This window comes from Hesperophylax consimilis, chromosome 23 (genome assembly GCF_061612785.1).
Source record: "Hesperophylax consimilis isolate HC1 chromosome 23, BYU_Hcon_1.0, whole genome shotgun sequence".
Classification (NCBI taxonomy): Eukaryota; Metazoa; Arthropoda; class Insecta; order Trichoptera; family Limnephilidae; genus Hesperophylax; species Hesperophylax consimilis.
In genome coordinates, this window is record NC_142858.1 from 26181065 (window position 1) to 26253153 (window position 72089).

Consider the following 72089-nt stretch of genomic DNA (forward strand, 5'->3'; position numbering starts at 1 on the left):
AATCCCGGCGTCCCGAAGAAAATTTTATTTGATTTATTTGTGTTATTTTTCAATTTATTAATTAAAAATAATATGCTATATACTTGTGGTACGTTACAGAGTGGGATATTCTTTGAGTATCGCTCTGAAGATCACCATTCAGAATTTAAAACATTGCTAGAAATGGCTTTAGTCATGTTTGGTGACCGTGTCTGAATAGCCATAAATTTCCCCGCATCCTTCTTCCCCATCTTCTTCCCCTCCCAACTATCTTCACCCTCACAATATACCATAGGTCCACTATCTCAGGAGCAGTTAAGACTCTTGTGCGGTATTCACCGAAAAAAGTAATGTTTTAAATCATTTCAAACCAAAATTATTTTACTTTGCTTTTATGTTTATTAATGCTAATATATCTATATTTTACTTGTATTTCTTTAGTTCACATTTTTGACAGATGACTAACGGTGTTCATTCGAATGGTGAATTTCTAATCGTCTCTAATTATTTTTTTGATAGGAAATAATCCCAGGGCAAATATTGTGTTAATACTTTCAGCTTCACAAATGGTTTAATATAATATCCCATGATTTTTTGCTACTTTAAAATGAAATCTCTACGATATGTGAGTAATTACGTACATATGCATGGATGCTATGTATCTACATACCAACATATTATCAAATTATTGGCGAATGCTTCCAGCTACCTAGGTATTTTAATGTACCTTTTCGACAAACATGAATTCAGTAGCCTCAGCTTTAATCACTACAGTTTATCTGTAATACTATATTTTATTCAATGGCGGCACGTGGCCAATCTCATTGGGAGTTCAATCGGAGATTAAAAATAGACAAAAAATAGGTGTTAACAAATATCATAGGTGCTGCGCTCTCATGCAGCTAGCAGATTCCCAAGGTTTGCAGGTCTACCGCTCTGGCGCTACTAGTATGTTTTATATTAAGCAAAGTAATATAATGGAACATCCCGAAGGTGCTGACATTCATAACGCACATATGGGATCTGGGATTTATTTCGAATTCGCTTTTGGGCAGTACGGGTACGTGGATTTTTTAGCAAGGGATTTGAATGGCGCGCTGTTTAAAGCTTGGTGATGACCGGTCAGTCGTTGAGCTGACAGTTTACCTAGGCGTAGTGGGTTCGATTTCTCGGCTGGCTAAGTCCTCCATCACAACACAAGCAATATTTTCCTCTTTCTGCGCTAGTAGTAGGCGATTTTCAAATATTGTCAGGTAATTTTTTTTTTATTAGGCAATTCACCCTAAAAAGAGTGCCATGTGATCAGGTTATTCGTATCCCGGGAATGTTTGTCTTTCTTTTAAAATTACTATAATTAAGAAAATATATTCTTCTATGTGTTATGGATGTTCACTGCAAAAACGCACCTTAGAGAAAAGGCCACTTGTTATATTGCCCTGTTATCTAATTGCACGGTTTTACCCGAAACTGCGTCGCGCGTAGTGTTTTATAAAAAATATAAATGCTTATGACTATCCTATTTGTTCTCATCTAACATCTACTCTCTTGTAGATTTATATATCGATATTAGGGACGTACATAATCTACTTACGAATATATTTTGTAATGCTTGCATTGTAGCTTGTAGCTGAGCGCCTTATTAACTTTTTTTTTAATAAATGACGCAGTGGAGTTCGACGATTACGAGCTATTAATTATTATCATCCGGTAAAACCTTTCGAAACTCCCGTCCAAAAATTGTAAGCCAAGGATTACTTGCAAAAATGTTAGATTCCGACGCGAGAATGACTGATTCAGTGATTCCGTTCCATTATTCGGCATTTGGGGCGACAACGGTACACCATACACTGACAACCGAATGATAAATATAATAATAATTATTATTAAAGGCATCCGCTGACAGACCCGTTGAAACCTCTCCCTCTTCCATGTTCGATGTGGTGTGTAACAAAAAGAGAGCTTCGCTGGAGTTCTTGGTAGAAGGTTGGAGGACCATTTTCGTTACGAGTAGATTGTATAAAAAGAAGCCGGTATAATCCCAGAGGTCAGGCATCGGGAGATGACTACGGGGATTGACGATGTGAGATCAGGGCGATGATTGATGATGCAGTCTGTGATTGAATTGTTGATTTGTGAAGAAAGCAGCGCCATCGCCAATAGAACCATTGAACAAGAATACTCGACACGGTACGTCTTCATTTGGACGCAATCCAGGGTTGCCAGCTGTCACTTACATTGAAGAATATTTTATTTTATTTCTTCCCATGATGGGTAGGCGTGTGTGTACTCGTGTCAAAACAATATCATAATAAATGACGAGTTCAATGCTGACTTCTCTGAATTGGTGAATCATTTGTGCAAATGTGATATTTTAACGTTTTTTGTTTAATTGTAGAAAATGGTAAGAAAAATATTACAATAAAGACAGTTTATTTATTAAGAGTAAATTTTTTAATAACGATTTAAAATGTGCCATTTTCGATTTGTGTTTATTTGCGACAGCCGTCATACGGTACATTAGCGTTTTCTCTGTCATAGGATTGTAGCCAGTTGGAACCGTTCTGAAATGTCCGGTTTTAGATTGTTTTTATAATCAATAATTATTAATGAAAGCATTAAAATAACACATTTGAGACAGCGCCTTGTTCTTTACTTATATTATTTTGGCATCTTAGCCTTTGGAACACCAGACAATTTTTGAGGGAAATAAAAATGGAATCAAAAATGAACTCTAAAGTGTTTCAAGTGTAAGCGATTCTGTAAACAAAAATGTATGCACTTTCTCATGGCATACAAGTTTGAATCGCATATCAAAAAAATCCAGCTAGGGCTCTTTATACTCAACACCTGAAAAGGTATAGCCTACCCGTGGTTTAGGATCAATGCACGCTACTGGCGACTAAATGTAGTCTTTTATATACCGAACAAGAGTCACAACTACTCCCAAATGTCTGGAACCAGTGAGACTAAGACATTCCCAATTGGAGTATTTTGTAAGACTGAAGGTACTGTGAAGAAGAAGAGATGAGAATATAAATGAATACCTTACATGAATTAAATACATCTGTTTTTTTATTTTTTTATTTTCATTTTTTTTATTTTTTTTATTTTTTTATTTACTGTTATTTATTTTTATTTATTTGTTAACATGTAATTGTTGGGTAAAGTGATATAATGTGTATTTATTGGGTTAGCTGGAAGAAATAGGATGTAACCTATAAGTTATACCCTTTGTACTCTCTTTTTGTGCAGTAAATATTTTTTTTAATTTTGAATTTTGAAGAAGAAAAGTGATCAAGTTACATTTTAAGCAAGGTTTCGATTCTGAATTTTGCTCCTTCACCAGAGCGACAGTGAAAGTATCTACCACATTTTGTGTTAAAATTTACTTTATTATTAATTTGTTAAATTGGATTCACAGTACATAATATTTAAATAATGTGAAAACAAGTATTCCTCGCGAAGGCCCTGCTGACATCCGATATAACCCTTAATTTATGAAATATTGTTGAAAGGTCTAGCACGGGATTTTGTTGAATCCTAAAAAACATCAGATTAAATCTCTGATATTGAAAGGGAAATAAATTGATCTGACATTTTTAAACATTTGAACTCATTCCACTGGTGGTGGTAGGTAGGTACCTATATCAAACTCGAAGGTTCACGCCGTAAGATATTAAATTTGTGAAATATTTACAATGTTTGGACAGATTCTTGCATTTTATTCAGTACGTGAATTATAAATCTTTTCAGTGCTTGCTGATAAAAATAATAATTAAATTTATGAAAACTTGGAAAGATAATAAAATGAAGTTTATTTTTCAAATTGGGTTAGCATGCTGCTAAATGTATTTATTTTGAGGAAACTTGTAGTATAAGAAAGGTGAATCTACATCACATCTGGAGTCTATTGTACAGTAAAAAAATAGAAATTTAAATAAAAATCGAAATTATCAGATCGAAAAATATAAGTTTTTTTAGATTCTCTGTGTGATATAGATTAACTTCCCACTTACAAACGGAGAAAAAACGAGTACGACTACTTAACAAGATACTGTTTTTTTTAATTTTTTTTATAGTGAATACCTCACAAGAGTCCCAACTGCTCCCGTCTGGAGCCAGTGAGACTATGGCATCCCCAATTGGGGGATGTTGTGAGGCTGAAGGTAAGTGGGGAAGGGAAAGAGGAAGGTGGGGAAGTACCTGGCTATTCAGATCTAGTCACTAAACATGGCTAAAGCCATTTGGAGCAACGTTTCAATTCTGAATGGTGGTCTTACACCAGGGCGATACTGGTAGTATCTTCCACCACTGTTAAAAATGTGAGAGCATGAACGTTTTCCAATATAATATTAGTTGAGATGTGACCGTTTCCTTTTCTGATTTTTCTGTTTCAGATTTTCGTTTAGAAATCACTAATATTGTCTTCAATATTCTATTCCGAAAAATAAATAATATTAGTCATTCAGAATATATTGGAAAACGTGTTCACGCATGTGCCCTTGTCCGAATAAGTACAATGGACGAGATGCAAAAATAATATTATTTTGAACACGTGTTCCTCATAACAAATTGGTGTTGTACTGATAGTTATAAGCATCTAGTTTAACAAAAATATAATAATTTGACATATAATAATTTAATAAATGAACGATCTTTCATGTCATAAAGTTTTCTTCGTGTAGATACTGCGATTTTCGGACATGGTGTACAAAAATGTGTCTTTTTTAAATTTTTTTGCATTCCTTGTCGACTTAGTAGGTAGTTCCAGACTTCTGTAGTACCTACATACCTCGCAATATTAATATTAATAAACATACCTGTCATAAGTACGTACCGTCATACGAGTTACTATGCATTTTGTGTAACTATGTAACATTTTTTGCCCTAATTTTGTAAACCAGGAATAATTAATCTGTTTTGACTTGAAATATCTTTTGGCGCACCGAGAGGGTAAATCCGACTTGCGTTTCAAGCGTGGCAAGACGGGATGACGCGTTTGCACGGAACGATGCTTCATTCGGCAAGCCTCGTGACTCTTCGGGTCTTTCCGTCAGGCCGCCAAAACTCTGTGCGGTATATTTGCTTCTATTCTCACTTGATCTATTCTAAACTAATAACATCTGCTAGGCGTCCTGTGACGGTTATTTTTTTATAATTATTTTTCTTCTAACCACCCACGAAAACCGTGATGAGACTGTTTTGCATTTCGTCTGTCTGTAAAATTATTTGTTCCGCTTCCGTTTCAAAATGGTGGCTGTTGATGCAGTGAAGATTATTTTTGTTGTGTTTATTTGGTCCCTTTCGATTTTTTCCAATATTAAGGTATCAATCTAACCGAACAAAGTTTAAATAATAATTGTCTTTGAGTTGGTGAATTTCTTATGTCAAATTTTAGTTCCTTACTTGAAATTTAAAAAAAATGTCACATAAAATATAATATGGTTTTAATGTAGGCGCGTATTATTAGGTACTTACTTTTTAACAAAGTTTATAATTTTCTACTGTTCACGAAATAACATTGATTTTTGTTGTACTTTAGGACAAAAAGGTTGATTGTTGCTCGTTAATTTATTGTTTGCATCACCCAAGGGAGGTTATCTTCGCGTTACCTGCGCAAATCAAAGTAAGGAAGCAGCAAGCAGTTCGAGAATTCATAGAATAACACTTGAAGTCGGGGCGTGACGGGGGTCTTAGTCTGACAAAACGTCCCAATATTATATACCTCCCATCCTCAAGTCCCAACTCCCAGACGCGTAACACAACTGTATTGTATTGTATGGTCTGGGACGAGGATTATTACGGTGGAACCAAACTACACCAGGGGTCGGAAACGTCGGTAATTTATAAAAAAGGTTAAAAACACAAAAAATATCGTGGATACCGCTCACTAAAAAATACGAAAATAAAAGGAACTGAATAAAATATTTTTTTTGTTACGACCGTAAACCATCAATATTTCCTTAAATATTAAATTTATTTTATGTTTTGAAGTCTTTTTTAAACGAACCACTGTGTGCCAAAATGTCCTAAATTTATCCGTAGTACTACATATATAAATATTGTTCATGGAAATTACCCTTAAATGCATGATTTATTTATTTTTCTGGAAAAAATATATTTTGTAGATATTTACATGCATATGCAAGGAAATATAAAGAATTTTATTTTTTTGTAATTTTTTAAAGATATTTGATTAAAAAAAATTGTTGCAGGTTTACAACACCATGTATTTAATAAAAAATAATATGAACAATTTACGTATTAAAAAAAAATAAAAAACCTTAATAAAATTCTCAAAACTAATAAGTGTACCGGAAAAATACGAGTTATTACATATAAGTATTGTATTATTGAATCTACTTACCTAAGAAAATCAAAATAATAACAGCAAAACCAAACTGTAATTCTAACCTCCAACCAATTTTCGAGAATCTTCACCTTGTTGAAGAAAAAGTGACATTTGACATTCGCGAAAGAAAAAAAAGGTGATGCCACTCGATAAAATATATTACCGTGAACTTGATAATTCTAAAACGGCATGCATTAAGTATACACCAAAGAGTTAAAGGTGGTTTGAACGGTATGTTGCAGTTTTGCAACAGTATGTATTTAAGGGTTAAGCCAACTAATGACAGTTTTCTGTGGAATCTTGTTCATATTAAGAGGAAGCTACAAGCTAAAAATGTATATATTCTTGGTATACCTTATATTGTAGGCAATAGGCATTAAAATCGCTTGACAAACGGAGTCTAGAAACGTTCGACTTCAAGCACAAAACTGGTATTTATTTTTTTTGTAAATAATTTAATAAGAAAGCAAAAAAATTTAATCAAATGAAACTGTCACAGATAATATTAGCTATAATACTGCATTTTTTTAAAGTTGTTTCATTTACGCGTTCATACATTTCTATAGAGTAGTACAGTACTAGTACAGAGATATTTAGTTAAGTATTCCTCGGGAGTCCCCGACTTTTTCTACCATTAAAAACACTTTCTAAACACTCCTGTTAACAAAGAGAATAAACTTTGAAATTTTCAGCTATGTCGGTCGGCTTTTTTCGACTTTCTGAGCACAAAGATTTTTTTTATATTTTAAGAAGAAGAAGATGTTACAACCATTGTAGCTCACAAAAATTGTGAAATGTGCTAATTTCATGGCGCCTGAGGTTACCGCTCGAGGGTTGTCTGTCTGATGACGAAATGGTCGCGCTAGTTGGTTTAACCTTTATTTTACTGGACACTGTCTTCTTAAATTACTATTTAATTCTGTACAGATTAACATCTATGCATGGCGCCCTACTTTTTATCACAGTTTAGTTGATCTCCTGGGTTTTATGTCACTTTTTTTCTTATTCCTCATACACATTCTACTTGTGTTTGTTACCGAGTCTTGTGTTAAATGGTAGCACACAGGTAATTAACAAGTTTTTTGGTAAACAAAAAAAAATCGATGTATTTCCAAAAAAAGTTCCCTGACCCATGAAATAGAGAAACAATGCCGAGGTTGAGTAGCGAGCAGTTGATGGCGTGAAAATCCGAGCGCCACCACCTTATTGAGACATAACCTCTCGGCCGCAATTACCGGAATACCTTGTGCGAGAAATACGCCGAATCATTTATAAGTGCTTCCCCATCTCCAGTCTCCCAGGGAAGCCGAACTCCGTTCTCCGTTCACACGATGACGATGGCAGCATGATGCATTCACTGCCCCGATGGCGATGGACGGGGGCATTATTTCATTACAGAATTTAGTGTGATGATAAACGCCGTGAGTATAATAGAGACCTGGCGAACGGATTATGAATAAGAGTAAAGTGATCGTGAGTGATTGACCCGAAATCAGCTTCTCCGAATCAAACTCCAGAGTGCAAAGAATATAAGAGTGGTTTGATTTATGGTTTTTACGGTAGCTTTAAATCAGTTTACTGTATGATCTGAGAAAATAAATCATTACTTACTGCATTATTGGACTTCAACATTATGTTCACTGCGTGTCTGTAACATTTCAATACATGTTGATGGCTAAGTAAGAATTAGTGATTGAGGAACACAGAAGACAAAAATCTGTTTATTCTTAATGTTTTATATCACCACGAAAATTGCTTGGAAAACGGTGTCTAGAGATTTAAGTTGTTTGAAACCCATAAGTGGTTTTTATTTATTTGAGAATAATTTTATAAAAACAAAAGTTGATAAAAAAATGTAAAAAATGTGTTTCTTATCTTATATATAAAATTACATTATTAAGTAGTTTTATTTTATGTTTTTTATAAAGTTATTAAAAATTTCATCTTAATAATTATATATACTTAATAGAGGATGATCAATAAGAAATAGAGGCAGTAGAGGGAATGAAATACTTCGGCATTATAATAGACAATCGACTGAAATTTAACTCTAATATTGAATTATTAACTAAGAAAATGGCAAAAGAGGTTAATTTTTTAAGAAGAATAAGGAATAAATTAGATGTAAATACAAGTAAATCAGTTTATAATAGTATAGTAGCATCTCAATTAAATTACTGCTCTAGTGTCCTTTTCTTGTGCAATTAAACACAGATAAATAAATTGGAAATAATTTAAAATAGAGGTATGCGAGCAGTATTGAATTGTAGTAGGTAGGATAATTATTATGCAGAAAAAACTAGGAATATTAAGTGTGAGACAGCGAATAATTCACAATATCTTAATATTTATATTTAAGCTAAAAAATAAGATGCTCCCAAAATACATATTTAAGAATGTTAATTTTAATTTCGAAATACATGGGTACCCCACGAGAAACTGTGGAGATTTTAGACGTCCAAAAACAAATTTGTCGGGAACCCAAAATAATCTCTATTTTAAAGGATTTCAGATTTTTAATTAATTACCGACAAATTTTAAAGAAGCCAAAAGCCTTGCTGCTTTTTGTGGGTTATTTATTTATTTCACGCCTATTAAGGCTTTTATATACATATATATAAAAAAATATTTACGAAATTATACACGAAAATAGTGCAGGAAACGACTATTTAAAACAGTTGCAGAAAAATAAATATAAAGTCAAAATATCACTGAACTTGATCTACACAGCATGCAGGCACAAAACATTAAAAATCCAAAATATTTTTTTCTGTTTCAGTTGACAAAATTATTATGTGTTAGTCAAATTAAATACCTTTATTAAAATATTCCACTACTTGATGAAAAAAACTTCAATAGGGTATGCTTATATATTGAAATTGATGTACTAAATATATCAAAAACATCGCAGTATTATGCCTAAATACGATAAAGAATAAGTTTTAGATGTATTGTAAAGTGTCCTCAATGTAATAGAAATACGAGTAAGTAAAAAAAGGTTTGTACTAGATATGTAATTTTAAACATGTAATTTTAAATTTAAAAAAAAACATACAAAAACGAGATAATAGAAAAAGCTTCAGCATTATTTTTTTTATTTATTTTTAATATTATAAACCTGTAATACAAAGATTGTAAATACTATGGAGATTAAAGATTAGATTCTTCGATAAGATTCCTGAGTACTTTTGTATGGTAAAAAAATCTGAAATACCGAATTCACTGATAGCTTCGCCTGTGAAGCAATTCCTATGAAAGCCTCCATTTTAAAAACTGTTTTTAACAATTGAAATCGACATCTTTCGCAATCATTTTCCTTCATCAGGTTACAAAGTATTACTTAAAACGAATATATGACGTGCCTATAAGTATGTTATTAAGTATGGACATAAGTTTAGACATAAGTGTGGAAATAAGTATAGACATAAGTATGAACATAAGTGTAGACACAAATAAAGACATAAATATCGACATAAGCATAGACATAAGCAAAGACATAAGTATAAACATAAGCATATAGATAAATATAAACATCAGTATAATAAGTACCGACATAAGTAAATTCATAGCATAAGTATAGACATAAGTATAGATATAAGTATAGACACAACTGCAAAAATAACTAGTAGGAGAGGATTGGAGGGAGTGGGTAAATAATTAAGTATTAAAGAGAAAACAGCCTATTTGTAAAAAAAGGATATGGTTGATAATACCATTAATTCACTCCTTACACTAATTCTTTCTTCTAAAATTTTTAAATGATCTAATAAATTGTAAGCCCTGTTACTTATATGCAAAATTTCCAAACCCTTATTTATACCAAAACAATGATTTGTTTCCAAAAGTTGGTTGGCAAATTCAGAACAATAATTTTTATTTAAACTCCTCATCTAAAAATAAGTATTTCATTGTTATCTAATTAAAAATGGACCCACTGAGTAATTTAACAATAAACTATTGAAGGAGAATTATTAATGATGTTAAATTTACTCGGATGAGAACTTACCTTAATGGCTAATGCGTGTTAACAAAATCGATTTTTGTGAGAATTTCTGTCTTGAGGTGCCATATTAATAATTTATTGTCGATCTTTCTGTTAAAATTCTTATGGTTATCAATCAATTGAAGATAACTGGACATCTTAAGCACCTGTTCAACAACCAATGTTAATCTAAAACAGCGTATCCTTTAGCTACACGTTTCGCCTTTCATTACCAATATTACATAGCACCTTTTGGTCCATTGCATATGGGTCGGTTTTTCCTGATGATTTTTCCTAATTGAGTTCAGTTGAATTAAGTTTGGGCTTCCCTGGTGCCTTCAGCAATCCTTTCTACAGCCACATTGCAGAAGTTTCGGTCTTGCTCATTCAGCTGTCAGGAAATATGATACCACGTAGATTCTTCATCTATGGGACAAGTTAAGTTCTCATAATAGTGCGAGCATCTTGTTCATTTCTACTTCTCGTCTCGTATTTTACTGATGAACTTACCATCCCATCCTTATCCTTTACCTCCATTGTACACTCCTACTCCACGAGCCCCACCAAGTGATAAACGTACGTCGCTTCCTGAATATTTTACTGATGAACTTACCATCCTATCCTTATCCTTTACCTCCATTGTCCACTCCTAATCCAGGAGCCCCACCAATTGATAAACTTACGTCGTTTTTGAATATTTTACTGAAGAACTTACAACCCTATTCTTACGATTTACCTCCAATGTCTACTCCTTCTCCAGGAGCCCCACCGAGTGATAAACTTACGTCGCTCTTGAATATTTTACTGATGAACTTACCATTCTATACTTATCCTTTACCTCCAATGTCTACTCCTTCTCCAGGAGCCCCACCGAGTGATAAACTTACGTCGCTCTTGAATATTTTACTGATGAACTTACCATTCTATACTTATCCTTTACCTCCAATGTCCACTCCTACTCTGATGATGTTTACACCATCTGCGAAAAAAATATTACGGAGATAACATACGTCCTTGCAGGCAATTACCACGTTTTAATAATTGTTTTGCTATTGGTGTATGTATACCGCCTTTTTTAAAACAAAACTTTGTCAAATTAGTGGTCGATGAGGAAAAAATTACGGAATCTAAGCTGATTTTGCAAACTACAAAAAATTCGGTTCCTTTATGAACGAAATAATTCGATGTATAAAATCTTTTCAAAAACATTTCATTGCAATGCATGGGTCTAGCGGGTGTTGTACACGAGGATTTTTCGGGATGAAAAAACAATGTTCTGTTTTGGTACCGATTTTCGCTCAGTTTAAGAGGCGGACATTATTTGACATCTGTCTTCTGTTATTGTTTTACCAAGACTAGAGGAATTATGTAGAAATGTGTACGTTTAATTCATTATATATTTAAAATGATTGTGAAAATAAATTACCGTTCGATAATGTGAATTTTGCGAGAAGTTTTGATGATTTATTGACGGAAACCACAAAGGCAAATAACATTTATTTTTTTTTTATTTTTTTTTTTTATAAATTTAATTTAGATTAAATTTGATAATATTATTATTAAGTTCTGCAAGTGTTTTAGTTTTTTATTATTGTGACAGCTGTTTCGGCTTACAAGGCCATTTTCAAACTGATTTTCAAACATTTTCAAATTTAATCTAAATTAAATTTATAAAAAAATTAAATGGAGTTCTACGAATTAAACACAAAAACAATAAATAAAAAAAAAAAAAAGCAAATAACATATATCATGCTTCCATGTGATCGATGGTTATGTTAAAGATGTTAAATACCGTCCTAAAATACTATTCAGAATATTGTTAATTATTATTCTTCTCTAATGGCCACTATCTGTATGAAATCTTTAATGTGAAAATAATGATCGTTTAAAACAAACAATTTTTATATTGTTTTTGTTGTTTGTTTTTGGGGTGTTATGCCGTGTTGCGCTAACTCCTTCTTTAGCCGACGTTTCGGACAGCGTTGCAGTGTCCATCATCAGGGCACACATCTTCGTCACACATCTTCGGATCTACCGGATCTGCCCTTGATGATGGACACTGCAACGCTGTCCGAAACGTCGGCTAAAGAAGGAGTTAGCGCAACACGGCATAACACCCCAAAAACAAACAACAAAAATGCTTTTGGCCGTGAGAATCTAAAAAAAAATTTATATTGGTCCATCCATGGGGTCCGGTTTGAAAAAAAGCATCCTGTAAAAAGCCCGTAATCACCGCTAGAGTTAGAATGTTTCAACATTATGTAGATACATTGTACCTTCCTACCTCATTCCTATGAGTTGTACTCGACGCATCTACACTTGTTAACTTGTTCACTACGTTGAAAATCGCAAGTGTATAATTTGTTTATGCAATTATTGTGCTGCTTATGGCAATAAACTATTACAAACAATAACATTCAGTAAATAAAATTAAATTGTTGTTAAGGTTAACATGAAGACAATAATATGATTGATAAAGTGTGATTTTGATTTTTTTATATGGTTTGAACTTTATAAAAGGGACCGAGTGATTGTTAAAGGAATGAGGTAAAATGGGAGACAGCACAATGGGCCATGGCCTAAGTGCTCACGGGAACAGTATGTAAACCGTATCAACTCTATAAATAAATAAATAAATATGTTAGAATAGAATAACATTATTTTCACATCTAAAAAAGATTGATCATAATAAAAGATTAATCACAGTTAACATAACATTTTGATAGTAAATTTGTGAATCTACATACTCTTCGTCTCTTATATAGTCTGATATTTTGACTATTGTTTCCTCGGTTCAGAGATTATCCTGTAACTCTTTCTTCTCATTTTTAAGCTCTGATATGTTGTCCATGTCCAAGCCATCTAATCGTACCGTTCTTAATCATATTCATAACACTTACATAAGCCTTGTATTATCCCAATTTAAAACATGAATTCAGCACACCTCCACCCAATGACGTAATTTGTACCGACACCAATCAGTCTAATTTCATCCGTTATCTACCAGTTCCATCCCTTTATCGACAAACATCAGGGATTGTATCAGCACTTCAATCAAATGATCAATATGTCCCTAACATGATTCCCAAATCACGATTATTACTTGTCAGTAATAACGCAGATAACAATAAGCAAACAAGGCAGATTATAAAAGTACCCTTGATTCCGGTTTTGTGCCCAATTCTGTTCGCGGATCTGTTCACCCCTTGTTTGCCCAGCGAGTGTGGATCTCTCTTGCTAGCATTACCAGCCCCTCTAGCAATCTCTGCTCCCGTTCCCTGTTTGCCCGACAGATTAAAATGTCGGGCGTGTTCTGGTAAGTGGATAATGCATATAATAATTGTGACATGATTACGATTCATGACCTCAATAAATCACCGCACTTTTTTCGGTTCTTTAAAGCGTGCACAATAGCGTTCTTTAGCACGACAAATAGTTTTGAACAATGAACGTTATTTATTGTAGTTATTATTCATAACGCTCACAATAACCAGTTGTTTCTTTCTGTAATTTAAGGGTTCGATTGGCACTCGAATTTCAACATACTTTCGAGTTGATATTGAGCAGCTGAACAATTAAGTGTGTGTTTATATTTTTTTACTTTCCGCATTGTTAACTAATTGTAAACATTTGAATGAAATATATTTGTACCTACCTAGCAACCTCTTGAAATGATGTGGTTTCATTAATAGGTTAGTATTATATTAAACATTCTAGTAACGTATCTATTAGTAGGTAGCTACTCTTATAAAAAATACTCAATTTTTGGTGTAACAAAGGATAATGGAATAACAACCTCTGCTGTTTGTGGTTGCTTAGGTATGACGGCCTCCGTGTTCGAGGGGTAAGGCTCTTGGCTAGCAAGCCAAAGGTCGCGGGTTCAAGTCCCGGTGTGCGCAAATAAAATTTATTTTATTATTTTGTGTTATTTCACAATTTATTCAATTAAAAATAATAAACAGTATACTTGCGGCATGTTCCAGAGTTCAAGAATTACTCTCAGTATCGCCCTGGTGTAAGACCACCATTCAGAATTGAAACGTTACTAAGGTTACTAATACGAAGGTACTACCTCACCTTCCTCTTCCCCATCACCTTCAGTCTCACAACATACCCCAAGTGGGGATGCCATAGTCTCACTGGCTCCAGACGATTGGGAGTAGTTGTGCTGTATTCACATAAAAAAGGTATAGTTAGATATATACATAGGTAAACGTAATTTTTATAAAAGAAATCAAAGATTATTCATCTTCCTGTGCTTTCTCCAATCGAAGGTTCGCTATCATTAGGACTTCATTAAGTCCTGTTTTGACTCGTTGTCTGTTTGTGTGTTTCGTGTCCAGTCATTCCTGTAAAGTTGGTAGCCGTGTTTAATAGCAACTTTATATTCCGCTAGAGCGCATGAGAGTCGCGACTGTTGTGAGCGGTGTAATCAACATTACGCGACTTCTACTGCTGTAGTTTACACAACTACTAGAATATTGAGCTCAAAACTATAGCACCTTCATCTGCTTCCAATAAATCTTCCCCCAGGATTATTATTTCAAGATATTATAAATTTTCTTTCACAGGTACCTACAATTATTTCAAAAATTTTGGGCATTAGAATAAGCGTAAAATTATAGTGAATCACAGTAATATGAATAATGATTATTTATGATATGACGCTGTTTTCGTGGTAAATCACACCCAAAAATTTAAAGCTAAGAATTATTGCTAGTGAGTTACAACTAAAATTTATAGCTAGGGGCCTACAATTAAGACTTGTAACTAGTGAAATAGGTAAAATTAAATTAAATTACACTTCAATCAAATAAAATTTTCTTGCGCACTCCTGAATTAGAATTCGCAACGTTTGGATCATTCTTAATCATGTAAATATTATAAAAGAAGGGTTTTATGTAAAATATGTATATAACGTAAGTTATTTTAATTTTAATTGTTAATATTTAAGTGTTTGTTCTGATTGGTTAATAAATACAGCACAATTCAGTAAAAACAATAATACATTTTTTTATGGGTTGGTAAATATAATGGTTTAGCATTTGAGTTGTTTAAAAATTAGGTGTTACAAATTGATTTAAATTTTTTCATAAGTTTATAGTAAGCTGCTTAAAATTATATCTTCGGTACTGGAAACAGTTTAAAATCAATATTTTGTAATTTTACTTGGTATTTGAGCACTTGATCAAATGCTTGGTCATACTGAGAGAGGATGGCCTTGCCTTGTACCACACTACATGCTTCATTTGCATTCATTCATCGTATCATACATATTATTGACATGAACCGTATTAGTATTTGGTTCACTTGATCGTGTCTTCTCTTCTAGGGGTTATCTGTTCAGTTCCTCTTCGTATCAATATTTGCCCGGGAGTAGGGCCGCGAGTGGGGCCGCGAGTGGGGCCGCGAGTGGGGCCGCGAGTGGGGCCGCGAGTGGGGCCGCGAGTGGGGCCGCGAGTGGGGCCGCTAGTGGCGCTGTTTACCTGGGGACGCTCGGTACGTATTAGAACGCGCTGCCAAAGGAATCGGCGCCGATCAAATCACTCGTGCTTTTATTAAACGGCTAATTTGGGGGTAGGTAAAAAGGGGTTGGAATTTGGTATCGCTTTGAATAATTGTATAAATATTGCTCGGTTTGCATACAAACGGGATGTCTGCGTTCGAAAACGATTGGCACATAAAATATAGTTTTGAATTCAGTATATTTTTTATATATTGAATTCAAATATATAAAATATATATTGAATGAAAAATATTTTATATTCAGAACATTTTTCTGAGGCAGAGTCGTGTATCGTTGACAAAAACATATATTTGATGGACATCACTATATTTTATGAAGATAAATACCTACTTAAGTAAGGTGAGGCACAATGGGCCGCCGACCTCAAAAGTTGGTATAAAATGGTTTTAATTAAACCAAACATTTATCGAATCTTAGTTAAGTATGGACATTTTAAGAAACAAAAAAATCTTAGTAACGACTTGCATTTTTAGTACAAAAAATATTTTCCAAAAATATAATATAAATTACGCTAATCAAAATGCTTAATTCATTTCACACACTATTTTTCCCACATATCAAAATCCCCTTATCCCCTTGATTATTACCTGAAGACACATTTCAATTTTTTTTATTAATTTTTATAAGCCCTTGCTAAAATCAGTTTGTCAGCACCATATAACGGGAAGTCACAATATAGAAAATAGATACAGAAGAATAACATTTCAAGTGACCACAATAAAAAAATGGCAAAAATACGTAGATAAATATGTATAACACAATCAATTTACTCATAAGCAAAAACACTCAAAGGCAAAAACATACAATTACATGCATACAATCAATGAATACTAATAGTCAGTAACAGCTTTTTCTTTTTAACTAATTTTGAAGGTCATACTTATCAATGCAATATATCATAGAAGACGAATAAAATACTAATAAATCTAAACCAAACATGAAACAGAACAAGAAAAATAAAAAACATAACGGTCACAACTAGGAATTTAATCCAGGATCCATTGTCTTAAACTACTCGACATGTATTTCGTATTTCAAATTCAGAATTAACAATATCGCATTGCAACTAATTCAATAATTAGGTTCAATTCTTAGTTGCGACCTTTTTTATTTTTCTTTGTCTTGTTCTGTCTCGTGTTTCGTTTAGATTTATTAAGATACTAATATATTTATAAACAACATTAATACAGAAAATGTTGTTCCTTCACCATTGATTTTTATTTTTTTAGTTCATTTGTGCAGGTTGATTACTTTTTACATCCATTGGCATATTATTAAATATAGAAGATACAAGATAAGTCAGTGTTCGTTAGCTGAATTTATAATTATTTTTTGTGAAAGATAATAATAACATTTAATCATTACATAATCTACATGGCAGAATCAGTGCATTTCGTAGTGCCTACACAAGTTATAAACACGCTTAAAAATAGGTACTACTACAACAGGTATCTACTAATAAACATTTGTAGCATCGATAAACATTGTAGTATGTACCCTAGTAGGTATAAAATTACTTAATATCATATAATCTTACATTTATTTCCAAGATAATGGACATGCAAAATAAAGCTAGTCTGGTTGCAAAGGTATGTACCATTAGCTTAAAAAATAGGTACTACTACAACAGGTATCTACTAATAAACATTTGTAGCATCGATAAACATTATAGTATGTACCCTAGTAGGTATAAAATTACGTAATATCATATAATGTTACATTTATTTCTAAGATAATGGAAATGCAAAATGAAGCTATTCTGGTTACAAAGGTATGTACCATTAGCTTAAAAAATAGTTACTACCACAACAGATACCTACTAATAAACATTTGCAGCACCGATAAATATAGTACTATGTACCCTAGTAAGTATAACATTCCATAATATCACATAATGTTACATATATTTCCAAGATAATGGACATGCAAAATGAAGCTAGTCTGGTTGCAAAGGTATGTACCATTAGCTTAAAAAATAGGTACTACTACAACAGACACCTACTAATAAACATTTGAAGAACCGATACATATATTACTATGTACCCTAGTAAGCATAACATTCCATAATATCACATAATGTTACATTTATTTCCAAGATAATGGCCATGCAATATGACGCTAGTCTGGTTGCAAAGGTAGGTAACATTAGCTTAAAACTACAACAAATACCTGCTAATAAACATTTTCAGCACCGATACACATAGTATTATGTACTCTAGTAGCAATAACATTACATAATAATACATTTATTTCCAAGATAATGGCCATGTAATGTGAATCTAGTCTGGTTGCGAAGATAGGTAGGTACCATTATAAGGTAGGTCAGGTGTTGCGCGTGCGCACTGCGAGCAATGCGGCCGATATGGGCATAAGCTGTTATCATTAAGCGGCGCATGGATTTATGTCTTAATTACCTTATATCCATAACTTATTCTAATAGATAGATACGCCGAGAAAATCTGCAGTGTTATTATGTGTGTAATGACCTCTGAGCGTATGTTTACATGGGCTGATCACGTGTGGGACTTGGGGCGCGTACAATTGGGGGCTTGTTGCTTTTTGACATTTTTCTGAATTTTTTTGAAGTGAAACTTCTTTACGCGCGTCATGCAATTTCGAGGACCGGAGTAAAACCGACTCATGACCGAAACGAAAATGCGGGTACCCCCACCACCGATTAAAGTTCATTTGATCTAGTCAAAGTTTTGAAGTAACATATAAATGCTTCTTAGCTCATCCCGACAACTGGCGTTGGTGGTGTAATGGTCAGCATAGTTGCCTTCCAAGCAGTTGATCCGAGTTCGATTCTCGGCCATCGCACATTATTTTTTTGTTTTTAACGCCTTTTTCATTCAATATCTTATTTTTTAGTAGGTGTACCGGACGTACCTCCACCGACTTAAATTAATTTTAACAAATCTGAATTTACGCAGAGGCAGTTCCTTTACAAACTCACCTCTGCGCATATTCGAATTTATGCAACAAAATTCTCTCTATAAAATCTGTAATCTTATCTGTTGATTAATAAATAAAACCACGGGGTCAAGCAGTCATCATTATAGACAAAAAACAAAGGCTTGACCCCCCAACACCCTCTTATAAATTAAATACCTATCATCTGTACAAAACATGGAAGATTTGCATGAAATTTTGAAATTGTGCAAACGCAGTTTCCTTTACAAAACTTGCCGTTTGCACAAAATTGAATATTGTGCAAATCTTCCCCTTTTAAATATATGTTTTCTCTCTTAAATATGTAAATTTGCACAAATTAAATATTGTGCAAAGCTGCCTTGTAAAAAATATTTTCTCTCTGTAATATGTGCAAACTCACAAAATATAATTGAATAAAATGACACGGGCAAAGTGGTTTGAAGAACAGTCAGGACCTAGTCAAAATCGTCCCCTTCCAAGTTACGCAACAACGGCGCTCTCTCCTGTGACAAATTCCGGGAACCCAAAAATAATTCTCGGAATTTGTCGCTAACAAAGGGAGAGCTAGGCCCGTTGGTCCTTTAAAAGGCGGACAACTTGTGCAATTCGGCAGAGAGCCAGCAACGATCGGACCATCAACATCTCTCCTGGACTGCCCTGACTGCCTTCTTCAAGCCTCTCCTGCCCTGGACCTTCACTGCAACCTGGCCTTCTTCTTTCTCCCGGCTCCCTGGTGCTCATCAAGAAGAAAACATTTTCACAATAGTCGAAGCGTCCCTAGTCAGGGCGCAGGTTCCCCCCTACCTTCCTTCCCCCTGCCTTATACCTTTCTCCCACATTTTCCCCATTTCTCCCTTTTCCCTATATTTATCCCCACTTTTCCCACATTTTTCCCCAATTTTCCCTATCCTAATTTTCCCCATTTTTACCACATTTTTCCCCATTTTTTCCTTTTCCCCATATTTTTCCCCATTTTTTCCATTTTTTCAACATTCTCCCTACTTTTTCCCGACCTTCCCTTCCAAGGCGTCGAAGCGGCCAGCCGGCCACTCCCGCTATATCGTCTGTGCGGCCGGCGACTACAGTGCCGTCCCGTACATGGTCCTTCGAGCCGCGATCGCCTCTTCACGCCTTCACTCCTTCACGCCTTCCAGTGACGTCCCAAGATGCCGTCCCTGCGGAGTGGCCGCGAGGCTTCAGCCTCCACCCCAGATTCACAACCCGACGTGGAGCTGGTGACAGGCCCTCACCCCGCCGGCCCTGCCAGCCCTCACCCTGCCGGCCCTGCCGGCCCTGACCCTGCCGGACCTGCCGCCCCACGCGCTGCCAGCCCTACCGACACTCACTTTGCCGGCCCTGACAGCGCACCGTCCTCCGATGCAGAGGAGGATTCAACAACAACAGAGGACACGGTCAGGCAGCTCCGGAAGGCGAACCGGACAATGAGCAGGCAGCTCGCTGTGCTGCTCGCAGCCCTCCCCACCGCGACGCAGTACCTGCCAGGGGCGGACCCCCCTGGCACCAACCTGGGCGCCTACCCTGGTGCGGCCCCTGGTGCGCATCCTGCCGCCTACCCTGGTGCGGCCCCTGGTGCGCATCCTGCCGCCTACCCTGGTGCGCATCCTGCCGCCTACCCTGGTGCGGCCCCTGGTGCGCATCCTGCCGCCTACCCTGGTGCGCCTCCTGCCGCCTACCCTGGTGCGGCCCCTGGTGCGCACCCTGCCGCCTACCCTGGTGCGCCTCCTGCCGCCTACCCTGGTGCGGCCCCTGGTGCGCACCCTGCCGCCTACCCTGGTGCGGCCCCTGGTGCGCACCCTGCCGCCTACCCTGGTGCGGCCCCTGGTGCGCATCCTGCCGCCTACCCTGGTGCGGCCCCTGGTGCGCCTCCTGCCGCCTACCCTGGTGCGGCCCCTGGTGCGGCCCCTGGTGCGGCCCCTGGTGCGCACCCTGCCGCCTACCCTGGTGCGGCCCCTGGTGCGCACCCTGCCGCCTACCCTGGTGCGGCCCCTGGTGCGCACCCTGCCACCTACCCTGGTGCGGCCCCTGGTGCGCATCCTGGCGCCTGCCCTGGCGAGCACCCTGGCGCGCCCCCTGGTGTGCACCCTGCCGCCTACCCTGGTGTGCCCCCTGGTGCGCATCCTGCCGCCTACCCTGGCGGGCCCGCTGCTGCGCATCCTGGCGCCTGCCCTGGCGAGCACCCTGGCGCGCCCCCTGGTGTGCACCCTGCCGCCTACCCTGGTGTGCCCCCTGGTGCGCATCCTGCCGCCTACCCTGGCGGGCCCCCTGCTGCGCCCGCTGCTGCGCATCCTGGCACCTGCCCTGGCGAGCACCCTGGCGGACCCCCTGCTGCGCCCGCTGCCGCACATCCTGGTGCCTACCCTGGCGAGCACCCTGGCGGGCCCTCTGCTGCGCCCACTGCTGCGCATCCTGGCGCCTACCCTGGGGGCGGGCCCCCTGCTCCGCCCGCTGCTGCGCATCCTGGCGCCTACCCTGGTGCCTACCCTGGCGAGCACCCTGGCGCACCTCCTGCCGGTTACCCTGGCGCCTCATCTCAGAGCTTCTCGCCGCTGTTTCCCCCGCAGCCGACCGCCGATGAGACTGCCCATCACACCAGCGAGTGGGTCCGACAAGGCGCCGACCCGTTCCTGGCACAGCTGAGCACCCTGCTGGCTGACGCCATCCGCTCCACGCGCGCCCAGGACAGCCCTCGTCCCTCAGTGGAGGAGGACCTTCGGATGACCGCCCTCATTGCCCGGCAGTCCACCGCCAAAGACCTCCCCATATTCTCAGGCGACCCCCTCGAATGGCCGGCCTGGATTGCACAGTACGAGCAATCCACCTCGACCTGCAAGCTCACGCTGAGCGAAAACCTTATACGGTTGCAGCGTGCGCTTAAGGGGAAGGCGAGGGAAAACGTATACTCGCTCCTACTGAACCCGGACCGCGTGCCCGAAATCATTGCGACCCTGGAGGAGCGGTACGGCGGATCGGGTTCGATAGCCAACCTTATGCTGGACAAGGTGAGGAAGCTGCCCTTCCTGTCTGCCGAAGCCACCTTGGAGGAAATTGCTGACTTCTCCGGGACAATCCAGAACCTGGTGGCTTCCCTGCGGGACTTGAGGACGGGAGGCTACCTCACCAACCCCGCCCTGCTGGCCGACATCACTGCTAAGATGCCATGCACATTGAGGATGGCCTGGCTGCTGGAGCTGCGGATGCTGGGGCAAACAACCCAGTCCACCATCCTCCAGCTGGCAGCATTTCTGAGGGGCGTCGCCGGCGTGATCCCGGTCAGCGGGATGGTGGATCCCTTGAGATCCGGCAAAGGGCGCCGGGAGCACGTGCTGGCCAACGCTGTGGCCACACCGCCAGAGGGGAAGGCCAACCGCCCACCACCACCCGTAGTGAGAACAATAAACAAAAACAAAGTGAAAAGTGCGTGCGCTCAGTGCGGTGAGCCACACAGAACTCGGGAGTGCCGCGAGTTTATTTCCAAACCGCTCTCCCTCCGGTGGGAGACAGTCCGCACTAACAATCTGTGCCGCAAGTGCCTGGAGGCGCACCACTCCAGGGACTGCAAGGAGACAGTGTGGTGTGGTGTGGGTGAGTGCCGCTACCCGCATCATCGGCTGCTCCACCGGGAGACGGTCGCGGAGGTGAACCTGTGACGCCAGACAGTGGACAGCCGCGTGCTGCTAAAAATAGTGCCGGTTGTGTTGCGGGGCCCCACGGACGGGGAAGTGTCAACGTTCGCTCTTCTGGATGAGGGATCCACCATCACCCTCATCGACGCTGACACCGCAACGCAGATCGGCGCACGCGGCCCAGTCCACAGTCTGCGGCTGCACGGGGCGAAGGGGATGTGTACCTCCGACGCCCGCTCCCAACGCGTGAAGCTGACGATCCGGGGCGCTGGACTGGAGTCCACCTTCACCATCACCGCCCACACAGTAGCTGACCTGAGCCTGCCGGAGCAGCGCGTTCCTGGAAGACGCGTCACCCCAAAACTCTTGATCGGGCAGGATAATGCCCACCTTATCGTGTCAAGAGAGGTCCGTGAGAATAGCACTACTCGAATAGTGTCACGGACCGCTTTGGGGTGGATCGCCCACGGAGGCTCGAGCCTCAGCAATGACGGGCCAGCTACCACACTGGCCCTCCAGTCGGAGACCGCTGCAGATGCCCGCCTGAGGGAGTTGGTGACATCCAACTTTGCCGTCGACTCCCTCGGCGTCACGTCTGCGGCGAGAGTCAATGCCATGGACACAAAGGCCATGGCATTAATGGCAGAAACCACCCGCCCCCTACCTTCTGGGCGGTGGGAAACTGGCCTCCTGTGGAGACACCCTGACGCCACACTACCCGACAACCGGCAGTGTGCGCTGAAGCGGCTCCAGTCCCTCGAGAAAAAGCTCGCAGCGGACGCAACCCTGGCAGCGGCGTACAATGACAAAATGACGCAGCTTGTCGCCAAAGGCTACGCCAGACGCCTCTCCCCCAATGAGGCGTCGCTCCCTGCCCCACGGAAGTGGTATCTTCCCCACTTCGCCGTCACCAACCCGAACAAGCCAGGGAAGATAAGGGTTGTGTTCGACGCTGCCAGCCGATGCCGAGGGACGTCACTTAACGACCAACTGCTCACTGGCCCTGACCTGCTGTCCTCTCTCCTGGGGAACATCCTCCGATTCCGGGAAGGCGGTATAGCCATCGCCGCCGACATCCAGGAGATGTTCCTGAGGATCCAAATCAGGAAAGAGGACCAGTCTTCGCAACTTTACCTGTGGAGGTCGCCGGACCGGCAACAGCCGGACACCTACCAGCTGGCGTCCATGATGTTTGGGGCTACCTGCTCGCCCAGCAGTGCCCAGTACGTGCGGGACAGGGTGGCCGGTCAGTACGAGCACCAGTACCCGGCCGCCGCAGCAGCCATTCGTTCACGGTTTTACATGGACGATTACCTGGACGCAGTGGACAACCCTGACGAAGCTGCTGCCCTAGTCCGAGACGTAAGGGCCCTCCTTGCAAAGGGAGGGTTCCACCTTACGAACTGGGCCTCAAACAGCCTGGACGCCATCGCCGATGTGCCCCCTGAAGACCGCGCCACCTCCACGGTAGCTATCAGCAGCGGGAGCAGCGAGACCGAGAGGGTCCTGGGACTGGTGTGGGACCCATCTACCGACCGCTTCATCTACACTTTCCTGGAAGCGGCCAGTCTAGAGGAAGCCACACGGCCTACAAAGCGGCAGCTCCTCTCCATCGTGATGAAGATCTTCGACCCGGTGGGCTTCGTCTCCTGCCTCACCATACGGTCGAAGATCCTACTGCAAGCCGTGTGGCGTTCGAGCGTTGGATGGGACGACCACATCACCTAGGAGCACGCTGAACGCTGGAGGGACTGGATGAGCCTGCTCCAGGAAAGCAGCGTCTCCATCCCACGACGGTCGCTCCGACAGAGGTCAAGCAGCGTGACCCTGCACCTCTTCTGCGACGCCTCGGAGCAAGCTTGCTGTGCCGTCGCCTACTTCGTGGAGGAAGTGCAGGGCACCCTAAAAGCCACCTTCATCGCCAGCAAATGTAAGGTGGCACCTCTCAAGCCGCTGTCCATACCCCGCCTTGAGCTGCAGTCCGCACTCATGGCGGCTAGATTGGCCAGAACCATCCGGTTGGAGAGCCAAGCGAGGATAGCTTCAACCATCTTCTGGACGGACTCGACCACAGTGCTGTGCTGGTTACGCACCGATCCGCGCACGTACTCTGCGTTCGTGTCCAACAGGTTGGGCGAAATAGATGAACTCACCTCCATAGCCAATTGGAGGTGGGTTCCCACCAAGCAGAACCCGGCCGACATCGGCACACGGGACTTGGAGCTGCCCGACCTGTCACTCCAAGGAAGATGGTTCAACGGCCCCGCCTTCCTCACCACACCGGAGAGCGACTGGCCAAAGGAGCGCACCCTCACAAAGCCAGACGACCAGACCCTCGAGACCCGGCCCCGACACTACGTCGGGCACATCACCACAGCCGGAGAGGCCCTACCTCTGGTCGAGAGGTTCTCGTCATGGCACCGGCTGATCCGGGCTACAGCGTGGGTGCTACGCTTCATCAGGCGCTGTCGGACGGGCCCCAGCCGACCCCCTGAAGGCTCCTTACGAGCAGACGAGCTGACGGAGGCTGAGCGCAGATGGGTGAGAAGGTCCTAAGAAGACGCCTTCTCCACTGACCTGCACACCATTCGTCGCAGCCAGGCGCTACCTGCCGCCAGTCGTCTCGTCAGTTTGGCCCCCTTCCTCGGACCTGATGACGTTTTGCGGATGGGCTCACGGCTGAGGGAGCTCACTGGAAGCACGAGCGTGGCGAAGACCCCCGTGATCTTGGATGGCTCCGATCCGTACGCCCGACTGCTGATCCGCCACTACCATGAAAAGGCGGACCATCCAAGCACGGAGAAAACTGTGGCCGAGATCCGGTGCAGCTTCTTCATCCTGCGCCTCCGTACCATCAGCAGAAAAATCAGCCATGAATGTCCCACCTGCCGCTTACGACGGAGCAAGCCCTCTCCTCCACTGATGGGGGTTCTCCCGCCGACCCGCCTGGCTCACCACGTCCGCCCCTTTACACACTGCGGACTGGACTACTTCGGGCCAATGGAGGTCACCGTCGGCAGACATCGGGAGAAGCGCTATGGAGCCCTATTTACCTGCCTCTCCACCCGCGCCATCCATCTGGAGCTAGCGGTCTCGCTGTCTGCCGACTCAGCCATTATGGCCCTACAACGGATGACCGCCCGAAGAGGTCAGCCCAAGGTGTTGTACTCAGACAACGGGACAAACTTCCGTGGTGCGGACGCAGAAATTCGAGATGCCACGGCAGCCCTGCAGCAGGATGACAGGATGACGGACGCCATGGCTACCAAGGGCATCGAGTGGCGCTTCATCACCCCCCTAAGTCCCCACATGGGGGGAGCCTGGGAAAGGTTGGTGCGCTCGGTAAAACGAGCCCTGAGCGCCACCTTAAAGGAGAGGGCGCCAAGGGAGGAAACCCTGCGCACAGCATTGGCAGAGGCTGAGTTTGTGGTCAACAATCGGCCACTAACTCATGTCTCTGTCGACCCGCGGGACGAAGAGCCCCTCACCCCGAATCATTTCCTCATGGGGTCTGCCGGGAACCGCCCACATCTGTCACTCTACGACAGCAAGGAGGAGGAGGTATGTCTCCGTCGCCAGTGGCGTATCAGCCAACAGCTCGCCGATATGTTCTGGAGGCGGTGGCTCCGTGAGTACCTCCCCACCCTGGGCGCCCGACAGAAGTGGCACCACCCGACTGACCCCCTCAAAGCTGGAGACTTGGTGGTCATCTTAGACCCCGCGCTGCCACGCAACAGCTGGCCGCGCGGACGTATCGTTGAGGCCATCCCAGCTGCCGACGGCCAAGTGAGGACGGCCCGGGTCCAAACAGCCACAGGAACGTACACCCGCCCTGCTGTCAAACTCGCCCTCATCCTCCCCGCACCAGCACCAGCGCCCGCACCGGCACCAGCACCAGCGCCGCCCTCTACAGCACCCGGACCACGGATGCCGCATGGGAGCCACAACCCCCAGCGGCCCAGGGGAACCGGACGTCGAGGACGCCGCCGACCTACACGTCCGGACCGCTAGGCGCAGCCGTGACTGCACCGGGGGGAGAATTGTACCGGACGTACCTCCACCGACTTAAATTAATTTTAACAAATCTGAATTTACGCAGAGGCAGTTCCTTTACAAACTCACCTCTGCGCATATTCGAATTTATGCAACAAAATTCTCTCTATAAAATCTGTAATCTTATCTGTTGATTAATAAATAAAACCACGGGGTCAAGCAGTCATCATTATAGACAAAAAACAAAGGCTTGACCCCCCAACACCCTCTTATAAATTAAATACCTATCATCTGTACAAAACATGGAAGATTTGCATGAAATTTTGAAATTGTGCAAACGCAGTTTCCTTTACAAAACTTGCCGTTTGCACAAAATTGAATATTGTGCAAATCTTCCCCTTTTAAATATATGTTTTCTCTCTTAAATATGTAAATTTGCACAAATTAAATATTGTGCAAAGCTGCCTTGTAAAAAATATTTTCTCTCTGTAATATGTGCAAACTCACAAAATATAATTGAATAAAATGACACGGGCAAAGTGGTTTGAAGAACAGTCAGGACCTAGTCAAAATCGTCCCCTTCCAAGTTACGCAACAACGGCGCTCTCTCCTGTGACAAATTCCGGGAACCCAAAAATAATTCTCGGAATTTGTCGCTAACAAAGGGAGAGCTAGGCCCGTTGGTCCTTTAAAAGGCGGACAACTTGTGCAATTCGGCAGAGAGCCAGCAACGATCGGACCATCAACATCTCTCCTGGACTGCCCTGACTGCCTTCTTCAAGCCTCTCCTGCCCTGGACCTTCACTGCAACCTGGCCTTCTTCTTTCTCCCGGCTCCCTGGTGCTCATCAAGAAGAAAACATTTTCACAATAGTCGAAGCGTCCCTAGTCAGGGCGCAGGTTCCCCCCTACCTTCCTTCCCCCTGCCTTATACCTTTCTCCCACATTTTCCCCATTTCTCCCTTTTCCCTATATTTATCCCCACTTTTCCCACATTTTCCCCCAATTTTCCCTATCCTAATTTTCCCAATTTTTACCACATTTTTCCCCATTTTTTCCTTTTCCCCATATTTTTCCCCATTTTTTCCATTTTTTCAACATTCTCCCTACTTTTTCCCGACCTTCCCTTCCAAGGCGTCGAAGCGGCCAGCCGGCCACTCCCGCTATATCGTCTGTGCGGCCGGCGACTACAGTGCCGTCCCGTACAGTAGGTCAGAACATTTTTTAAAAGAAAAAAAGTGGGTGTGTCAAGCCTACGCAAGACAGAAGTGAAACTTCTAGTTTCAGCTGATGCTTGGCGTGGCGCAGTTCGCTGGTGTCTGAGAGAGAGGAAAGAAGAGAAGAGAGAGAACGTTCGTGAGCGGCTCCCCCACCTCAACAAGGTTTCACTTCAAAAATGCCACAGCCGAGAATCGAACCTCGCTTAACTGATTGAAAGCCAACCACGCTGAGCACCAACTGTAAGCAAAGCCGCATAAATTGATTATATTATGTAGGTTCTGAAAATATGAGAGCTTGTTATGTTTTATAATGTTACCTACATCACACCCAAAATATAATATATTTTTAAAAATAATGTACAATGTACAGAAATAGAATCCCACACAAGATCGCGTAGTGCGCTCTAGCGAACGGATATTTTATCAGAGGGAGATAGTTTTAATTTTTTTTTCTGTAAATTATTACATATTATCAAAATAAATAAATTAATTAAATAAATGTAATACAATTATCATAATATACGGATTAGATAATAATTTTAATCCAACACAATAACGCAAAGCGCGCTCTAGCGGAGTAATGTTTTATCACAGTGAGATAAGTGTTTTTATTATTTTGCAATATTATTTTCTTTTAAAAAATGTTCTGACCTACTAAAAAATAAGATATTGAATGAAAAAGGCGTTAAAAACAAAAAAATAATGTGCGATGGCCGAGAATCGAACTCGGATCAACTGCTTGGAAGGCAACTATGCTGACCATTACACCACCAACGCCAGTTGTCGGGATGAGCTAAGAAGCATTTATATGTTACTTCAAAACTTTGACTAGATCAAATGAACTTTAATCGGTGGTGGGGGTACCCGCATTTTCGTTTCGGTCATGAGTCGGTTTTACTCCGGTCCTCGAAATTGCATGACGCGCGTAAAGAAGTTTCACTTCAATAATATTGCAAAATAATAAAAACACTTATCTCACTGTGATAAAACATTACTCCGCTAGAGCGCGCTTTGCGTTATTGTGTTGGATTAAAATTATTATCTAATCCGTATATTATGATAATTGTATTACATTTATTTAATTAATTTATTTATTTTGATAATATGTAATAATTTACAGAAAAAAAAATTAAAACTATCTCCCTCTGATAAAATATCCGTTCGCTAGAGCGCACTACGCGATCTTGTGTGGGATTCTATTTCTGTACATTGTACATTATTTTTAAAAATATATTATATTTTGGGTGTGATGTAGGTAACATTATAAAACATAACAAGCTCTCATATTTTCAGAACCTACATAATATAATCAATTTATGCGGCTTTGCTTACAGTTGGTGCTCAGCGTGGTTGGCTTTCAATCAGTTAAGCGAGGTTCGATTCTCGGCTGTGGCATTTTTGAAGTGAAACCTTGTTGAGGTGGGGGAGCCGCTCACGAACGTTCTCTCTCTTCTCTTCTTTCCTCTCTCTCAGACACCAGCGAACTGCGCCACGCCAAGCATCAGCTGAAACTAGAAGTTTCACTTCTGTCTTGCGTAGGCTTGACACACCCACTTTTTTTTGATTTTTTTGTATTTTCGAAATTGTTTTGTGATTTTGTTTTTAATTTGTATTGATTCTAGACGATGGTCTATAAGCAACTACATTAATAATTTACAGTTTCCATGCATGCTCGGATTATTTTTAAATGCATGTATTTCAAACTGGATTTTATTTTCTTGATTAGGTGAATAAATGAATGAATGAATTAATAAATTAATTGATTAATCCATTGGTTACGAGGGGAGCAATATATATAATTGCCTCCCGGACAAAATTAAAAATTAAAAAGTGTAGGTACCTACATTTAAAAAAAAATTGTTCACTTTTATTCTGAATCAACAAAATAATAAAAGTGAATGATATCCTTATGTAATGTATTTATGTGTAATGTATTAGTTATTTCTAGTTAAATAAGTGGAAATGTAATTTTCTTTTATCTAGAATATAAGTAAAAAAAATGAATTGATCAATGAATTAACGAATGCATGAATGAATGAATAACGAATGAATGAATAAATGAATAAATGAATAAATGAATAAATGAATAAATGAATTAATGAATAAATTAATAAATGAATAAATGAATTAACGAATGACTGAATGACTGAATGAATGAATGTTTGAATGAATGAATAAATGTAGAATGAATTATTGAATGAAATAATGAAATGAAAACTTAAAGGTGGAAATTGACCCACTTCCCGATACCCGATCTGTCAAAGAATTAAATGCAAAAATCAGTCATTTTAAATAGATGTAGAATTATGAAAGATTTTTTAAATATTTATACTGAGGGTTCAGTAGGATTTAAAGGTTCAATTAGAAGTTCTACCGAGCCGAACCCTCTGATATGAAAATATCTGGAGTCGTTGAATTATTTTTCCATTTGATCTCTGGCGTGTTGTTTTTGTATTGTTTTGTATTTATTATGCTTATATAATGCACTTGCATAATGTGGATTGACTAGGTGATCATTTGTGGAAAAATGTGTGGAAGGGTTTTGTTTTTCCTGTGGGAAGATTTAACCCAGACACAAAGTCGGAAAAAAAAATATTTTCACATAAAATCATAGGTACAATAAAACATGCGGAAACTTTGACTAGCCAACTAGGAATGGATCCTGTTTTAGGCCAGTCAAATTGACAAGCTTAGTTCATATCATAATTTAGCACTTAATATAAAATAAAAGCCAGATGGTAATAATAAAAAGATGCAATATATAAAAAAAAAAACTTTGTTTTTTTACCGGTTGAATTTTTTGTTTCAGCTACTGCATATTTAAACATCATACAAAAAATTGAAAAAATAAGAAGGCTACTGGAAAAAAATAACTAAATAAATTAATGCTTGAAATCACCAAACAGAAAAAAAACTTACCGTACGCAACTCAGTAAGTAGGCAGATTATAATTATGTACACAATTTGTGTCATAATAATGTGCGTTATATGGTAAAGGTGTGGTTGCTAAGTGTATTTACCAACAGATGTCTGCATCGGGTAGGTAACTACATAAATCCAACATATGTTTTTACACACATAATGTCATAACGTCGCATCGTGTACAATAATGTAGAAACCGGGATACTTAATGTTGACCAATTATGAACGTACCTGCCAAGCGTACGTTATTGCATTCATTGTCCATAAAGAGAATCTGGTATTTGATATAATCCATCGTCTGGCAGTGATGTAATTTAATTACCCGATATTACGCTGCACAGTTACGACTTGAAACTGCATTCAAGGAGGTGGTGGAAAAGTATGAAAAAGATCGCTATAAATCAACCATGGAGGACCCTTTATTAAAATTGCCTCAACTTCGGACTTCAACATTCAAAACGAAATAAAGTTGTCCACAATTTATTTAACAATAGTTTTCCCACGTAATTGGACAGTAATCAGTATAAGTATATTGTGCATTTTTTTAATGCAGGATGTTAAAAGACGTACTTGACTTACTTTAGCCAGTGATTCCTGACATTATTTGGGATTAACATTGTGAATAAAATTTTGTTTTTTTTTTCTTTTCAACTTGAAACATAAAAAAATCAGTAGTTATTCGTCAGTTAGGGTAGGGGAATGTTTGGGAGTTTACGCGACTGTGTGACTAGTAACGATATGTGGAAGAAATTTTTGTTGTTCTTTTGTTTTGGAAAAAAAAACATCAAAAAAAGTCATTGGATAATTTAAAAATTTCAATATTTAAAAATTTCGTTTATAGTTTTCAATAATAATATGTTGATGATGAATTGTTGAGCGCCGTTTTTTTTTTTTAAAATCACTACTTTTTTGCTCAAAATAATCAGGAATCACTGGTTAAAGTAAGGACTTAAGAGTACGTATACATTATTTTTATTTTACGCCTATTAAGGCTTTTACATACATATATAACAATATTTAAGAAATTAAACTAATAAATAGTGCAGGAAATGACTGTTTAAAACACATATATAAAAAAAATATTGTTGAATTTGATCCACACAGTATGTAGGACATGTAGGTAAAAAATATAAATATATAAAATCCAAAATAATTTTTTTCTTTTAGCTGACAAAATACTGTTAACGTGCAAAATACTGTAATACTGTCAATTTAAATAGTTTTATCAAAATATTTCCCTACTTGATGAAAAAACTTCAATAAGGTGTGCTTATATAATGAAATTGATGTACTAAATATATCAACAACATCGGAGTATTTGTTTCCTAGCTTTTGAATCCGTCGCATAGGAGTGTGATATTGGGACGTTGAAATAGAATTGCTACAATAATATGGTAGGTACTGTATTGTAACCGACCTGCTTGGAGTGTGAAAAGAGATTACATATAATAAATCAGGGGTATCAAACATTAATTAATGATTTTATACAAAGAGGTTAAATCGTAAATGATAATTTTATTAAATTTAATGAACAAAGTACGTTTTCGTAATGTAGGTTTTCTCTAGGAATGAATGTAATATGTGGTAAGAATAAGTAATCTTCCAGTCCGAGTGGAAGACCATTATTCAGAATTGAAACGTTGCTTAAAATGGCTTTGACGTATTTGGAGACCAAAACTGAATAGTCAGGTACTTCCCAACCTTTTTTTCCTACATTTTTCTTCCACACCTTTCTCTTCCCCACCTTTTTCTTCTCCACCTTTCTTTTCCCCATCTCCAAGTTAATTTTATTTTTGTGTTGTGAAGTTTGCGAAGTTTGTGTGTGTTTGTGTTGTGTTTGTAAAGTTTGCTTGGCAGTTTTGTGGATCCGTAAAAATAATTTTAAATATACCCATGTATGTGTAATTTTGCAAGGGCAGATAAAAGCAGAGTACGTCCACTTACACTGAAATATGCGTAAACTTACCCCGCCTTTGGGTCAAGTATACGAAATAAACATGCATCTGAACTTTTTAAGACAATTTTTAGACTTAAGACCTAACGAAGTTTTTGTCTTTGTTTGAGATACCTTAATAATCAATCTTATTAATAAACAAAAAAGGTATTAAAATATCATAAGCTTTTTTACCCGGTAATACGTACGGTTACTCCAAGTGACTACAATGCAGCATGGAGAATGCTGAAATACATGTTTGCGTTTCAATCGTAAAAGATCAATGGTTTCGTTGCTTGTGTGCCACGAAGCGCCGTCTTGTTGAAAGTAAACGTTGTCCAGATCAATGCCATCCAATTCCGGCCATAAAAAACCATTAATCATCTCTCGATAGCGCAATCCATTCACCTTAACTGTTGCTCCAGCCTCATTTTCGAAAAAGTAAGGTCCAATGACTCCGCCGGACCATAAACTGCACCAAACAGTCACGCGTTGAGGATAGAGAGGCTTTTCAACAATAACTCTTGGGTTTTTCGAGCCCCAGATGCGACAAGTTTGCTTGTTGACGAAGCCACCGAGGTGGAAATGGGCCTCATCACTCAAGATGATTTGCATTTGATTCACTCAAGTGAATTTTAATAATTTTAGTTCGTTGTTGACGCGTTTGTCGTTTCATTTTTATTAATGGCGTAGTTTCTACTTGTCAAATGTCAAAAAATGACAGTTTTAAAAGTAACATCTACCGAAATAGTGGGCTGTTTAAAATAACACCTTTTATTGGAAAACCCTTTATATAATTTTTTTTTAAATAATTTTAAATAAATCAAATTTAATAATGTTATCATAATCATTAAGTTCTGCAAGTATTTCTGTAATTTTTACAGTTTTTTAATGTGACAGTTGTTTCGGCTTTTGAGGCCATTATCAAACTGTGGAACCCCTTAAAACCCCTTTAAATTTCTATAATTTTCAAAAATGATTCATTAAGAATTGGAATAACCAAAATATTTGGGAATCCAGCAGTGTTTGCACACCTGTTAAAATTAATGACCTAAGGGTTTTCTTAATTGTTGGTACGTGGGTGATTATGTTAAGGAATTATATTTTTGGGTTTTTTGAAAATATTAAGCAGGGGGGAATTGATCATTTTTGTTTGATTATTAATTAGAGTTATGTTTGGATCATTAGTTCTATTATTTTACCTTTATCTAAAAACTCAGCCTGCGTATGACTGTGCTCGAAAAATTCGAAAAGTATCGCTGAAAATTTCAAAGTCAGGAGTGTACAGAGATGTTTAACTGGTAGAAGAATTCGTGGATGCCCGAGTAATACTTAATGCAATATCTCTGCACCGTAATGAGATACAGGGTCGTATTAAAGTCGATGTAATGTAGTTTTTTAACAATAACATTGTCTGAGGCGCCCGAGAAAGATATTAGCAATAGCGAAGCATTGTGGGGGGATCCACAAGTTTGCCATATAGGTATGTGCATACATAATTTTCGTCGCACAATGGATTTCACAGACCTATGATCTATCTACAGTTAGAGGCCGAAAGAAAATGCGTTGAAACTCGAAGTGATACAATAAAAGTTTTTTCTTTCAGTTAAACTCCATTTCATTAAACACGTCAATTTTATTTGTATTCGAACGAATCTACTTTCGCGTTCATTATTAGTTATTATATATTGTGTTTGTATCTCATTCCGAGTGTTTATTTGATGGGTATCACTTAATAACATTAAAGTGCTTGTTAATTAAATACAAATACAAGAGCCCGCATTAACAAAGGTGTTTCATCTCAACAACTCACAATATTAGCGTTGCGGAGAAACTCAATTATTTTCCAAACGCATTTTTTCTTCTTAATTTTTATTCACAGCGTGATTTTTCGGCGTCCGCATTTGAGTTCATTATAAAATCCATTATTTTTGTCCAACTCAACACGGTCGTAAAAATGAATGGGCCAAACTGCATAATAATTAACAGTCCTAGCGGCTGGGAAATTATTTGGCATATTAAAATTTTTGGCAATGAGTAAAACTGAGTTTTGTCCGATAACGTAGAAATAGCGGAGTAATTCTCACGATAAATCGGGACGATATCAATTAAATTTACGGCCGCTGACATCATCGCCAAACCAACTCAAAATACCTGGCTTTTTGGTGTTATAACTAACTAATAGATAACTCAACGCGAGCATAAAACGAATTGGCTTTTTATTTTTCAGCATAATATATTTTTACGGTTTAATTGTAAATGAGGGAATAACACTATTAAATGTCGGTAACCTATTCTAACCGTAAAACCAATTGAAGCTTGAACATCGATGGGTACATAATTTTTAAAAGACACAATTACGCATCTAACCAAACCAATCATAAAAGTAACTGATTTTGTCATTATATCGTCAAGCGCACTTTGTTAGAAATCAAACATACCAATATCAGTTGTCTGTGGTGAGAATATTCCTGCAAAATGAACACAAATTTGATTTGAAATTTTTAAAGTTCTTTTAATCTTTTTAAATATAAATAAATGTTTTTTTATCTTCCTATTTTGTAACAAATAGAGATAATGGTATCTTCACTGGCAACTCCCTTGCTGAGGATTTTATTTTCATATTATTAAAATGTATTAGTATGAATATATTAATGTAGTATTTTACTGAAATAATTATAAATATATTACATCTTGTTTTTTGTTCAGTTGAGTGGTTTCGGTTTCAGTTTGTATTTAGTGTCAGTATATTTTCTATTTCTAATCTTTGTGTGTTTTGTATCCAGCTTTTTATTTGAAATTAAAATTTTATAATATTTTAGTGATTTTCGAATGAGTGGGATGTTATATATATATTGTGCAGCAAATTGGAACTAATGATTGTATGAATTCAGTCAAGCGATAAAGTACCTATAAACTATTTGATTATAAGTAAGTACCTACCTATAATCAGAATATTATTTTATTTTTATTTAATTATAACTATATTCGATACGAGAATTTCTTTTGTTTAAATTTTTTTGCAGATCCGATAATTTATCAAGTTTATAAAAGGTAGTAATAATTAGTCAACAAAAAGAGATAATTATTTTGTAGAGAAAATTGTAATTTTTCTTTTTAAAAGCCAATTCAGCTTCGTGTAGGACTTTCAGATTATTCTAAATACAAATGCAATCTAATATATTTCATATAATATTATAAATCTTTAGCATCTATAGCAGTCAGCAAAAGCAAATCATTCAAGAAATCATGCAAAAGAGCAACAATGTCATATTAATATATTAAATTAAATTGGGCCAAGGTTCGATCCTTGTGGGACACCACTCGTGATATAAACACTAAAAATAATATAATATAACATATAATATAACCTCATCCCATACACACAAGCAATTGCTTATTATGGGAGAACATTGAAAAATAATAAATATTAATCATATCACAATATCTTTTATCTTATTACTAGTGAAATATATATATATATACCTATGTATATCACACATTGTAATTTTTTTTATTGAATAAATATAATTTTAAAAAAAAATTACTACACCATATAAAATAATTTTTATTATCACTGAAAATATAAAGTGATAGAAGTGTGTCGTACGCGTGTCTGTGTTCCCAAAGAAACCTCAAATTTATACACTCAAATTAATCAAAATTTACAAATACCGACATTATTAATAGATTAGATAGGCAACCAATTTCACCAGTCTCTGTGTAAGTTTTTTTTTCAAATCGGAACACATCTCACTTACATGGCTAATTTTTGTTCAGTGGAAATTATTTTTTACCAATAAGGTGAGAACCAAAATTCTCTTAATGTTGTTGATTGTTCCCTGCCCACAATATACACAGTATACCTACAAGGAAGCTGCCAAAATAAGATGGTAATCAATCCATCGTCGCTGCTTACGCCTCGGGCGGAGGGTAGGGCAACTAAGCGCTGAGTATTGAACACCAGTGGCGGTTCGTGGGCATTCTCAATGTTGAGAATGGTGTTTGAGTGGGAGAAAAACGAATATTGCTTATTTATTAAGAATCTTTTCAAATTATCCGTAATCCACTTAAAAATGGGATTGCAGGCCATCAACGAATTAATTGAGAGGTTTCCTGATATATTTTTTAGTAAAATACGAATATATTATCCGGAATTCGAAACACCTGTTTACAGAAAATTTTAACACTAAATTTGAAATTTGAAATAAAAAAATTGCGAAAAAGGTTAATTTCTTAAGTAGGGTAAAAGGAAAATTGGACATTAAAACAAGGATATTGGTCTACAATACCACTGTAGCATCCCATCTGAATTATTGTACGAGTGTAATATTTCTAAGTAACAAAACCCAAATTAAGAGAATGGAAGTAATCCAGAACAGAGGCATGAGGTCAATACTGTGTTGTAGCAGGTACACCAGAATAAAAACCATGCAACGTCAACTCAATCTTTTAAGTGTGTGGCAACGATTAGTTTATAATACCTTAGTGTTTATTTATAAGCTAAAAAATAAAATGTTACCTGACTATATGTCAAAGAATGTTAGAACTAATAGTGCAGTTCATTTATATCCTACGAGAAACTGCAACGATTTTAGGCTTCCTAAAACACATTTATCGGGAACACAAAACAATATTTATTATAAAGGTTTTAAAATGTTCAATGAACTCCCGGTAATTGTTAAGGAAGCTAAAAGTCTTGCAGTTTTTCGTGGATTATGTCTCAATGTTGTGAAATCTAAATTTTAGTATGTAAGTAGTAAATAATATTGTATTAGTCATAGAAAATAATATATTAGGTATAAGATGTAAACTCTTATAACTAAATAAAATATACATAAAAAAAAGAAGAAATCCCAATATTTTTGCATTTGCAGATGATTGATAAGGCAGATGCAGGTGCATGAACACGTGTTCATGAATCTGCATTTAATTTACTGAAGACCGGTTGTTTCAGAGAATTTGAACAATTTTTCAAATCTCAAAGTTAATTTCTTTGAAAGATTTTTGTTATTTTTTTAGTTCTCTCAAGCAAGTAGCCTATATTGATATAATAACAGAACTTGAATAGGACTTTTAGGAATTTTTCATGATACGTTTACCCTGACGGAGAAATCATTGGTTTTGAAACGTGTCGATCCTATTTTATTAAATAGTGGTGTTTACAAAGTTATTAATTTAAGTTAAATATTATAAAAGCTAGGATTTTACGTGCACACTACGCAGTATAAATAAATGTTAGTAAAAAGTGCGCCACGACATAATACATATTTGACTCCGATTATACCTCTCACCCTATTTCGTATGAATTATCTGTCCGTATGTGCGTATTGGGTTCCGCTCCTATGAAATTATTTTATTTTATTGACGGGCGGATTTGTGAATAAAGGGTTTGAGCGGAAAACTGTTCAATATACAGTGATATTATAATTCATTTTCGTCTTTGCTACTGTTTCGGAGTTTACTGCACATACATTACGCTCATTAAAAGAAACCGCCACTGCTGAACACTGAACTATCAACGACTGAACATCCCAATCACAAGCGGCGCGTGAGAAGGACTAAGATTAATCTTCTGTCAGCACTGGCGACAAGGAACGGTGCAGTCATTCCGGCAGGTGCAAGGGTTCACTTCAAAGACCATCATTCAGATTTAAAGCGTTTCATAAAAATTGGCTTTAGGCAAAAAAAAAGATAACTTCAATTTCAATCACTGTTGGTGTAATAATGGTGTTCAGTTTTTTTTTCTTTGCTGCTTTTTACTACCGATCCCCCATTATCTTCGATGAACGAAATCTTTACTTGTAGGTAGCAAATTTTCATTTCATTATCTCTATGGAGAATAAATCTGTTTTCCGAAGCTCCAAATAAATACGAACGGTGAGCTATGACTTCGTGGAGATTGCACCAATATAAGAATGATATAAGAAGTCAAGGACGCCCGATTACGACATGAATAAATACAAATTCTTTACAATAATATTATTACCACCACTCAAAAATCACCCATTTTTTCAGGTAAACTAGAATTCACAACCTCAAAACTCTACTCCAAACCATTCGTAAGCCCGAGAAACGCTGAGTACACGTTAGCCAGCAATTAAATAATAATATAATATTTATCTTTATTTAAGAAAGTTTGTATATTACAACAAAAAATGTATATTATGATGCATATTGAACATTGATTTGTAAGTTATTTTTTAAGTTTATAAAATGAACAAAAAATACAAAATAATATGATGAAGGTAAAAAAGAAAATAAAAGTACAGTTAGTTGAGGTTTCTCAAATACCGCCTCACTAGGCTAGCCTCTGTTGGGGCAGAATTTTTCAAGTTACTTCTTAATACCTTTGAACATACCCATTCTTGTATGTATGTAAGATGTATTCGCTCAATATTGTGTTTATTTTAATAACTGCGATTTTGGGTGAATGCACCGGTAAAGGCCCTATTTTTATTTTTGATCCAAGTTTTAACATTTTTTTGTGAATCACATAGTTAAATGTAAATTAAAATATAAAAATTGTTTTATTATATTATTTTCAAATTTACACAAATTTTAATTGTTTTTACATAACGTGTTAATGACATATCACAAAAGTATGTAGGTAAATGTGTCACAAATTTGAAGGATAACATCACAATCTACAAACGTCGATTCCTGAACAGTCCGAATGAACTTTTTTTTAACCTGTTTTGTCCCTTATTGTATATTTTGCCACAAACCTATTTTTTACCACGAAATCAGTGCTCCAACATCGACGCTTTAGGCCCTTGTTGGACTGGTCGCCTGCCAGCGATGATGGATGGCGCGCCCAGCGTTGCCCGGGAGAGTCTAATTCCCTTCCCATGTTCCCGGCCGGGCGCGGGCTATAGGACCGATATCTCTATCTCGGGCCGGCCCGGCCGCGCGGGTTGATTTCAGATTGCGCGGACGTTTGACGACACCCGGACATCGGAAGGCAAGATAAATAGAGTGTTATTGGTGGGGAACAGGGTCGAAATTAAGAGATCCCTCGATTTATTTGTATTTTATAATATTAACTAGCTGATGTGTACCCGGCGTTGCACTGGGTCTATTTTCAAGATGCTAATAGTATGGATGATCTGCAGTCTCTCGTGTCTAGGATGAACGAAGTATGCGTGAAGAATGAGTTAATGATGAATGTAAGTAAGTCTAAAGTAATGGTGTTTGAAAGAGAAAGTACGAAAACAGTGTGCAATATAACTGTGAATGAGGAATACTTGGAGCAGGTGGATGAATTTGTGTATTTAGGAAGCATGTTTACGAGAGATGGGAAGGCTGACAGAGATATTGAAAGAAGAGTAAATGCAGGTAACTCCATTAATGGAGGACTGAACGCAGTTGGCGCTAACAAAAAATTGTCCAAAGAAGCGAAGTTAGCAGTCCACAATGGAGTGCTGGTACCTACCCTGATGTATGGAAGTTAGGCATGGAACTGGTAAAGAAAGGATGAAAGTAGATTGAATACTGTTGAAATGAGATCCCTGAGGCGTATGTGTGGTAAAACCATGTATGATCGTGTGAGGAATGTGGATATCCACAAAGAGTGCAAGGCTGATGTTAGCGTAATGAGTAAGATCAAGAAAGGGACGCTTAGATGATTTGGGCATGTAGACCGAATAAGCGAAGAAAGGAGTGTAAGGAGAATATACGATGCAAATGTGAATGGTAGCAGAAGTCAGGGACGCCCGAGGAAGACATGGCACGACCAAGTGAATCAGATACTTGAGTCGGGCCATGTCAAGAGTCAGAACAATAGAAGAGTATGTATGAGACGATGTATGAGTGTGAATGAGGCAAGGAGTGTGTGCAAAGACCGAGTTGTTTGGCGGTGCGTCCTCTCTGCCTACCGAAACGGCGTGATGGTTAGTTAGTTAGTTAGTTAGAAATAATATTATTCTAAAGAATGAAAATTTTACTTTTAGAAGTTTTTGTTTCACTTTAAAGTGCACGTCATCCTAGGAAGTTCCAAACTTCCACCCTTCACTACTGTACACCAAATTGTTACTATTAAAACAAAAACATTATATCGGGTCTTATTCGACTGCGTATCTCATTCCAATGTAGAGATAATGTGTTAAGTATTCCTCGGGCGTTCTCGAATTCTTCTACAATTCACTTTTGCCACAAATAAGAATAAACTTTGAAATTTTTAGAGAAGTTAATCCAGTAGTTTTTAGGAGACAAACGAAGAAACATTAATTTTTATATTTACAGATAGTAATTATTAATATAATTGAAGAATTTGTGATGTTTAAAGTATTCTTGAGCAGTATTGACTTTCAAAAGAAGAAATTTATCATTTGAATGTTAGTAAAATTGAAAAATTGCGTCCACTGGACCTAGTTCACTGAAACCAAGCGAGTTGTCCAAGTAACCATATCTTTCACTCTATTAATAATTAAATCTAAGCATCTGTCACACATTGAACAACAGAAATGCACGTTTATGCAATAATGTGCATTACGCAATAATTGGTTTCTCAATAAAATTGAGCTAGAGTCGAGTTTTGTTAAATAAATTTCCACCTTTTGTAAACTATTAATTTTATTTTACTGTCCAAAAGTGAACACGTGTTGTAACAAAATAATTTTTTTTATATGACGCGAAGTAATGCATTGAACTTACTCTATTTTTTTTAACCCTTTAGTTGACGAAAAAGAGGAAAAAACATATAAATTCTTAAACGTTAGTTTGCGTTGTAGATATGACACGTTATTTGAGTTGAAGCCATATTAAAATAGTTTTGTTGACCTCTTTGCATTCTTAATCGTAGTATAAAAAAAAAAAACCTTCAATAATTTATCAGCAATTTTTAATGCTGAATGTTTTTTTAATTAATACTGTAGAAGTACCCATATGGTTGAGGGAGACTCATTGACCTCTCCAGCCGGACTCTCTCGACTTATAGTCTCGAACCGCAGAGTAAGGTCTTGATTCGTAGTTCACTTCTGGACACGTGGTCCCAAGATTCCAACTCACCCCTCGTCCCTTTTTCTTTCCCAGAATTTCATTCGTTCCTTTACAAAAGACTCTCCACACTCCCCGAAGGAAATTATGTTCCTCCGGGAATATTGTGTAGAGTTAATGTAAAAAAATCAGTTAAAATATAAAACAATGTGTTTTACTAAAATAAATCTATTTTAATATGTCTTTAAATCTGTAGGATTTTTGGTTTTGCTGGGGATTTTACCTTTCCGGTCAACCGCGCTACTGATCTTATCCGATTGGGCAGGACCGAAATTTATTTCGCATATATTTTGCTGGTTCAGTCAGTCATTTCAGTTTGAATGTCATCTGATTTCAAAGAAATGCATATATGTATGCGTGTGTGAACGTGATTGACACCAAAAGTGGATAAAATGCATTGTCATAGACAACGAGTGAAATAAATAATTCCAAGATTTTCATTAATTCATTACCGAAAACACAAGTAAAATTCAAATTGGTGTATTTTAAGAAATAAGTGTCTACCTACATATTTAATATATGTGCTTACATGGTTCAAATATACATAATTTAACATCTTGATGTTTTTTTTTCTAAAATCAAAAAGAGTGTATGGTGCAATCAACTAGTGATGGCGTCTTGTCGGAATGAGATATTTATCAAATCACTCGTTCGGTACCTACCGGCTACAGGTACCACTTTACCACTGGCACTGCCGGGTACCCACCTGTTAAAAATGTGTCACTTGTTCGAGATAACCCTCGGCCAACAACGCCGAACGTCTGCAGGAAATTGGGGTCCATCTGATAAGTGTGAGTTGGACGATAGTCCAGTCAGATGTCAGGTGATTTTACTTCAGAGCAGGAGGATTGTGGCGGAGTGTTAAAGAAGTGAAGTTGCGTGTTAATACCTAGGTACACACTTCACCTTATATTATGTATGCATTTTTTTAAAAGATTTTATAACATATTAAATAATATTTACATTGTATATCTTGTGAATTTAAATACTACTCTTCCATTGAAGCGTTAACTTGTGGTTTGAAGAGGAGTGTATAGTTCTTCATATTTTGGAATCTTATTTTTAAATACATTTTTAGCCTTTTTATGCAACAAATTAGTTAAATATGAACACAAAAAACCTCAACGTAAATATTCTGAGAATTTTTTGGAAGGTGCAATACTAATTTGTTTGTTTTTTTATGTTCATAATTTGAAACTTTGTTTAAGTTCACAATTTGAAACTTCGTTTATGTTCACAATTTGAAACTTCGTTTAAGTTCACAATTTGAAACTTCGTTTAAGTTCACAATTTGAAACTTCGTTTATGTTCACAATATAAAACTTTGTTCAAGTTCGCAATTTGAATCTTCGTTTAAGTTCACAATTTGAAACTTCGTTTCAGTATAGGTATAGATGTATTAAATAATACCAAAACACCCTATGTTTTTAATAAAACTTCCAAATTCTGAGATTCCCCATACATTTTGATGGCAACATGCTACACTCTCGCCTGTCAGTGGCACGAGTTGTGTGCAATGGTTGTTTTTCGTACATTTTAATGGATTTTGATAAGCGGCTTTTAACTTTGTCTTTGACTGTATATAAAGGTAATGAAATATTTATTAATAATATTAATAACAATTTTTAACATTAATTATATGTATGTAAGCTTATTATATTTCCGATTTTATGTCCGGGTTAAATCTTCCCCATAGGAAAAACTAAACCCTTCCGCACACTTTTCCACAAATGATCATCTAGTCAATCAACATTATGCAAGTGCATTATATAAGCAAAATAAATATAAAACAATACAAGAATAACACGTCAACTCGCCAGAGATCAAATGGGAAAATAATTCACCGACTCCAGATATTTTCATATCAGAGGATTCGGCTCAGTAGAACTCCTGACAAGGCCTATAAATCCTACTGATCCCTCAACATAAATATTTAAAAAAAAACCTTTCGTTGTCCTACGTGTATTCAAAATGACCGACTTTTGCATCTTTATTTATAAAGTTTTTGATAGATCTAATACGCCTAAATTTTGAATGAGAGAGCTAGGTATAATGCCAGTAGCCGAAATAACGAATGGTAATATTTTTATAGTCTGAGAATGCCAAATTCTTTTAATCTCATTTCCTAAATCTGTGTATTTTTAATTTATAATTAATTTTATATGGTATTTATTATTTATTGTAATTAATTATTTATTATTAATTCAATTCAATTTCCACAATTATTAATAACCTCTAGCATCCTGAAAAACGAATTGGAGTGTTTTGTTGTTTCTAATTATTACATCCGTAAACTGCACACACAAACCTACTTTTTGGGACATCTTTATATATTTTTGTAGGATAATTTCGGTTCAGTGTTGTGTTGATTTAGAACTAAGTGGCTAAAATTTATTTCCCATTATTTTCGAAAATTTTAAAATTTTACTTAATGTCGATTTTTACTACAAACCGCCAATCTCCTAATATATTGTGTGTTTTTTGGAGTAATACTGTTGTGTATTGCTTCTTCCTTATTGAACCGACATTTCGGCCAAGCTAGCAATCGCTATCATCAGAGCAATTCACGTGTATCGACGGATTACTGTAGATTTTCAATACATATTTTTCATTATTTATGGACTTAATTTTTTTTAAATTTATACAACGAAAACATATCTTGGTAACTGACTTTATTTAATTACCTTCGATAAAACAGGTTGAGCATAGACATATGTTAATTCCTATGTCTGTGAGGTTGAGTCATTTTTAACATCGATCAATGAATCTGTAGTCTTTCATTTTTGGTTTGTTGACACTTTTGTTATGCTTTTATTTTCTTGTTCGACATTTTAAGTCCAGGCGCCTTGACAGCTTATTCAACCCGTATCAACATTTTCTCACATTCAGTCATTGTACATTATACCGCAATAAACCAAACTGCTTTAACTAACCCACCAAACTAAAGACACAATGCAAAAAGAGATAAAGTAAACCTCAAACAAAATAACAAACTCGCAAGATTTTATTTCATTCTTTTTACTTATTAGCAATACTTGTTTTCAAGCTTTCAAACATGCGATGAATTTTAGGGTTAACTTGAATAAGACACAAAGCGGTTAATAAATTTAAGTCACTTAATCAAAAAGTGTGAAGCTGGTTGTTTGAATCGTCGTTAGGTTGATTCCTTTCCTGCCTGTTTGTATTGATGCTTAAAGATATTTCGTGGTCAGAGTCGATCCTTTCGGACATGTTTATGACATGGCTTATCGGTCGGTTCCCGCCAATGTGAACAGATCAGAATTCAATAGTGATATAATTTAGTGGGTAAATTAATAATTAATTTTTATTGCTAATGCAGAGACATAACGTGCGCATAAAAATATGTGCGAATGGCTTTAGTTCAAACATAATATAAATTATTCAAAGTTTATCGCATTTTTGTAAAACTAGCGGCGGATTTATTTAATATTGTGGGAAACGAAGCTAATCCGTTGTTTGGAAATTGTTTTATTTATTTATGTTTTATTATGGTTTAACTTTTGTAACAGCTGCCTTTATTAACTTTTATTTTCTTATGTTAACCACAATACTATTTGATAGGTACTTAGTTCTTACGTTGTACTAAGTATCTCTCATAATATCCCTGTGTTAACTTTTCTTTTCTGGTGTTAACCGCAATACTATTAGAATAGGTACCTAATTAGTATTTACGTTGTTCTAAGTACCTATCATGATATACCTCTGTTAACTTTTCATTTATGATGTTAACCATAATACTATTAGACAGGTACTTAGTTCTTACGTTGTACTAAGTATCTATCATAATATCCCTATGTTAACTTTTGTTTTCTGGTGTTAACCGCAATACTATTAGATAGATACCTTATTAGTATTTACGTTGTACTAAGTACCTATCATGATATACCTCTGTTAACTTTTCATTTATGATGTTAACCATAATACTATTAGACAGGTACTTAGTTCTGTATCTCTCATAATATCCCTATGTTAACTTTTCTTTTCTGGTGTTAACCGCAATACTATTAGAATAGGTACTTAATTAGTATTTACGTTGTACTAAGTACCTATCATGATATACCTCTGTTAACTTTTCATTTATGATGCTAACCATAATACTATTAGACACGTACTTAGTTCTTACGTTGTACTAAGTATCTCTCATAATATCCCTATGTTAACTTTTCTTTTCTGGTGTTAACCGCAATACTATTAGATAGGTACCTAATTAGTATTTACGTTGTACTAAGTACCTATCATGATATACCTCTGTTAACTTTTCATTTATGATGTTAACCATAATACTATTAAATAGGTTCTATTAAATATCCTTATGTTGACTTTTAATTTCTGATCGTAATTACACATTTATTAGATATGTAATTAGTTCTTATGTTGTACTAAGTACCTATCAAAATATGTATACACATAGTTTTCTTAGCGTAGATATATTATAAATAAAAAAATACATACCTATGACAAACCATATGTTTAGCAGGACCTAAAAGAATCTGGGTATTTCTAAATTTATAAAACTAAAACAATTAAAAAAACACCAAAAAACATACATAAAAATAAAATATTATAATATGTACCAAAGTTCCATAGCTCACTATTTAAATGACGTTGCAGGCGAAAATTGTTGCGTTGAAAAGTCATTTTAAAATGCAACACGCCTATACTTTATAAGGTTGGTAACTGGTGTCATTTTTCATTTTAGAATCATTAATTATATTATTGACTGCCATGCACTAATGTAACTGATTTCATTTCGTGTTCCTAATAAAATTGAAAATTAAAAAAATATCTTTCACTGCAACAATAACGTCAATTCGTTTATGAACTTTCTTATTCGACACATGAATATTAAATCCCCAAAAATTAAATTAAATAAACACAGCAAATATTTTTTAATAACATATAATTAATAATTCTAGTAAAAAAACATCTATTTTTTTAAATAGATTTATTTTAAAAATATTGTTTACCAATTATTTTATAAGCAATAATTATTCGACTGAAACACTCATCCACATTGAAAAATCTCCTGATGAAAAAATAATTAATATTTTACAAGTTCTAGTATTTCACCTAAAAATGTAGACAATTTGTCTCGACGCCATCTAGTGAGAGAGTTAGCACTTACAATGCCTTTCTCATATAAAATAAAGTTGGTTGTTTCAGGTGAAAAAATGTAACAAGCAGTAATTGTTGAATGAAACACTAGTATATATTGAATTATTTCGCGGATAAGCTATAAGCCGCCATAGCTCAGTGGTCAGAGCTGTCGACCGGAAATCGAAAGGACACGGGTTCGAGTCCCGTTGGCGTTATGTATCTTTTATCAGGAGATTTTTCAATGTGGATGAGTGTTTCAGGCGAATAATTATTGCTTATTGTTTATTGCTTAATTATTGTTACCCTTTGTTATATGCATAAAAAATCTTGTCTTAAGTTTACCAAAAAAATAATAAAAAATTGTTTGACTGATAATTGAACATTCTTCCTGGTTTGGAATCAACCGCGCTAACAACCGAACCATATTCCGATTGGGTAGGACCAACGTTTATTTCGTAAATTAACTGCTGTAGTGTCATACAATTTCAGAAAAATGTACGGGTGTGTATGCGTGATTGCCACCAAAGTTGTTATAACGAGTCTATCTGTCGAGTTTCAACTCGAGTTAAACCGAGTCTGCACGGAAAATTTGCGTTAATTTATTCACGAAAAGATAGTCAAAATTCAAATATTTAGATGTATTGAAAAAGCATTATATTTTAATTTGAATAGATTAATATATAAGATAAATTTTAGTCAATTTGAATCATATCATATTATCAAAGTTATACATGTTCGCACTGTGTATAACTTTGTTTTTATAATATAATACAATTATTCTGTAATATTTTTATTTATTCATGAAAAAACTATTAAGTATGTGTATTTTATGGTCGGAAGACCATAAAAATATAAATATATATGACATTAATAAATACATTTCTACAACAACAACGAAAAAACAGGTTCAAACAAATTTGGTGTAATTGTAACATTATTTTCAAATCATCAAACATTAAACATCGAAAATCTAAATCGAGTCTAGGAGTAGGTAGGTACTAATGCCAAATGCACCGTTTAATTATTCTAAAAATTCTAAGCTACATGTCAAATCATTTCTTCGTGTGAGAGATTTAATAAAAAAATATCTTCGACTACGTTTACAGCATCAAGATGGCATTTGATTAAAATTTAACTATTTTCACCATGTGTAAATTATGCGAATATCAATTTAGTGTGCACTTTATGCAGGTCGTGAAATTTTATTCGAGTGTAAAGTTACTATTCTAAAAATATATATGAGGTGGTTGAGGAAGAATTTTCCAGAAGTTCGGTGGAATTCGTGGGAAAAGGATAACATTATTTTTATATGTACGTCTTTTAAAAACGTTATTTGAGTTTACTGCTCTCTTTTTCTGCTGTTGTTTCTTTATTTCATATAATTTTTAAATCTATCTTTTATTTATATAAAGAAGATGGTCTGTGGCGACACCTTGGTTATGATTTTTATGTATTTTATTTTATTTTATTTTTTATTTTTATTATTTTTTTATTCCGAGGTCGATGAAATTTTGCACACTTGACCTTCATAATAATAAAAAATAACCGTTTAGCTGATATTTTGAAACGCAACTCCTATCCCTTTACCCACAAATAATGTAGAATTTTGATTCTACTTAAGCGTCCGTGTTCTTAAAATATGTTCTTTTTGAAGATAATATCCATACACATGTAGAGCCGAAAAAGGTATTATATGAAATTGCCTCGATAGAAAAACATCGCTAAGTATCCTCCAAAACTATTAAAATCACGTTCTGTTATTTTACATGTTAGAGGTACAAAAAAATCACGGTGTGTATTTAAATGGGATATAAGACATTTTTTGTCGACAGATTTATGTTTCATTTTAAGTCGTGTTTTATTAAATATGTTCACAATTTTAGTGTAATTACTATCGTTTTTTTATTGGCGTGCTCCCTCTAATGTTCGTATTTACATATCTCCCTTTTAAACCATTGTCTTCTTTTTAAACGCCTATTACGGAGCCTTAAGGCGATGCCATACGTAGTAATGCAAAATCATGTGTTTTTGGTTTGAAAATTTGGTCGCCTAGAAATGTTTCAGATGCTTTAATTCAATACTGAGAATAGAATACATCTTGGCCTTTGAAATAATCGAGTATTTTTTAAATAAGTGTTTTTATATGCCCAGAAAAAAATAATGTATAACGCCTATGAAAACTGCTTTAAAGTTCAAAATCTCCTTCTTACGAACCCATTTTCGGTTATAATTTTATTGTACAATTTGGCGAATTAATTTATTTATAAAATGATCGAAAAAAAAAATATTTATGCATGAACATCATCAAAATAAAATAAAAGGCACTTTTTGGCCACGTTTTTTTCTTGCATAAATCAAAACAGGTGGATGGTGTTAAGCGGGAATTTAAATCTTATCGCCATCTACGTAAGGGTTATTATTGATAGCGGCTCAATTTAAAATATTACACGATGTAGTGCATCGCCTTAAGAAATTTTAAGCTCTTAGCGTTAAAAATAAGAGTTAAATTGCTATCTATATCTGATTTAGAAAAAAGCATGTGTAAAACCCAGACAATACCGGGGGCAGATAGTTATCTATATAAAACAGTTGTTCACCATGACAATGAAATAAAGAGGGTGAAGAAAACGTTAAATCAAAGTAAAAATAAAGATAATGAAAAACCTAAAGCGAGTAAAACTTATAAAAGAAAATGTGTTAAGTGTTAGACTAATAATTACTTTACCAGAGCTAATTATTTCAATTTCAAATACAATTATTGTGGCATTTAACAGGGCGGTATAACAACTGCAAAAACTGGGTTCTGGTTATCTACGATCTGTTTCCTCTTCAATATAACAATAATCTAATGAATGTATTGTATTTGTGGTAGTAATCATAGTAAGTGAATATAAAAAAAACACAATGATTTCTTGCTAAAATAAATACGTTACACGATATACTAAATTTTACACCCTTAGAGTGGGTCTTACCAACAATAATATTTTAAAATCCCCGTTCCGCGTGTATCCTACAAACAAGTTACAATAATGATTATTAATATGGTGTTTTTAGTATCGCAAAAGGTTTTTTACGCAAGCTGTAGTATGGGGTAATAGCATTGTATTGATAATTATAATAATAACTTCAAATACAGAAAATTTCTGTATTGAAACACTTTTATGATTATTACACATTCGAGTTCCTACGCAAATTGCTTTTTCTCTTATTTTGTTCCGTTCCTAAAAGTTGTAGCTTTGGAATAAAGAAAATTTTCAAAAAAGAAGTGTTATTTGGTTTTATGTTCGAATATTCTTCGTCGTTGAAAATTGCATATTTTTTCGCTCCTCGTTAACAATTAATCTTGTTAAAAGTCCATAAAATAGTGTAAATTATCATCCCCAAGTTAAATACTATATATAATTAATAGTGTCGTGTGGTGATATCAAAATAGTTCTTGGAAACAACGGTGCTTATTAGATGTACATCCATGAACTATTAGTGCACACGCAACCTTCCAGAAACCATCAGAACTTCCAAATGAAGCAAACATATATATTTTTAAAGAAATACAAACATTCACGGGTTACAATAACCTGACAATATTTGAAAATCTCCTACTACCACCACAGTAAGCGGAAAATGTTGCTTGTGTTGCGATTGAGGACATAGTCAGCTGAGGAATTGAACACACTATACCTGGATCCGACAATTCATTTAGACAAAGGTAAAGGCCTCCTTTTCCCCACTCTTAATTTTCTTTGTGATAAATACGATCAGTTGATTCTTTCTTTCTCGTAGTAAACGTTCAAAGATGGGTTGAAAAGGAGATCAGTAAATTAGAATGTTAGAGTAAGCGCGCTAATATTAACAAAAAAACCGACCATAATTAAGTGAAAATGGTGAAAATATTTAAGAAAACACGACTCATTTGAAAAAGGGCAAAAATCTCTCGACAAATGCTTTAGTTGTATTTAAACATACGCTGTGAATTTTTTCAACATATTAAATAACAGAAAAAAACGTGTTTTTATTTATTTTCGGAGCTTACTTTGCGTTTTTTTTTCTATCGAGAGAATTTTATATAATATTATCTTAAAAAGCAACATGTATATTTTTCTGAACTTAAAAACTTAATGATAAGTTTAACGATAAACTTGTTATAAATCGGTAGAAATTGGGTATGCGGGGGCCGAAAATTAAAGTCCATTCAAGTACCAATTGTCAATTCCATATAAATTTGAGTGGAAACCAATGTCGCCAGTGACATAGTACCTTTTGATTTTAGATCGAGACTGCCAATCAACATTGCGTACCTATACTCTATCTCTCGTACACTATGTATCTTCTTCTTCTTCCTAGCACTATCCCAACTCATTGCCTAGGTAGGCTGTTGGGGTCGGCTCTTCTCGTTCTCAGGTTATAGCTTCTTCGGTTCTGAGTGTCGCTTTCATCTAGGCCGTTTCTTTGTAGGATTTTGGAGCATTGGGTCATCCAGGAGTTCTTTGGTCTACCTCTGGATGACTGTCTTTGAAGCTCTATAGACATTGTACACTATGTATAGTATTGGCTTATTTGATGGTTGATTTTAAATTTGTACTGATCGTTTAAACTGAAAATGTATCTGAAGAATGGTCAGAAAATGTATGTGAAGAGTGATCAGAAAATTTATGTGAAGAATGGTCAGAATTTTAGATCTCTAGTTGTCTTTATATCGATGTACAACGATCACAGTAGGTATATCGATGAGTGAGCAAGTAAATATTATATGAATAAGTTGTGTTGTTTCTCAAATGATTATTTTCCAAATAATACATGTACTCATGCATTATCTACATTTGCTGTGTTTGGTGACCAGATTTGAATAGCTAGGTATTTCCCCACCTTTTTACCCATCTCTTTCCCCCACCCACAACCTTCAGTCTTATATTGAAGAATTGAATAGAATGCACAGCGCACCACTTGTATGTAGGTATTTATGCTACCCTTAAAATATTACACTTACACGGTAGTCATACCTATATAATTATAAAAACGGGATAAGCGTGTAATTTTGTTTTTCATGAAGGTAAATAAAAATTAAAAATATTTATATATCTAACAGTAAAAAGGGGTTAGTTAGTACCCAGTATTCAGTACAAATTACGACATTTGTTCCGGGGGATCGAATTAATCAGCGAGGCGCAATCAAATGCACTTCTCTATAAGCACAACAATTGAACTAAAATGAAGGTAAAAATAAAATAAAAAATGTGTTGTAGCAATTATTATTATTATTATTACTATGGGGATCCACCCTGTCAGATCAGCAGTGAGATATCATAAACTGTCAAACGTGGATGGGGGGACACCCTAGGGCACCAGAGATCTGATAATGAATAGATGTATACAGATATAGTTGTCTATGGAGCAATGAGCCTTTCATTTGGGGACTAAAAAAAATAAACGCCATGGTGATTGTCTTAGGTAATTCGTGCATTCTTTCTCATAAGTTCCACGAAGAGAAAACTTTAAGATATAAAATATTGCTAATTCATTAAGAATTTCTTTTAATTATTCGTAATCTGGTTAAATACGGGATTGCAGATCATTAACAGATGAATTGATAGGTAATTTCACAATGTCGGAACACGCGTTCGTAAAAATCATGATTTTGTCGCATTTCGTCATTATATATTATCAAAGCATGATGTAGGTGCATGAAAACGTATTCCGATATATTAGGAATGTACTAAAATGTATCAGGAAACGGCCTACAATTCCGTTTCTAACCAGATCACCAATAGTTTGAAGAGATTCTTAATAAATCAGCAATACTCAATTTACTCCATGCACATTGGTAGGTAAAGAAAATAATGGGAAATATGCTTTGTCTTCTTTATAGTATTTTTCATACTAATATTTTGGCCCTTCTTTATTTATTTTACTTTAAATGTATATTTACAGAACCTAATTGTAGCCAATAATAAACATATACTCAATACAATTTTTGAATTTTTCAACGTTCAATTGAAAAATATCTTATCTGGTAGTTACTATGTACCTAGGGACGACAAAAGTCCTGTGCCTGTGCGTAAATAACAATTTTTGGTATTATATCAGGAATACACATATGGCAGTTCAGATGTTTGTCTGCTGTTTGATGCCGAGACGATTTAAAGTAGTTATAATGCATAACAGTAACAATAAAATGAATAATAGAAAAATGACGCGTACATGACAAACGATGAAAGGGGTGAACGGAGAAAGTATTACGTGGAAGCATTGATGTAATTGTATTTATTCAATGCGTGGAAGTGAACGTTGGAAGTAGTCGAGGATAGCTGAGGTAGAAACGACACGATCAATTAAAATAAATACTTCAAAAAAATTCAAAAAAACTACACCCAGCTTTAGCTATTCTGGAATTCACAACCTCAAAACTTTACTCCAAACCATTAATAACCCAAGCAACTCCGGGTACACCTTAAAAAAGTCAAAAAAGTCGGGTGCACCTTAAAAAAGTCAGTGTCGATCTGTATCATGCGTCTTACTTTGTATTACATTTACGCATTTCCAACCTACAATTTTTTTAAAGCTCTGGCGAAGCTTGAGATTAACAAAACCTGGTTGGTTGACATTTATTTATTCAATAAATGTGATGCATTAGAAAATGTGTTTTACATTAAATATGTAATGTTACACCTTCCTTCGCAAAAAAATATTTAAAAAAAACATCCTTTTTATATCGATACCATGGGTGTCTCTTTCTGAACACAATAAGTATCAATACATTTCATGAGGATAAAAAAAAAATACCAGCCCCCCCAGAAAAAAAAAATGTATCATAATAATTTAACCCTGGCATTATCTTTAGTAGATTGAATAGAAAACAGCTCCGCCCCGCGGCCAAAACAAGAATTAATAATGTGTGCAACATACGGCCCAAGTGCATTGTACTGGAAGATTTGATACGCGATATACAGTTTCATGCTATTTGTACCCTATGCTATCATGATGCCCCGATCCCTCTAGCGAATATCGCAAATTTAACCCCCGTGTAATTCAATCATTTGATACTATGATAGCTGGTAGTTCCTCCCTCCAGCTTGTTAAAAAATTATATGAATCATAAAATATGCCAGGGTTTCAATTTTTTTATACGTACTGATGCAAAATGCAAGCAACATTGTGTATTGTATTATTTTTTGACATCAACCGATATTATATTCCACACTAATCTATTCAGGTTAAACATTTCAAATTGTTTTCTATTGGGATTATTCATAACCAAACATTGAGAAAAAAGCTATAGCAATAAAAATAATAAGTAAAGAAAATTGAGATGTTTGCATTTTAAAATACTAATTTATATGGTGCTAGTTTTACGATTTTCTTCTTGTATTATTGTATTATTATATATGTAGCGGTGGGGATTACCTGGAAACTCCGAATTAAAAAAATTGTGTGGGTACGACACTACGACAATACGACACTACCGTTACTTTACCTTTAGTTCGTCACTGGGCAAAATTAATGTTTTTCCTCTAAGCTTACTTTTTTTAGCACCTCAAGATCTACACGACGACGCACGAATCACTCAGGGGACCCCCTTCGTTGGGGAGTTGTGACAGATTATTTGGTCGTGATGAGTGATTTAATGAGTGATTGATTACGAGTTGCAAGCTCGTTGCTCTAAGAAGCAACGAACAATGGTCTTTTAAAAAAAAAAGAAACACGCTACAACCCTTGGGCCACGGGATATAATTTTAAAATCTTTTACGGAGAGATCCGTTACATATTATAGACTGCGTATACCTCCTCATCCGAGCGGAGAACTTCAATTTAATGTTCCAGATTTTCGCCGAAATTTGCACTGGAATGTTACTGGGACTATAAAAACACGTTTCTAATACCAATTACCATTTCGCTTTCGTGGTATTTTAATAATCGTATATTTTAATAAAACACGTGCATATTATCATAACATTAAATTCTATTACTTTCCACTCAGCACATTATTGCGGTATTTTTTTGCATAACTGTAAGGACATTTTTAAATAAACTTTAAGTCGCTGAAACCTTAACTCGTGTTAAACATTAAAGCATTTCGTTAAACTTTGCAATAAACTGTTGATTTATATAATTTACCTACGAAATATCATTTTAATTCAGTGCGTTTCGTAGAATTTCATAATTTCGTAGTCAAAGTCGATGAGTTCCTTTTTTAAGTGTCGTTTTAAGTGTCAAGAGAAACATCAAAAAGTGTGGTTATTTTAAAATATATTTGTGTTTTAATTTATGTATTAGCATTATAGTATCTATTATCTATAATCTGTTTTGTAATATCAATGTGGTATCACGTTTCTTTAGAAACTTTCGTGTGGCGTTTGATTTGGTAGACATCTAGGCATCATGGTTTGGACTCATAAAACTTTAGTGTCAAAATCTTTGAATCTTTGCTGGGAAAATTGATATGAATGTGAAACGCTGGCCAAATTTTGTCCATACAAACGTATTTGCCAACGCCTTATCTGGATTTTGACAATAGTTTAAATATTTTTAACATGATGTAGATAACAACCACTTGCATATCTTTACGTTTTTCTTTTATAGATAAGTTAATTCTCAAAGGAGTTAGAACCTTTCAAAAATCCTTAAATTTTCCAAGTTCGAACGCAATCAACAGACGATCATTACACAAATTTGACCAAGCATTTTTAAATATAAAAAATTGCATTTATATATAATATGTTATTTTAACACAGTTGGTTAAATAAAAATCCTAAAAATCTGTCTACGAGTAGTTTTGGAGCAAAAACAAACCACCATTTAGAGGATTTTATTTTTAAAAAATCACACCCAATTAAAAAAAAAAAACTTAGTATATTTTTTTTTGTAGGTAGGTATTCATCAATTCATTATATTGCAATTCGGTAACCGGTTTCGCATTTTTTCGCTTTGTGAGACACAATGAATGAGGATAGTCTGAATTCTTGACAAATCAGTAAGTACCAATTTTGAAACTGGCAATCAATATAATTTTCTGTTAGATATATTATATTACAGGTAGGTACTTAATCGATTATTTGAATTCTCCAAACAAACACGTGCAACTTTGAAAATAAAATTTTAATTCAAAGTAAAATTTGTAGAGTTAGTCATTTATCTATTTATCAGAATTACAGATAAACAACTGATATTTTCCAAATCTCCAAATAGTATACAATAAATTCGCTATCTGCGTCTGTCTGTGTGTGCGCTAAGTTCTTGTAAACTACGCAACGGATGTTGATAGGATTTTCAGTGGCAGTTAGAATATTTAACTCGCAAGGTTTATAGATATAAAAAGTGCAAATTATATCTATACAAAGTAGGGAAAAGTCGAGCAACGCCGGGTAAAAGTCAGCTAGTAATATTTATAAATTAATGTAGTACTTCATTTAGCTTTACAATTTTTTATCATAAACCCAATAAAAATATTGAAAAATATCATATTTTTGCATCATTAAATTTTACTATCAACATCGACACACTCTAGGGCGTAGTAAAAAGCAGATCTATTGAAAAGGGTAGTTGAGGACGCCGTTAGCCCGGTAGATATATTTCAATCGTCTATCATCGCGGATACAAATCGTCCAATTACGGAATGCTTACCATATTTTCCAGATAATAACCTTCGATGGGGTCGGTGGAACGCCAGTGGTAGTGTGACAAACCAAGCAAATGTATTCAATTGTCACACTACGATGGCGGATGTCTCAATCGGGGTGGGATTTTTGCCAATGGGGTACTTTCATGTGAGGGATACTGTCTAAAATGGTTCCATGATAATAATAGAACAGTGACAAAACAGAACAGTGACCAAACAGAACTGTGACTGTGTGAACAGTGACAAGACAGGACAGTGACTAAACAGAACAATTACAAATCAGAACAGTAATATTACAGAACAGTGACTAATCAGAACAGTTACAAAATAGAACAGTGACCAAACAAAACGGAACAGTGACAATACAAATTTCCGAAAAATTACAAAACATAAGTGAGACAAAATAGAACAGTGACCGAACAGAACATGACAAAACAGAATAGTCACAAAACAGAATAGTGTCAAAAATAATAGTGACCAACAGAGCGCGACCGAATAGAACAAGACAAAATGGAACAGTGCCATAAATAACAGTGACAAAACAGAGAGTGACAAAACAGTTCAGTGACTAAACAAAGAATTGAAGATGAGTGATGAAAAATAATATTCTAACCTAACCTAACCTAAACTCACATAATCTATAATTGATTAATACAATTCATTTTTATAAATAAATAATCAACAAATACATCTTTTTTAAATCGTTAAATCTTCGAAAAATCGCAAAATACCTGAACGGTTCCATTTTGGCCACGAACGTATGAATAATTTTATTATCTAAGTCCCTATTACACGTTGCCCCAATGCATAAAGCCAATGCGCTGATGCAACTTGTGCAGGATCACTTGGCCGTTGCAGTCATTGGCCTTCAACGTTGGCCGGCCAACCCGATTATTGTTGGTTTTCAAGCACACTTCAAAGGATCGTCAACAGCGTTCACACGTTTGCGGGTTGGACCCAACGTTTGCCCAATGCGTTGGTCCAAAATGTACTAGGGGTATTACATTTGTAATATTGAAAGAATTCATCAAAAAATCTTCTGGCGCGTATAAGCCGAACCTGCTAGCCGAACCGCGAGCCGAACCATGAATCATCTGAAAGGAACGAATGAGCAAACGAACATGTAGGTATTCAAATCATTTTATTATAGGTATGACTAACTACCATTCTCTTTTGAAGTGCAGATGTTTTGAATATTTGAAATTATAAAATGGTGGATTTTAAACGTTATAAAATATGTATTCGTTAACATAAAAAAAAGAAAATTGCCCTTATTATCTTTTTTTGACAGTAAAAACATTGTAATTTCCTTATTGTCACCAGGGTACACGTGTCAATCGAGGGCCGAGAAAAAGGGGAGGATTTTTCGTTAATAATTAGGGGTGACTTGTCGTCGTCACCCTGTGACTTGCGGATCCAGAATCAATTACACGGATTGACTTTACGGTAATATACATAATATGATATGGCTTTGCGTTAGTACCGCGCAATAACCGCTTTTTATTGGGGAGAATTAACGATAATTGTCCATACTCCCCAATAAAAAATATTTGTGTGACAACAATTATTATTTGTGGGATCATAAAACATTCGGTATACTAATGGGAATAACTAAAGGCGATGCATTACGTCGTGTATGATTGAATCGAGCTTTTGAATCGAGCTTCTAACAATAATACCACTTATGTAGATGGCGATAAGGTATAAATTCCCGCTTAACAACAACCAACACTGTTTTGATTTATGCAAGAAAAACACATCGCCACCAACTGGCATTTAGTTTATTTTGCGGACGTTCGGGCACAAATAATTAAATGGGTTCGTAAATGGGATATTTTGAACTTTTTATAGGGCTGATTCATTTTCTTTTTTTCTGAACTTGAAAAAACACTCGATCGTTTCAAAGGCCATGTGTCCTACTCACAGAATTTAATTAAAGCATTTAAAAAATTTCTGACCGATTAAATTTTCAAACCAAAAACGCATGATTTTTCATTTCTACTCAGTATATCGCCTTAATACACATATATTGTGGCATACAAAAGTAATCATTTTAAATGTATATATAGATCAACATTTTAAATGGAAAATACATATTTGTGAACTTTGAAATGTACTTATATTTTTATAAAATTTAGAAATAGTCTTAGACTAGCAAACCAAAAAAGAGTGTATTAAGAAAATATTCAATCTATATTACAGTATGGTTTTATTAGCTGGGGAAGAACATATCACAATATTTTATATCTGCTTAGAATAGTACAAAGATTGATAATTAAGGTAATCTTGTATTCGAAATTCTCTTTTCAATATTCAATATACCCCAAATAGACAAAAAGTAAAAAAAAATATTCAAAACACCAAATGTTTAGGGAAAAGCAGTTAGGTAATATTAAAATCCCAAAAATTTAATACCAAAAAAATTCAAAACACAGAGCCAGGTATAACTTACTTACAACCTTCCTTTAAATCTAAAAATTATCGAAAATTTTCACGATTCTTGGCTAAAATTGAAAAATTATCTTAGATTACTATAAAAGTCCATATATATGTTATTATTGAAAAAAAAACTTTTTATCCTTTATCGATGAATCTTGCGTTTTTCTTGGATATCTTTTTGTTATTATTTACCGTATTTTATCAATTAATATATATTTAATCAATTATATATGATTTTGACAATTGAGCTAGAATTCCCTCACCAATCACAAAAGCATTGTCTCTTGTGTTTGTATTTTTGTTTTACATTATAATATTGTGTTACATGTATAAATTGTATATTTTTTTTTGTAAAAAATACAAATATTAAATAAATAATTTTCTATATGGAAAATGCACTTTTCGCAAGTCATGCTTTAAAATATTAGTTTGAATTATTTGTTTGCCCTCGTACATAAGCAATATGCAAATTAATACATAGTTTTGTCCGTATAAATACCACACTGTAATCACCGATGCAATATTGTATTTGTATGCCTTTCTTGAAAGAATTTATTTATTATACTGACAAAACTATTTATTTATATCCATATTGCGTATGTACGGGCGCAAAAACAAATGATTTGTCTTAATATTCGAAAGCATAACTTGCAAAACACGTATTAAAATAAAACGAGTAAATTACAACATAAGCGGTTAGTACATTGTTCTTGAATATGTTATTACAACTATTAAATTAAAATAATTTCACTGCTTACAAGAAAATTGCGCGAGAGAGATCTTTATCCACTGTTTTGGGACCATGTTCCCGAAGTAAGATCAAATTCTCCTTATTTCTGGTAAAATCGTAAAAATCTTTACAAATATGGATTTTCGTTCTTCAGCAGGTCATTTCGATTACCTTCTCAAGGGTCGAAAGGTTTTTTGCCAAAACTAATCACCTTTAAAATCTGTTCAAAACATTTTATTTTATTTTTGTAGTATATTTTATTTAAAAAATTATGGCATTTTTTTCTAATTATTTTTACATGAAACGATAAATAATTCGGGTGGCGATAACGTTTATAATACGTTCGTCATATAATACAAAGATAATAAAAATCTTTTTTTTTTTTCATATCAGTTTTTTATTCTTCCGATTTTGTTGTCCGGGTTAAATCTTCCCCATAGGAAAAACTAAACCCTTCCACTCACTTTTCCACAAATGATCAGCTAGTCAATCAACACTATGCAAGTGCATTATATAAGTAAAATAAATACAAAACAATACAAGAACAACAACACGTCAACTCACCAGAGATCAAATGGGAAAAAAAATTCACCGACTCCAGATATTTTCATATCAGAGGGTTCGGCTCGGTAGTACTTCTAACAGGGCCTATAAATCCTACTGATCCCTCAACATAAATATTTAAAAAATCTTTTGTTATCCTACATGTATTCAAAATGACCGACTTTTGCATCTTTACATATAAATTTTTTGATAGATCTAATACGCTAATCTAATAATCTAATATATAATAATAATTTTAATTTACAAAATTAAAGGTTTATTTTCATTAGTAAATATTGTCTTTCAAAAAGAGTTTTTGGTTTTGGGATATGTTCAGAAATCTTCCATCGATTTGGATTTTATTGCAAAGCGGAAATGATCTGATCATCTGACAGAATATGCCAGAGGTATAATATTATGCCGTTCTAAATCTTGATACGTAAAATTCTACCAATCACAATCATTGTTTATTAGGAGCTAGTGCGGGCTATCTCAAAAAGGCGATTATTGAAACAATAACTATAAATTTTACTCAGTTGTTTTTTCTGAATTAAGTTGTACGGGTGCCACGAATATCTCGCGTAAAAAATAAAAATACCGCAGAGGCGGGTCGAGTAGTAAGTATGGCAGGACTTTATGAATGAATCGGACCTCTACAAAGAATTTAAGTAATACCAACATGAAGTTGGATGCTCATAAATTAGGGGAGATGGGTCGCGGATAAGGTGACGACTTTAAAAAAATGATCCTGGTATGTCGAGGGTAACGGGTCCTTCCAGGTCAGGTCTGTCGGACTGGGATCTTGTCTGCAGTGGTGGCATGGGATTACCCTTGCCTTATTTTTGTATCTTTTACGTTGAAACAACATCGTTTATGCATTTGCTCTGATGCATTCTGCTATTTAATTTTCAATAATTCTGGGACTAACTACCACCTACATGTGCATATTTCTGGCCTACGCACGCTTGGAAAAAAAATATCCTCAAATATCGACACGTATAATATAATCTTACCTACTTGAATGATATTTTTATGTAGCATATAGTCTGACAGGAGAATTATTTTAGACCTGGTTGTGTTACATGGAGTCAATAACAACTTAATTGATTGTCATGGATTCGTTGCTACTATTAAATTCCATGTGCCGTCTAGGAATACAAGACAAAATATAACATTCTTCTGCAATACATACACGACCAACTATCAGACACACTCACTGATCAATAGGATGCATGATCTGGGCAACAAGTATGGGGGTGCTATTGATTTATTTATTTACTCCATTTCTAGAACTAAGCATAATCTATACTAACTCTTTGTCTTTGAATCCTACAAATCAGTAGCGTTGGTAAATTAGTTTTAATGATTTGTATAATATGTAGTATTGTTGTAATTTTTTTTACTTTATGTTACTCATACCTTTAACTAATATTGCTTCATATTTAGTTTTTTTAATTATTTCTTAATATTTTCTCATTGTACTTGTAATTACAATTTTACAACTGTGTATTTTGTACCTACTTTACAATGGATTACATCTATTTACTGTCAGTATCTCCTGTAAAATACAGATATTCTTCTATGTACACTGCATCATGTATCACTTTTATGTAAAAGCTTTTTAGGCGTATTTATACATAAATAAAATTATTTATCGAGTATCGCTTAGGAGCTACCTTAAATTCAAATTGTTACGTATTCAAGCCACAGAATGATCATTTTACAGGAGACGATTAAAAATTAATATTTCCAAATAAGTTAAACAAAATTTAAAGTCTTGAAGTGTATATGAGAGTTGTTATTTATTTTTTAAAGTTGAAATTCTATTATTAATTATGAGAGATTTGAATATGAGTAATTTCATCTATATTATTCTCGAAATAACGTAAAAAAATTGTGTACAATTATATCTGCTAAAAATACTTTATCACGTAGTATTTTGTATAGTATTCTATGTGAAACCACCGAAAATCAACAAATAATGTAACTTGAAGAAGATTTTTAAAACATGGTAGGTAAAATCCACGTAGTCTTTGGAACTCGGTTAAGACAGTCATTGCTGATGTCCATGCACCAAATACAATCGACATAGCTCCGGAAATCTTCTCCAAGTTTTTCCTTGACAAAATTGAGTCAATACGAGCCCTAACAACCAACGCTCCACCACCGTATTTTACTAAATGCAAAAGAGAAAACCTTTCTGCCTTCAAACCTACATCCCTAGAAGAAGTAAGGAAATTAATTCTTACTTCACCGAACAAGCAGTGTTCGCTCGACCCTATTCCAACGTGGCTACTGAAAAAGTGTTGCAATGAAATTGCTCCCTTTTTAGTTCATCTTTTCAATAAGTCACTTAGCACGGGTGACTTTCCAAAATCCCTTAAATCAGCTATCGTAACTCCATTATTAAAAAAAACCACAACTGGACGCTGAAGATCTTTCAAATTACCGACCCGTTTCAAATCTGCCTTTTATATCAAAAATATTAGAAAAAATCGCTGCCTCACAGGTCATATGTCACTTAAATTGAAATGAATTATTAACTAAATACCAATCTGCATATAGACGGTTCCACTCCACAGAAACCGGGTTATTACGTGTTTTGTCGGACATAACTACTGCCATTGAGTCGGGTAAACTGGCACTTCTTTCAGTCTTGGACATGAGTGCTGCATTTGACGAGATTGACCATGACTTTCTTATTAAACGATTAGATGAATCATTTGGTTTAAACTGTGATGTTAAGACCTGGCTGACATCGTACCTGGCCAACCGTTTACAAGCCGTAAAAGTGGAAAAAAACCAATCAAATTATGCAACCCTTTCATCTGGAGTACCCCAAGGGTCCGTTCTGGGCCCACTACTCTTCATCCTCTTCACAAATGATGTCGCTAAAATAATAGAATCATTCGGCCTTCTATCTCACTGCTACGCTGATGACCAGCAAGTTTATTTTTACTGCTTACCAGAAGAAATAAACAGTCTAAAAATTCGTATAACTGAGTGTATAGAAGCAATTACTCGCTGGGTGACCTCAAATAGATTGAAACTGAATCCCACAAAGACTGAGTTTCTGTGGACTGCTACAAGCAGACGTCAGCATAACATTGAAAACTCCCCAATAACCATTTCCGGAAGTGACATCACTCCAAAAACGTGCATCAAATTACTGGGTGTCAATCTGGACGCTAATTTTTCCCTTAAAACTCAGGTGAACAGAACTGTAAGCACGGGGTTCTTTCAATTAAGGCAAATTAAAGCAGTGCGGAGAAACCTGCCAACAGAGGCGACTAAATTGCTAGTCAATTCCTATGTTGTTTCACGTCTAGATTATTGCAACGGAATATACGCAAGTCTCCCTAAATGTCAAATCAACAAATTACAATCCGTTTTCAACGCCGCGGCAAGGCTTATCACCGGAGTATCTAAATACTCCCACATTTCAGAGCATCTCAAAAATCTGCACTGGCTCAAATGTCCTGAAAGAATACAGTTCAAGGTATGCTGGATGGTATTTAAGTCACTTAACGGAATGGCTCCGGCTTATTTATCAGAATTGTGTATTCCAGAAGATTCCAATTCCCGACAGTCAACCCTTAGGTCAGCAACGTCATCAGCTATCGGAAGGTTGAAGGAACCAAAGCGCACACCAGATACTAAGTTCGGTGAGCGTGCTTTTGCCGTGTCAGGACCTAAAGCCTGGAATGGACTGCCACATGATTTGAGAATGATCGCAGACTCGACAGAATTTAGGTCTAAACTTAAAACGTACCTTTTCAGACAGTCTTATCCATAATTTCAGAAACCTCCACTTTCACAGTTGACGGCAATTTAAATTAACAAAATGTAAAAAATAATAAAAATAAAATAAAATAAATAAAAATAATAATTAAAAATAAATAAATAAAAATGAAAACAACTAACAATTTGTAGGCTTTTAAGACAGTTAAAATACATTTAAATTAAAATAAAAACTAGAGCAGACTTAGATCATGCGACGACCAGTGTTTTTTGATATAGTGTCCTCTGCGTGCAGTTCTATCTTTTATAAGCATAAACTTTTTAATATAAGTGTGTTTGTTGGAAGTGACTTGCCAGGTAAGTATGTTTTGGTATCTTTTCTAAATAACAAATGTAGATCCTAGGAAATAAATTGTACAGCGCCCTTGAGGTGATTTTTCACAAAAACGGCGCTCTACAAATTATCCAATTATTATTATTATTATTATGAGCCTATATTATACATTAAAAACTGGATACTGTTTTCTTATCTCTTTTCTAACATTATATATATATATATAAAATTGGTATAAAAAATAATTTATAGTATTTAAACTCAGAAATTGTATTTAAGGATCCTCCGATATGAACTACTTATATATGAAATTCGCATTTTCTTAAATAATTATTTATCTTAAATCTTTCCGAATATTGTCGAATTCAATATATTATTAGCTCGTGTTCGCTTTAATGATACGTGTCTTTTTTCCTTGGTGCGACTTTAGCTGTAAAAGTTAATACTATTTCGATTGAGATTTCGTTTTCGTGAATTAACACTAATCTTGGACGTAGAAATTAAGCCACTTTTCGACATTTGATCGAGTAGAAACTCGGCAGATAGGATCTTTGTTGATGACAAAGCATTCTATCAACTTTTGGTGGCAATCACGCGTATACACCCGGACATATACGCTTTCTCTAAAATTGGATAACATTACTGCAGTTTCACTCCTCAGGGATTTCACTCCTGTCCCTGGGGAGGAAGGATAATCCTCAGTAAAACCAAAAATTTTTTTTTGATATTTTGTCAATATATCTTTTAATAAAAATAAATGTATTGATAGTAAAAAAAACTTTGTTTTTTACAGGTTGATTTTAGGCAAACCGAGATAGAACAACTTTATTGATACAGTCCCAACCGCCACACCAGACTATATACCGATCTCAGTCAAGTCAAGTGTTACCTTTTTTTTCATTTTTATTTCGGATCTCATAAACGACTTTAGGGTAAGTATATCTTTATTCCAATCTCCTACTAAATGTTGATATTTCTATCTTTAACTGAGCAGGAGTAAAAAATAACATTAAAAGGTTCATTTTATGGGTACTTCAGGTATAAGCAGGACTGTTGTTTGAACCCCACGGACATTGATAAAAACATCTGAAACGTTTATCAATATTATCCATTCGTTTGTCGCTTCATTTAGGGCTCTATCTCTAAAGGTAGAAGTGGATATTTTAATTTAATATATAATGGTAGCCACAAAATCATTAAGTTTATTTTAGGTTCAAACTTCTTAATAATCACGGGCTTGAGACAAATTTTATGCTCTGCGTTACACTATAATACATTTGATACACATCTATGCGTGTAATGACGTGATTTGGTGTGATGCATACGCACGATTACAATAATTTAGTAACAATAAAAGATTATTAGATAGCAGTGTTTTTTTTTTATTAAAAGCTCGCCGCTTCAAGTAATCTATATTGTAAGTTAGTACATTTTCTCAGATGGCTTTCCAAATAGTATTAATGTTATTATTAAGTTATTTCGTGACAGTTTCATAGGAGATTTAAAACTGTGACATTAACGAAAACCATGTAAATATTTATTAAAGTTTTAGATGTAAATATTGTTATAGGCAAGTTGTTCAAGAGTACAGTGTGTTTATTACATAACAAAAAACTGAATTTGAACGATATAAGCAGGTACAATGCAAGTCGCCATAGAGAGTTCTGTTGTCTTTTTAATATTAGAGTTCAATAAGTAAAATATTAGTTCTTAAGGTGCTATGAAAGTAGTTACAGAGTAAAGTGTAGTAACTTTATTGATATTAAATTTATACGATCAAAGGTGCACATGAAAAAGTATGAAAGATATATCTAAAGTTGTACAAAGGAGTTTGATAAGTGTATTAAAATAATATAATAACGTAGTTAACGTAAGTTTTTTAACATAATTATAAAAATAAATGTGAACCGCTTGTTGTAACATTATAAATTAATATGTGGATAAAATATAGATCTGTAGTAAATATTCTAATATCTATACTGAATTTTAGTTTTTGACACTAACCAGCTTTACTAATAAAAATCATTTTTTTATAAATTTAATTTAGATTAAATTTGATAATATTATTATTAAGTTCTGCAAGTGTTTTAGTTTTTTATTATTGTGACAGCTGTTTCGGCTTACAAGGCCATTTTCAAACTGTCTTTTTCAAACTTTCATTTTCTTTTCTTTCATTTTCTTCAAGTATTTCATTTTCAAACCTTGTAAGCCGAAACAGCTGTCACAATAATAAAAAACTAAAACACTTGCAGAACTTAATAATAATATTATCAAATTTAATCTAAATTAAATTTATAAAAAAATTAAATGGAGTTCTACGAATTAAACACAAAAACAATAAATAATAAAAATCACTTCAAAACGTTAAGCGGTGGTTTTGTTACACAGTGTACAAAGACGTGAAATTTCTAATTTGAATTAAAACTAATAAAAAATGTCTTAGCTGCGTAAGATCTGACACCATAGCCCTTTGGCAGACTCACGCATGCACCTGACACGCCATGCTCTTTTTAACTAGAAAATTACAGCTTTGATTTGCGAAAACATGTTTTCGTTAATAATCTCTGTTCTAATGACCAATTCACTATTATTCCAATATAATTACTATTTTTTGTGTTATTTTTTATCAGTTTTAATTTATTAATAGTGCCGCAATGTGGACATGTTACCGGAAAATATAGGTTATTTTGTAGAAGTTATTAAAGTTTTTTAACAAAATAAATAGCTTCTGCAAATGTATGTATATACAAATGTTTTAAAATCAACTGTTCATTTTTAATTTATAATTACGTGAAATTTTTCGACGTTGAAAACAAATATGTTTGTGATAAGCTTTTTTTCAACTTTTTTCATGTTTGAAATTATAATATTACACTTTTTAAATATAAAAATTTATTACAAATAGATAAAATCTAAAAAGTAATTTTAACTTTTCTAAAATGATTTTTGTTTTAGCGAAATCTTTAAAATGAAGAAAAATATAAAACATTTATCACACCTCAAAAATCTGAAATTGGATTTGAAAATATTATTATTTGAAGTTTATACAGCGGATAAACAACTCCTTTTGACTGGATAAATAATGTATATACTACACCTGTCAATTTGTCTGTCCTGGAAAACTTTCCTAGTTGGACAAGCAAAGCTTCCTAATATGTAATTTGTAGTTTTTTTATTGTTTAAATTATAACATTGTTACAGTAATAAACATAATATATGGTAAAAACAAAATAGTGAAATACATTTACACGGATTCTGTGATTCTCTCAAGAGAGCTAGCTCTTGAGCTTGGTGTAGGATTTTTTTCATAATTTTACTACATTTTAGTGTACAATGATACTATAAAATAGTGTACAGTAAATATAATCTTAAATACTAGGATGTTGTAACGTTAAAAATTTATAATATGACATAAAATGAAGTGATTGGTGACGTTATGGTTGTTAATTTTTTTAAATATAATTTGATCTTTTTTTTAAATGATACCAAATATGTTATTTTTTTTATTTATTCGGGAAGACTATTAAAATATTTTATGCCTTTGTAAAAATAATTATTGTGCATTTGATGTGTTGAAAATAGAAGAATTTGGATTTTATGCTTATGCCTTAATGATGATTTAAGTTAAATTTTTTTTATTAAATTTTCTTTAAAAATTTGTAATATTGAATCTTTTTTATAAAGGTCTTCAATTTTTGGTACTTTAAAAATATTGAACAATGTTGCTGAAGGAAATGTTGGTTGTTTTTTTCAAAATAACTTAATAATAATTTACCCGCCTCGGAACAGACTTTGTCTAGTGAGGCGGGTAAAAGAAAAGAAAACAATGTAAACAACCATGAAATTAAATAAACGCCCGGGTTGCCGGCACTGAAACTGAAACTGAAAAATTAGTTTTTGTACCCATGCAATGATTCCACACTGAATTAATGATTGGACCAGTGCATGATAGACTTTTTTTAGATTATTTAACTTGAGAATGTTTCTTAATCTATATTTGTATCCTCAAATAAATAAATTAATAATAAATAAATAAAATATAATATAGTATAAACAAGGTGTAGAAATTATTTTTTTTTTTTTTTAAAGTAAGACAAACATTCCCGGGTTACGAATAACCCAACAAATGTTTGAAAATCTCCTACTACCACCACAGAAAGCCGAAAATGTTGCTTGTGTTGTGATGGAGGACTTAGCCAGCCGAGGAATCGAACACGCGACGCTCGGGTGAGACCCAAGCGCTATGCCTACTCAACCACTGACCGGACTTTATATATCTTTCCATGAACTACTTAATGTTAGTTTTAATTTTAAGTTTCAATTAGTGAGGTTTTCTAATACACGGTCGTTTATCAAATGAATAAAATTTTCACCACGTTTTTTAGTAACACCGTAAGTGGTAGCGGTAAACATCGATTGAACTATACTTATTACCAAGTCTGTTTAGCATTTGAATTGGCGAATGTGAATGTTTATTGAATTGCAGTATTTTTTACAATACTGGATTACCGAAGTGCTGCAAAAATATGTCATATTATTAAGTAAGGATATTAATTTAATGTTAAAAATAAACTCAAAGATAAACATATATGCGTGACCGCGTCTATGTTCATCTATGTTATGAACCATAGTAACGTGCATCTACAACTGACGTATCGATATTGAGAGTAAAATAATGTAATTCAGAATCAATTTTTAGCATTAAACGACTTTAGTTAATTTTTTTAACCTGATCTGAATATGCAGATACCTTCCCTGCATGTTTTCATTTACTTTCGCTGCACATCATTCCCAATTACACATAAAAAATCTAAACATACCCTCTTTATGGTAATGAATTAAGCGAACAAAAAATGAAAGCTCTCTCTTTGACACATTAAAATACCTGGCAACCAAAATATGTCATTACCCACTAATCCTATATATCAAAGTGCACATACGAGCTGTGTCAACTCTCCCCACTTGACGTTCCGTATCTGCGTCAAATTATTCCCGGTCGTAATGCTCCCCCAACCAGTTCTGGAACATATGTCACAGAGGGTGTGTATGTACGTACACACAGGGTACGGTATGTTGGTCTATCGCACAGTACATTTATCTCACATAGTACACCGTACATTTATCTCACGGGTATGGTAGGTATAAGTTCGCAGCACAATTGTAGATACTCAGCGGGGACCAAGGGGACTAGTGGATTCGATATGCGGGGTTAGTTTTGGCAGAGGCAGTGAGGGGTTGGTTTGGGTGGTTTGGTGAGAGGTGGGTTGTATCCGAACTTGAATAACGCGGGTGGCTCAATAAGCATAGCGCAAAAGGAGGACACATGGGGGCACGATGGAGGGTGTTTGTACTGTTAAGGTATTATTAAAATACGTTTTTATTTATTAATTTTATCTTACCTGGATCAGTAAAGCAGAAGATACTTTTACAGTTGTCCTGGTAATAGACCAAGATTCTGACTCGAAACTCGAATTTTTTTTTTAAATACATCCTTTTGAATTTCACTTTTGTTTTCGATGATGAACGAATACAAATCTTGGAAGCAGAAATTAACCCAATTCCCGGCAACCGATTGAGCTGAAATTCGTTGTGGATGATAATGTATTCCATTGATGTTAATCACATACTCACATGCGGACGTATATGCATTTCACTAAAATCGGACGATATTACAGTAGTAAATATATGAAATAAATGTCGGTCCTTCCCGCTCAGCATGTGGCAAGGTCGGTAACGCGGCAACTTCGTTCACTCGACCTATGACCAATTCACTATTATTTTTATATACGAGTGTTTACGACTTTATGTCCTGGTTAAATCTTCCCTATAAGAACAATTAAACCCTTCCACAAACTTTTCCACAAATGATCATCTAGTCAATCCACATTATGCAAGTGCATTATATAAGCATAATAAATACAAAACAATACAAGAACAACACGTCAACTCACCAGAGATCAAATGGGAAATAATTCACTGACTCCAGATATTTTCATATCAGAGGGTTCGGCTCGGTAGAACTCCTAACAAGGCCTATAAATCCTACTGATCCCTCAACATAAATATTTAAAAAATCTTTCGTAATCGTACATGTATATTTGCATTTTTATATATATTTTTTTTTATAGATCTAATACGCCTAAATTTTGAATGAGAGAGCTAGGTATAATGCCAGTAGCCAAAATAACAAATGGTAATATTTTTATAGTCTGAGAATGCCAAATCCTTTTTATCTCATTTACTAAATCTGTATATTTTCTTATTTTTTCATTAACAGATTTTTTAATAGAATTACTATTATTTGTGTAATTTTTCATCAGTTTTAATTTAATAATAGTGCCACAATGTGAATATAGTTTCATGTTACCGGAAAATAGTGGTTATTTTGTGAAAGTTTTTTTTTTTAATTGATTTTTACTGCGTGAATTTAATAGTTTTATTTTCAGCCAGCCCATTTTTTTGTCTTTGATTTAAAAGTCATTTTAAAGAAAATGATTTACTTAAACCATTATTTTCGTATATAATTGTAGTGGCGTTTAGTTACCTCACCTCAAGGGTACTTAACATTTTTCTTGGAGTTCTATATATAAAGAAGAGTGTCAGTGGCAGCGGCGTGGCCTGAAACCGTAGTGTTCATATTACAATAATACGTACTAAATAAACTTAATGACGCTAAAAATAACGAAATATTACTGTCTACGTAGGATTTCGAGAAATTAGTACTAAATGGTTTGTTTTATTTTGCAACACTCTGGCATTAGAATTAAACAAAAAGTTAACTATAATATTAAAATAGAAGTACCCAAGATGCAATTGCCAAATTATCGAACATAATCCAGGACACATCAATCAACAATCGCAAATGAGAAGAATCTTTGAAATGTCTCGGAATCTTCATAGATCTTAAAAAAGTTTTCGATAGTATTGCTCATGATAAACTTATTAAAAAATTGAATTGTATTGGGATAAACGATAAAGCTCTAAAATGGATAAAAAGTTATTTATTTGAACGATACCAAGTAGTCAAGATAGACAACTCACTTAGTCTACCACTAACAAGTAATTTCGGGATACCGCAAGGCACAGTACTAGGAACCCTACTATTTATAATTTATGCCAACGATATTTTCAAACTACCACTTAACGCAAACATAATATCGTATGGCGACGACCCAGCTATCATAGTGAATGGCATCGACTGGAATGTAGTAAACGAACAAGCAAATAATAGTGAATAGTGAAGTGAACACATTGAAACAATGGTTTCATACAAATCTTCTCTCATTGAACACTAACAAGACATACTATATACATTTCTCAATTAACAAACTACAAATACTCCCTAACACTAAAATAATTATTCACAATAACAAATGTAATAAAACACATGTATCCAAGGCTGTTCAATATTGAACTCAGTATCAGAAATTAAATATCTCGAAGTGATAATGGAACAACATATGAAGTGGAAGAGACATATCTGTGAATTGGTTAGGCGTATCAGAAAGTGTGTATATATATATTCATAAGATTAAGAAATATTTTAAAAAGAAGTATCCTAAAAAGAGTATACTACGCACTTATACAGTTTTTAATTCAATACGGAATTATTAGATTGGGGAGGGTCATACAATAAGATTCTAACCCCGATCAAAGTGGTCCAGAAGCTAATCCTCAATATAATCCTCAAGAAACCCTTCAAGTATCCAACAGAAACGCTATTTATAGATTTCGGGGTGCCCCGAGTAAAAGATATATTCAAGAAAAATGCAATTATGCAAATTTATAAAGATAATATAATCAAAAAAAAATTATACCCACCTATCTAAAAGATATCAATACAATATCAAAACTCCAAAGTGTAGTACAAACAAATGCAAAATAACTGTACCTATTTAGGAATAAAGTATTTCAACGACCTTCCGATTGAAATAAAGAAATTAAAGGATATTAACATACTTAAACTAAATCTGAAGTTACACTTTCAGAAATAATTATCTAAATAATGGCCTGTTTTTCCGTTTATTGATATTTATTATCAGTCTATACTCATTTCCACTATATTTAGATGTTGTCTCTTCATATATTTTTC

The 72089-nt window shown here is 35.5% G+C and overlaps 3 protein-coding genes across 3 annotated transcripts; all 3 read left to right on the forward strand.

Moving 5' to 3' along the window:
- The first annotated feature begins 19940 nt into the window (after positions 1-19940).
- Positions 19941-24146, forward strand: LOC149412496 (uncharacterized). The gene is made up of 3 exons (XM_089645719.1): positions 19941-20321; positions 21162-22377; positions 22480-24146. Exons 1-3 carry the CDS (start codon positions 19941-19943, stop codon positions 24144-24146), a joined length of 3264 nt encoding a protein of 1087 aa, XP_089501845.1.
- Positions 24147-24173: 27 nt separating this feature from the next.
- On the forward strand, positions 24174-24974 carry LOC149412497 (uncharacterized). The gene has a single exon (XM_089645720.1). It carries the CDS (start codon positions 24174-24176, stop codon positions 24972-24974), a length of 801 nt encoding a protein of 266 aa, XP_089501846.1.
- Positions 24975-25085: 111 nt separating this feature from the next.
- LOC149412498 (uncharacterized) lies at positions 25086-26429 on the forward strand. Its single transcript, XM_089645721.1, has one exon. The coding sequence runs from the start codon at positions 25086-25088 to the stop codon at positions 26427-26429; it is 1344 nt and encodes a 447-aa protein (XP_089501847.1).
- Positions 26430-72089: the final 45660 nt, after the last annotated feature.

Coding starts and splice junctions, on each gene's coding strand:
- LOC149412496 (XM_089645719.1), top strand. CDS start 19,941: ATGCCGTCCCTGCGGAGTGGCCGCGAGGCTTCAGCCTCCACCCCAGAT. Junction 20,322..21,161: donor TGGGCGCCTACCCTGGTGCG/GCCCCTGGTGCG, acceptor TACCCTGGCGAG/CACCCTGGCGGGCCCTCTGC. Junction 22,378..22,479: donor GACAGTGTGGTGTGGTGTGG/GTGAGTGCCGCT, acceptor TGCTAAAAATAG/TGCCGGTTGTGTTGCGGGGC.
- LOC149412497 (XM_089645720.1), top strand. CDS start 24,174: ATGAGCCTGCTCCAGGAAAGCAGCGTCTCCATCCCACGACGGTCGCTC.
- LOC149412498 (XM_089645721.1), top strand. CDS start 25,086: ATGGGCTCACGGCTGAGGGAGCTCACTGGAAGCACGAGCGTGGCGAAG.